At 40.3% G+C, this 72,089-nt stretch overlaps 2 pseudogenes; one reads left to right on the top strand and one right to left on the bottom strand.

Moving 5' to 3' along the window:
- The first annotated feature begins 19,349 nt into the window (after positions 1–19,349).
- Positions 19,350–23,716, top strand: LOC119533047 (annotated as a pseudogene).
- Positions 23,717–45,516: 21,800 nt separating this feature from the next.
- On the bottom strand, positions 45,517–70,457 carry LOC119533046 (annotated as a pseudogene).
- Between the last annotated feature and the right edge of the window lie 1,632 nt (positions 70,458–72,089).

Below are 72,089 nucleotides of genomic sequence, written 5' to 3'. Positions count from 1 at the left end.
TTGTATAGTGAAAATATATTGCTGGCCTTTCCCAATGAAAGCAAAATGTTGGAGGTGCTCTTTACTCACCGGTTTCAGGAAAAAACAATTTTCCATTCAAGGGCTGTGTCAAGATGCATTAACTTGCTCAAACAATTATATCATATCTGGAACTGAACAGCAATTGGAGTCACTACCTGGTTAAGTTTATGAAAATCCTCTGTCATCATCAAAGATTCCAATGTTTTTCTATAGGCAAAATGGTTGTGTTAAATGGGAATGTGGTGGGAATCATACAACCCCTGCATCCTTCAAGCCCCTGACTGTGGCACTAATCTCTACTACCCACCCAGGAATGTGATATTGCTTTTAATGTTCTATTTTCCTAGGTGGAGGTAGTTCTATGGGCTTCCATTTGGCCTTCCCTACTACAGTAGCCTTCCCTAAGTTAAGAAGCCAATGTTGGTATTCTGCCAGTTGCCAAGCATGTCTATCCTAATTATGTATTCCAGAACTGGGGAAATTACAGAATGAGTTTGGTGAACCACTAGAACAGCTGTGACATGGACCTGACCTCAAACTTCATTGATTTCTATATGCCTGTGCCAGTTTGAATGTATTATGTCCCCCAAAATGCCATTACATTTGATGTAATCTTGTGTGCGCAGATGTATCAGCATTGATTAGACTGTAATTCTTTGAGTGTTTCCATAGAGATGTGACACACCCAACTGTGGGTGATGACTCTAATTGGATAATTTCCATGGAGGTGTTGCCCCACCCATTCAGAGTGGGTCTGAATTAAATCACTGGAGCACTATATAAGCTCAGACAGAAGGAGCAAGCTTGCCACAGCCAAGAGGGACACTTTGAAGAATGCGCTGGAACTGAGAGAGGAGATTCAGCTTACAGAGACATTTTGGAGATGGCCTTTGAAAGCAGACTTTTGCTCCAGCAAAGCTAAGAGAAGACAAATGTCCCAAGAGCAACTGAGAGTGATGTTTTGGAGAGATGCTGAATCCTAGAGAGGAACTTCCTGGGAGAAAGACATCTTGAAACCAGTACTCTGGAACAGATGCCAGCCATGTGGCTTCACAGCTAGCAGAGGTTTTCCAGACACTATTGGCCATCCTCCAGTGAAGGTACCTGACTGTTGATGTGTTACCTTGGACACTTTATGGCCTTAAGACTGTAATTGTGTAACCAAATAAACCCTCTTTTATAAAAGCCAATCCATTTCTGGTGTTTTGCATTCCAGCAGCATTAGCAAACTAGAACAACTCCTTTAGCCCCTACTCTAACTGGTGGAAAACAGTGATGTTTTGTGTCTCCTGGAATTAATGCCATTTCTGAACCAGTGCCTAATAACCCCTGAGATGTTTGATCATGTCCTTTTTCCCAATGTATAGGTATCATGGTAAAAGGCTCTTGATCCCTTTTTGTAAAGCTTGGAGGAAGATTTACAATATACAATCAGGTAGTGTAGCAGTTTCGTTTCCCAAAGGGACTTGACCTTCCTTTCGTGCAAGGTGTTCTGGGTCTGTAAACTGACTCAAATCTGGGAATTAAGGGACTTTGACTCTCTGCTTTGTGATTCAAGTTAGACATTTTTTCACTTGATATTTAAGTCTTCTGCTTACACAGATCAAGTAATAAATTAGTAGGCTGCCCATGTACTTTACTTCTGGATACTTCATAGGAAAGAGCCAACATCATAGGTCTCTGCAAGTCAGATTATTCTGATTACTACTTTGACTCTGCTGTCCAATATGGTAGCCATGCCAACCTTGTATTTGTTAATTAAATTCAGCCACCTGGCTACTGCCAAGTGCATCCAAGTTCAATGGCAGCAGTTCCTACAGTACTCTCTTACCTACAGAGAAGAGTAACCACAGAGCTGTATATAGATGATGAGTTATTCTCCAAAATTTATTCCTCACAGTCGTGTTGAAAGGTATGATTTCTGGAAATTTATGGCATGGGTCTAACAGGTTTTGTGAGTTAAATCCACTCTAACATTCCAATCTTTCTAAGCCTTGAGAGCACCTCATCTACATTATATAAAAGCAGTATTGACATTTGACTTTAGGCAATGTAGGCCACACTTTGGTCCATGCTACAACCAACCAAACAAGCAAACTATCAGAACTCTTACTAGCACTTTGAGCTACATCACTGAATCAAGAATCCTGGCTTAGTGGGCCCATGTCAATAAATTTGGCCTCATTTGTCTTTATTTTCCTTCCACCATTTTCCCACACCCTTAAAATCCATTCCCATACATATTGCCCTGATTTCTCTCTACAGAAATTGGAAAACTCATTCAGGTTTTTAGATGGTTTGTAGTGCAAGTCTTCATGGAATATAATTAGAACCACAACTTTTCAGGTCTGTTGGGACCAACTATACGTCTAGAAGTAAAGAGGGGTGGTGGGACTTGTTCATGAGATGAATTAGCACTGCCTTACAAGCCAAATCCCTCAGGGCATTTGTTTACAAATTTCTTCCATGAAAAAGGTTTATTTTCTCCAGAGAGAGATGTGGGGCTTGTTTTCATTGGCTAAAGCTGATGAAATGGAGTGGCTTTTAACAAAGGAGATTTATTAGCTTAGAAGTTTACAAATCTAAAGCCATGAAAATGTCCAAATTAAGGCCTAATCAGGATTATACCTTTTCTGAAGACTGGTTACCAGCAAGTTTTAGCTCAAGGCACATATGATGCTTGTTGGTCCTTCTCTTCCAGGCTTCATTGCTTCAGATACTGGCTTCAGTGTCTTCCTCTCAGATTCTCTGGGGCTTTCTCTATGAACTTCTGTTAATTTCATCTCCTGCTTTTGTGTATAGTTTTATCCTCTTATAAAGGACTCCAGCAAGAGAATTAAGACCCAACTTGAATGAGGGGTTTCATGTCACAATTGAAATAACCTAATCAAAAAGTCCCACCCACAATAGGTCCACACCCTCATAAATGTATTAAAGAAGAATATTTTCTGGGGTTCATACAACTTCAAACTACCACAGGCTGTTTCATCAAAAGAGACAATTACATGTTTATCAGGCACACTGGGTTAATCTCTTTATTCCTAAGAGCAGAATATTTGTCAGAAAAAAAGGAATCATGAAAATCTATGGTTTCAATATCTCCACCTTTATCATAATCACCCCATGTGACCTCATTGCAATTCTCAAAATCCCATTCCTATCCAAATCAACACCCTCATTTTAACAGCAGACATACTGCTAGGTTGGGAAATCAATTTATGTTGCAATTCAGCCACTTACACAATGAAACTCTGGATTAGGTTCTCAGAAATTTCTAGTCTGCAGCTATGATAATAGAGTCTTTCAGAACACACATAGAAACTTTCATGTCCTTCATACCATGTTTAAACTGATCATTTGGGGACTTTAGCTAGTCCCTTTCTTTCATACCTAGATTTAGCATATTTAGGGACAACCAGCCAACATCATTATACATTTTAACTCCAGAAAATGAATAAGGTATCAAATACGTTGTTACCCAGAGTCTGGCCTCTTACAAGAATTTGGGTAGCAATACACAATAGTGATATTTTGTGTACCACTATTGACAATTCATAATGCAGACTATGAGTGACAGCTCAATCATAGGAATAGAGACACCAGGGCCTTTTAATCTAATCAGATTCAAGATCCACTTCCAAACAAACCCAGAGATAATTCAGAATATTATCAAAATTTTGTTTCTCAATACCATGTTTAGTACCTTTTCTAGTTTGCTAATGCTGCTGGAATGCAAAACACCAGAAATGGATTCACTTTTACAAAAGGGGGTTTATTTGGTTACACAGTTACAGTCTTAAGGCCATAAAGTGTCCAGGTAATGCATCAACAATCAGGTACTTCACTGAAGATGGCCAATGGCATCTAGAAAACCTCTGTTAGCTGGGAAGGCACATGGCTGGTGTCTGCTCAAATTTCTGGTTTCAAAATGGCTTTCTCCAAGGATTTTCCTCTGTAGGCTTCAGTTCCTCAAAAATGTCACTCTTAATTGCTCTTCAGGCATTTGTCCTCTCTTAGCTTCTCCACAGCAAAGTCTGCTTTCAATGGCCATCTTCAAAATGTCTTTCATCTGCAGCTACTCTCTCATCTTCTGTGCAATCTTCAAAGTGTCCCTCTTGGCTGTAGCTCCTCTTCAAAATGTCACTCTCAACTTCACTGAGTTCCTTCTGTCTGTCAGCTCATTTATATGGCTCCAGTGATTTAATTTAGACCCACCCTGAATAGGTGGGGTAACACCTCCATGGAAATTGTCCAATCAGAGTCATCACCCACAGTTGGGTGGGTCACATGTCCATGGAAACACTCAAAGAATTACAGTCTAATCAACATTGACATATCTACCCACCCAAGATTACATCAAAGATAATGGCATTTTGGGGGACATAATACATTCAAACTGGCACAGTATCAAATTTATATTAGTCAGGTTTTCCAGGGAAACAGAATCAACAGATTCATTACAAATCAATGCAAATGTGTTATAGATTTTTATAGTATTGTCTCATCAAAGTGGGGAGATTGGAATGTACAAATTCCATAGAGCAGGCATCAAACTGGAACACCAATATAGGTGTTGATGAATTCCCCAGGAGAAGTGGCTGGCTGAAGTAAAATAAAGATAGAAAGTCTTCATTCTGATTGCTAATGTCATCAGTTCTTGGGAGTGAGATGTCCCACCTGGTTTTTGACCACTGACTGCAGGTTGTCTGCTGTCCGGCGCTGCCCCGCTCGGTCCCCGGTTCCCGGCCGGTGAGGGGAAACAGGGAAGGAGAGAGAGAGATGCAGACTGCGCGAACTAACCTGGTCATGAATCACGACTCGAACCACACGGCAGTTGTGAAAGCAAGCCCTTTACTACAGCTAGATGAACATTCTGTGTTACTGGTTCCCACACGGGGCACGGCGCCTCGTGGGAGAGCAGCCTCGATGTGGCCGTCAGGCACGGCTCCTTGTGGGCTGTCTCACCCTACCCCGTCCGGGTAAGACCTTTTATACACAATTAACAACCAATAAGCTTCTAGGCTAGTATCGCGTATACAGGATTTCGATTGGTAGGAGCGGGTGGCGGATACATGCGTCACTATGCGGAAACAGGATGCAGGCGCCATCTTGGCTCACTCGATGGGCGGGGGTAACTCTAGAGCAGGCTGCAGCGCATACGCTAGGCCCGATTCGGGAGGCGGCTTTCCACATCTCCCCCTTTCTTATTTATTTTTGACCCAGTGTCTCCAGTGATGAGCGTGCTCCCGTGAACCCAAATGGTTCACAACCTCTTTGGTGCTTTGGGGAGTCTGGACTAGGCCTCAGCCATCCAGCGGCGGAGCCTCTAGCACCAACCAGAATGCTCACGTCATATGGAGACCGGAGAGTCCGTAAGCTGGAAGCAACGTGACTCTCCCTGCAGTGCTTTGCCTGGCAACTGGGGAACAACGACGGGGGCAGGAACAGCAGTAACCAGAGTCGGGGGTGTCACTAGGTGTCTCTGTGCAATGGCTAGGGTCCAGTCTGGCCACAACTAGGACTCTGCCCTAGAGACCCACCTGAGACAAAATTATGACTACTGGTGTCGCCTTTTACACCCGAGAAACAGCCATGCGATTCGCTACAAATTTTGCTCCAAAGCGCCCCACCTGAGGCGACCAGGAAGGGGTATGGTTAATAAATCGGTCACTATCGGGGGTAACAGAGGTGGGAGTCATAGCCATCATAGTGGTAACACGCAATTGCTGCTGCGCTTGAAACAGGCGTTCTAGCAAACATTTAACAACGACTAATCCCACCAATAATCCCACTGCAATGAGGATCCAATTAGTTAAATTGGGCCAAGAGAACCAGGAAGAAACACTGTGCAATAGTTTCTGTAGAACCTCGCCTAACCCGGAGAGATCGACTTTAACGGGTTTTAACTTGATCCCCCCAATTGTGTCTAAACTAGATTCCACCTGTTGGGAGAGATTAACAAATTCAGGAAAATATGACCTTTTCAGCCAATCAGAGACTCTGGAAATGCTTCCGGTCACGTTGGCCCTGACAGGAGTGACACAGAGTTTAACCGTAAGCCACCGGGTGTCACATGTTTGCTGAAGCACTCTCCAGAGTCCATCTGTTTCCAGTCCAAGTTCATCTATCTCCGCTTGGAGTTTCTGAATGGCCTGGAAATTTAAGTTCAGCATCTGATTGTGGCGGCGTAGCACGTCTCGGGTAAGGTTGACCAAGCCATTTACCGTTTCCATCGTTATGGCGAGCTGCCGATCTGTCCATGCTTGTAGCACAGCCTGCCCGATCGTTGGGACAAACAAAGAGGAAGCTACACTGGCAGCATTCGATAGCCATTCTTTTATGCCTCTTGGACGCCTAGACTTAGAGAAGGGGATATTGTTAAGTGAAACAACTTGAGAAACAGGGCCAACCCAGTCGGTTGCCTTGACGGGGAGCCAGACATAACTTGGGCGATACACTAGGATAGCGGGGGCGGCGAGGCATCCGGGTCTTTGGAACGGTTGCAGACTGTAGGAGCAAGCCCTGGAAGGAAAAGGCACCTTTGAGTCTCCTTTTTACTCAAGATCCCTTCACAAGACTGGCGGCTCTTCCCTGTAACGTTAAGAAATTCAAGCAAGACTCCCTTACTTAACTCGCCATTACCAGTTTCACAAGTAGCATTCGCCGCAACTGTGGTGTTGACAACCTTGACAGAGAGGTTAGCAAAAGAGAGGATCAGTGTGTCATTGGTGAGGGGGAAGGACTCGTAGTTCCACTAAAAAGAAAAAGGCAGATTAGAAGGATTGCTATAGGAGAGCAAAGAACAGAGTTACCGATCCTCTTTTTGGGCAACCGCGGGGTGGTCAGTCCTACTATTATCGTCTTGTCGGTCGTCGCCATCATCAGCAGGGTCGGAGGCTTGGTCTAATGGTTCAGGTTGTATATTCGTTGGCGTTTCTGACAGCTGTTCCTTGGCTTCTTCAGGTGATGTCACGGTTCTCACCAGTCTTTCCGGAACCCACACTGGCTGACGTCCTGGTTCCTTCTCGCGTTGATCAGGCGCGGGAAGTCCGCCATAAGCTCGACGCGCAGCGCTGCTCTCCTCACAGAGGGACCGTCGAGAGCGAGGCAGGAGGAGGAGCTTCCCCGTACGGGCCACCACTTGTCCGGCGCTGCCCCGCTCGGTCCCCGGTTCCCGGCCGGCGAGGGGAAACAGGGAAGGAGAGAGAGAGATGCAGACTGCGCGAACTAACCTGGTCATGAATCACGACTCGAACCACACGGCAGTTGTGAAAGCAAGCCCTTTACTACAGCTAGATGAACATTCTGTGTTACTGGTTCCCACACGGGGCACGGCGCCTCGTGGGAGAGCAGCCTCGATGTGGCCGTCAGGCACGGCTCCTTGTGGGCTGTCTCACCCTACCCCGTCCGGGTAAGACCTTTTATACACAATTAACAACCAATAAGCTTCTAGGCTAGTATCGCGTATACAGGATTTCGATTGGTAGGAGCGGGTGGCGGATACATGCGTCACTATGCGGAAACAGGATGCAGGCGCCATCTTGGCTCACTCGATGGGCGGGGGTAACTCTAGAGCAGGCTGCAGCGCATACGCTAGGCCCGATTCGGGAGGCGGCTTTCCACAGTCTGCTATGACCACCTACTGGGCCTAGGAATTCTGGAGATGGTCCATTCTCTCCTTGGCCAGAGTGACTGTAGAACAGGGTCCTTGGGCTGGAGACATGGAAGAAGACCAAGCCAAGGGGTGATGTGGCTCCCAGAGCACATGTTTGAACATTTGAGAAGTGTGTATCTAAGGAAACCCAGGTTCTTCATGGCTTTCCCATCCTGTCCACTCCATGAGCCCATCTGTGCTTCCTCCCTCATTTGTTCCTGTCCATCTAGGCCCATGCTTATCTCTCTCTACTGCCAGGCCCAGGAAAATGACTGCCATACATTGTTAATGAATGAATGAACAAATGAACAAATTTATGAATGAGCAAGTGAATAAGTGTGCTTATACTCACAGCACACACCCAGCTCTCTTATTGGACCCCTGTTTCCTTCTTACAAAAGTTGTAGGCAGTGGGTCATGAAAAAGCAGGCCTTGGGCCATGAGGCTTGGAGAGCCCAGGCTGGGGCCTAGGGACTACTGTAGGGTATTGTCACTTATCAGTTCTTATTCTTTTCCTTACACAACAGGAGCCAGGTAAGTGCATGCACTTGTTTCTCATATAAAGATAAGTGGCTCTTGGCATGCTGGGCATCTTTAGTTGAGAAAGATGCCCATAATGAAATGGACTCAATTTCTGTGGAGATTAGGGAGTGGGAGGTTTGGCCTCAGAGTCTCTGCCTGCCCTTCCTAGGGAGGGGAAGGCACTGATTCATCTCCAGTCTGTCACTCATTGACTCACTTGGGCAACAATTGCTGGTTAAAGGGGACAAGAATTGGCCCCTTTGCCACTAAAGAAGGTGGACACTCTCTCCTTGGCCATGAGGTAAGGAACAGCATGCCCCATCCCAGGCTTCCAGACCTTCAACATCCATTCACTCATGTATTCATTCATTCAAGCAATAGAAAGTGATGGCAATGTTGTAGGTGTTGGTGATTTCTTCCAGGCAATTGGCTATTTTTGACTTCTTCCTCCAAAGACCCAAGAAGCAGACAAGTGGGCAGTCACCATATATACCAGAAGCTAGGTGGGGTAATGTAGGCTCAGGTTGGTTAAATACACCACTGACATCACAATCTCTTGCAGCTAAGATTTCATGAGATTTACAAAAGTCAAAGAGATAGAGAATAAAAGATACTTTAAAGCTCCAGAATAAGAAAAGATAATGGAATCATGTATATGAGTAAATATTTCATGTCTATAGCCAAACTTCATTCACTGTTAAACTGAGTGTTCATTTAAAAATGATTTAGGCAAGATGGCGGACTGGTGAGCTGTATGTTTTAGTTACTCCTCCAGGAAAGTAGGCAGAAAGCCAGGAACTGCGTGTACTGGACACCACAGAACAATCTGACTTTGGGCATACTTCACACAACACTCATGAAAACGTCGAACTGCTGAGATCGGTGAAATCTGTGGGTTTTTGTGGCCGGGGGACCTGCGCCCCTCCCTGCCAGGCTCGGTCCCGTGGGAGGAGGGGCTGTCAGCTCCGGGAAGGAGAAGGGAGAACTGCAGTGGCAGCCCTTATCGGAAACTCATTCTACTGATCCAAACTCCAACCATAGATAGACTGAGACCAGACACCAGAGAATCTGAGAGCAGCCAGCCCAGCAGAGAGGAGACAGGCATAGAAAAAAAACAACATGAAAAACTCCAAAATAAAAGCGGAGGATTTTTGGAGTTCTGGTGAACATAGAAAGGGGAAGGGCAGAGCTCAGGCTCCGAGGCGCATATGCAAATCCCGAAGAAAAGCTGATCTCTCTGCCCTGTGGACCTTTCCTTAATGGCCCTGGTTGCTTTGTCTCTTAGCATTTCAATAACCCATTAGATCTCTGAGGAGGGCCCTTTATTTTTTTTTTTTCTTAATCCTTTTTTCTTTTTCTAAAACAATTACTCTAAGAAGCTGTCTTAGTTTGCTAATGCTGGAGAATGCAAAACACCAGAGATGGATAGGCTTTTATAAAACGGGGGTTTATTTCACTAAACAATTACAGTCTTAAGGCCACAAAGCATCCAAGGTAACACCTCAGCAATTGGGTACCTTCACCGGAGGACGGCCAGCGGTGTCCGGAAAACCTCTGTTAGCTAGGAAGGCAGCTGGCATCTGCTCCAAAGCTCCGGCCTCAAAACGGCTTTCTCCCAGGACATTCCTTTCTAGCAAGCTTGCTTCTCTTCAAAACATCACTCCCAGCTGCACTCTCTTTCTTCCCCCCAAGTCAGCTCATTTATATAGCTCCACTGATCAAGGCCCACCCCGAATGGGTGGGGCCACGCCTCCACGGGAACATCTCATCAAAATTATCTCCCACAGCTGGGTGGGGCACACTCCAAGCAAATCTAACCAACACCAAAACTTCTGCCCCACACAAGACTATAAAGATAATGGCATTTGGGGGACACAATACACTCAAACTGGCACATTCCACCCCCTGGAACCCAAAATGGCATTATCTTTCCAAATACAAAATACATTCATTTCACAAAAACTTAAATCATTTCAGTAACAAAAGTTAAGTACAAAATCCCATCAAAATAAGTTTAGGCTTGGTCAGTTCTAAGGCATAATTCCCCTCTAGCTGTGGATCTGTGAACCTAGAACAAGTTATGTGCTTCCAATATACAAAGGAGAGACATTCATAGGATAAACATTTCCATTGCCATAAGGAGAAACAGTAAGGAAAACAGGGTTAACAGAAGCAAAACAGTTCCTAAAACCCACAGGACAAACTCCATTAGATTTCAAAGTCTGAGAGTCATTTACAGAACAACGTTGCATCCTTGGGGCTTGAGAGAGCGGGAGCCTAACCCTTCCCAAGGGCCTTTTCTGCAGCCCGTTCCTCTCCAAATGCTTGGGTGAGTGCTCCAACATTTCCACACATTGGGGAGACCACCTTCTCGGCTCCACCCTCCTCAAACCTCGGGGCAGCTCCCGGATTCCCTTCCATCTCCGGGGCACATGCTCAACCCCTTCAGAACAGCGTGGTGGCAGCCAGGCTCTCCCCAATTCCCTGGGAATGTGCTCCACCCTCTTTGGGGCTTGGGGTGGCAGGACATTTCCTGAGCAATGAGGCAGAAGGCCCGCCCTCGACCTCCAGGGCAAACTCACCCTTTCCATGCATGTGGGCTGCTCCGCTCTCCCAGCCCGAGACCTCCTGACTCCAGACCTCAACCTCCATGGCTCTGTCTTTGAAGAGATTTTTCCTTTAATTTTTCCCTTGTCTGTCTCCTCCAGTCCAGACCGGCAATGGCTCTGTCTATGAAGATCTCGCAAAAATTCTGTTGGCTTTGCATGAAGCATGCAGGGGTCAAAGCCATCAGACAATAGGATTTTCCACAAATCCTTTCTGCTTAATTCCATCTCCAATCCTGGCTTGTACTGAAATGGTGGCTGGGTTCCATGTTTGGTTACATCCTCACGTTGGGCTGTAGCTTCTGGGATTCCACCCCCTGGAAGCTCGTAATTTTCCAAGCCATCAGCTTCTGGTTTCTTTGAACCCAAGAGTTCAGTTCTAAGTTTATCTCTCTCTGCTCGCATTTTACTATAAGCTGCAAGGAGAAGCCAGGATATGTCCTCCACAGGTAGTCTGGAGATCTCCTCAGCTAAGTATTCCAGTTTGTCACTTTTAAATTCTTCCTTCCATCTGATACCAGGACTCAATTTTGCCAAATTCTCTGCCAGTTTAAAACAAGGATCGCCTTTCTTCCAGTTTACAACAACACATTCACCATTTCTGTTCAAGGCCTCATCAGAAGTATCTTTAGAGTCCATATTTCCACAAACAGTCTCTTTAAAGCAGTTTAGGCCTTTTCTATCAAGCTCCTCACAATTCTTCCAGAGTCTTCCCCTTATCCATTTAAAAAGCCATTCCAGCATGTTTGGTATTTGCAAACTCAGCAGCAAAAGCACCCCACTTCTCTGGTACCAAAATCTGTCTTAGTTTGCTAATGCTGGAGAATGCAAAACACCAGAGATGGATAGGCTTTTATAAAACGGGGGTTTATTTCACTAAACAATTACAGTCTTAAGGCCACAAAGCATCCAAGGTAACACCTCAGCAATTGGGTACCTTCACCGGAGGATGGCCAGCGGTGTCCGGAAAACCTCTGTTAGCTAGGAAGGCAGCTGGCATCTGCTCCAAAGCTCCGGCCTCAAAACGGCTTTCTCCCAGGACATTCCTTTCTAGCAAGCTTGCTTCTCTTCAAAACATCACTCCCAGCTGCACTCTCTTTCTTCCCCCCAAGTCAGCTCATTTATATAGCTCCACTGATCAAGGCCCACCCCGAATGGGTGGGGCCACGCCTCCACGGGAACATCTCATCAAAATTATCTCCCACAGCTGGGTGGGGCACACTCCAAGCAAATCTAACCAACACCAAAACTTCTGCCCCACACAAGACTATAAAGATAATGGCATTTGGGGGACACAATACACTCAAACTGGCACAGAAGCCCAATACAGAAAGCTTCAAAGACTTGTAATTTGGTCAGGTCAACTCAAGTGCAGAACTAAGAGAGCTCTGAGACAAAAGGCAATAATCCAGTGGCTGAGAAAATTCACTAAACACCACAACTTCCCAAGAAAAGGGGGGTGTCCACTCACAGCCATCATCCAGGTGGACAGGAAACACTCCTGCCCATCGCCAGCCCCATACCCAGAGCTGCCCCAGACAACCCAGTGTGATGGAAGTGCTTCAAATAACAGGCACATACCACAAAACTGGGTGTGGACATTAGCCTTCCCTGAAACCTCAGCTGATTGTTCCAGAGCTGGGAAGGTGGAACAGTGTGAATTAACAAAGCCCCATTCAGCCATCATTTCAGCAGACTGGGAGCCTCCCTACACAGACCAGCAGCCCAGAACTGCCCTGGGGGGACGACACTCACCTGTGACATAGCACAGTCATCTCTCAACAGAGGACCCAGGGTGCACAGCCTGGAAGAGGGGCCTACTTGTAAGTCTCAGGAGCCATACGCCAATACCAAGGACTTGTGGGTCATAGGCAGAGACAAACTGTGGCAGGACTGAACTGAAGGATTAGACTATTGCAGCAGCTTTAAAACTCTAGGATCACCAGGGAGATTTGATTGTTAGGGCCACCCCCCTCCCTGACTGCCCAGAAACACGCCCCATATACAGGGCAGGCAACACCAACTACACATGCAAGCTTGGTACACCAATTGGACCCCACAAGACTCACTCCCCCACTCACCAAAAAGGCTAAGCAGGGGAGAACTGGCTTGTGGAGAACAGGTGGCTCGTGGACGCCACCTGCTGGTTAGTTAGAGAAAGTGTACTCCACGAAGCTGTAGATCTGATAAATTACAGATAAGGACTTCAATTGGTCTATGAATCCTAAAAGAACCCTATCAAGTTCAGCAAATGCCACGAGGCCAAAAACAACACAAAATTATAAAGCATATGAAAAAAACAGACGATATGGATAACCCAAGCCCAAGCACCCAAATCAAAAGATCCGAAGAGACACAGCACCTAGAGCAGCTACTCAAAGAACTAAAGATGAACAATGAGACCCTAGTACGGGAGACAAAGGAAATCAAGAAGACCCTAGAAGAGCATAAAGAAGACATTGCAAGACTAAATAAAAAAATGGATGATCTTATGGAAATAAAAGAAACTGTTGACCAAATTAAAAAGATTCTAGACACTCATAGTACAAGACTAGAGGAAGTTCAACAATGAATCAGTGACCTGGAAGATGACAGAATGGAAAATGAAAGCATAAAAGAAAGAATGGGGAAAAAAATTGAAAAAATCAAAATGTACCTCAGGGATATGATAGATAATATGAAATGTCCGAATATAAGACTCATTGGTGTCCCAGAAGGGGAAGAAAGGGGTAAAGGTCTAGGAAGAGTATTCAAAGAAATTGTTGGGGAAAACTTCCCAAATCTTCTAAACAACATAAATACACAAATCATAAATGCTCAGCGAACTCCAAATAGAATAAATCCAAATAAACCCACTCCAAGACATATACTGATCACACTGTCAAACACAGAAGAGAAGGAGCAAGTTCTGAAAGCAGCAAGAGAAAAGCAATTCACCACATACAAAGGAAACAGCATAAGACTAAGTAGTGACTACTCAGCAGCCACCATGGAGGCGAGAAGGCAGTGGCACAATATATTTAGAATTCTGAGTGAGAAAAATTTCCAACCAAGAATACTTTATCCAGCAAAGCTCTCCTTCAAATTTGAGGGAGAGCTTAAATTTTTCACAGACAAACAAATGCTGAGAGAATTTGCTAACAAGAGACCTGCCCTACTGGAGATACTCAAGGGAGCCCTACAGACAGAGAAACAAAGAAAGGACAGAGAGACTTGGAGAAAGGTTCAGTACTAAAGAGATTCGGTATCGGTACAATAAAGGATATTAATAGAGAGAGGGAAAAATATGACAAACATAAACCAAAGGATAAGATGGCTGATTCACGAAATGCCTTCACGGTTATAACGTTGAATGTAAATGGATTAAACTCCCCAATTAAAAGATATAGATTCTCAGAATGGATCAAAAAAAATGAACCATCAATATGTTGCATACAAGAGATTCATCTTAGACACAGGGAAACAAAGAAACTGAAAGTGAAAGGATGGAAAAAAATATTTCATGCAAGCTACAGCCAAAAGAAAGCAGGTGTAGCAATATTAATCTCAGATAAAATAGACTTCAAATGCAGGGATGTTTTGAGAGACAAAGAAGGCCACTACGTACTAATAAAAGGGGCAATTCAGCAAGAAGAAATAACAATCGTAAATGTCTATGCACCCAACCAAGGTGCCACAAAATACATGAGAGAAACACTGGCAAAACTAAAGGAAGCAATTGATGTTTCCACAATAATTGTGGGAGACTTCAACACATCACTCTCTCCTATAGATAGATCAACCAGACAGAAGACCAATAAGGAAATTGAAAACCTAAACAATCTGATAAATGAATTAGATTTAACAGACATATACAGGACATTACATCCCAAATCACCAGGATACACATACTTTTCTAGTGCTCACGGAACTTTCTCCAGAATAGATCATATGCTGGGACATAAAACAAGCCTCAATAATTTAAAAAGATTGAAATTATTCAAAGCACATTCTCTGACCACAATGGAATACAATTAGAAGTCAATAACCATCAGAGACTTAGAAAATTCACAAATACCTGGAGGTTAAACAACACACTCCTAAACAATCAGTGGATTAAAGAAGAAATAGCAAGAGAAAATGCTAAATATATAGAGACGAATGAAAATAAGAACACAACATACCAAAACCTATGGGATGCAGCAAAAGCAGTGCTAAGGGGGAAATTTATAGCACTAAATGCATATATTAAAAAGGAAGAAAGAGCCAAAATCAAAGAACTAATGGATCAACTGAAGAAGCTAGAAAATGAACAGCAAACCAATCCTAAACCAAGTAGAAGAAAAGAAATAACAAGGATTAAAGCAGAAATAAATGACATAGAGAACAAAAAAACAATAGAGAGGATAAATATCACCAAAAGTTGGTTCTTTGAGAAGATCAACAAGATTGACAAGCCCCTAGCTAGACTGACAGAATCAAAAAGAGAGAAGACCCATATAAACAAAATAATGAATGAAAAAGGTGACATAACTGCAGATCCTGAAGAAATTAAAAAAATTATAAGAGGATATTATGAACAACTGTATGGCAACAAACTGGATAATGTAGAAGAAATGGACAATTTCCTGGAAACATATGAACAACCTAGACTGACCAGAGAAAAAATAGAAGACCTCAACCAACCCATCAGAAGCAGAGATCCAATCAGTCATCAAAAATCTTCCCACAAATAAATGCCCAGGGCCAGATGGATTCACAGGGGAATTCTACCAAACTTTACAGAAAGAACTGACACCAATCTTACTCAAACTCTTTCAAAACATTGAAGAAAATGGAACACTACCTAACTCATTTTATGAAGCTAACATCAATCTAATACCAAAACCAGGCAAAGATGCTACAAAAAAGGAAAACTACCGGCCAATCTCCCTAATGAATATAGATGCAAAAATCCTCAACAAAATACTTGCTAATCGAATCCAAAGACACATTAAAAAATCATACACCATGACCAAGTGGGGTTCATTCCAGGCATGCAAGGATGGTTCAACATAAGAAAATCAATCAATGTATTACAACACATTAACAAGTCAAAAGGGAAAAATCAATTGATCATCTCAATAGATGCTGAAAAAGCATTTGACAAAATCCAGCATCCCTTTTTGATAAAAACACTTCAAAAGGTAGGAATTGAAGGAAACTTCCTCAACATGATAAAGAGCATATATGAAAAACCCACAGCCAGCATAGTACTCAATGGTGAGAGACTGAAAGCCTTCCCTCTAAGATCAGGAACAAGACAAGGATGCCCGCTGTCACCACTATTATTCAACATTGTGCTGGAAGTGCTAGCCAGGGCAATCTGGCAAGACAAAGAAATAAAAGGCATCCAAATTGGAAAAGAAGAAGTAAAACTGTCATTGTTTGCAGATGAGATGATCTTATATCTGGAAAACCCTGAGAAATCGATGATACAGCTACTGGAGCTAATAAACAAATGTAGCAAAGTAGCGGGATACAAGATTAATGCACATAAGTCAGTAATGTTTCTATATGCTAGAAATGAACAAACTGAAGAGACACTCAAGAAAAAGATACCATTTTCAATAGCAACTAAAAAAATCAAGTACCTAGGAATAAACTTAACCAAAGATGTAAAAGACCTATACAAAGAAAACTACATAACTCTACTAAAAGAAATAGAAGGGGACCTTAAAAGATGGAAAAATATTCCATGTTCATGGATAGGAAGGCTAAATGTCATTAAGATTTCAATTCTACCCAAACTCATCTACAGATTCAATGCAATCCCAATCAAAATTCCAACAACCTACTTTGCAGACTTGGAAAAGCTAGTTAGCAAATTTATTTGGAAAGGGAAGATGCCTCGAATTGCTAAAGACACTCTAAAAAAGAAAAACGAAGTGGGAGGACTTACACTCCCTGACTTTGAAGCTTATTATAAAGCCACAGTTGCCAAAACAGCATGGTACTGGCACAAAGATAGACATATAGATCAATGGAATTGAATTGAGAATTCAGAGATAGACCCTGAGATCTATGGCTGACTGATCTTTGATAAGGCCCCCAAAGTCACTGAACTGAGTCATAATGGTCTTTTCAACAAATGGGGCTGGGAGAGTTGGATATCCATATCCAAAAGAATGAAAGAGGACCCCTACCTCACCCCCTACACAAAAATTAACTCAAAATGGACCAAAGATCTCAATATAAAAGAAAGTACCATAAAACTCCTAGAAGATAATGTAGGAAAACATCTTCAAGACCTTGTATTAGGCGGCCACTTCCTAGACTTTTCACCCAAAGCACAAGCAACAAAAGAGAAAATAGATAAATGGTAACTCCTCAAGCTTAGAAGTTTCTGCACTTCAAAGGAATTTCTCAAAAAGGTAAAGAGGCAGCCAACTCAATGGGAAAAAATTTTTGGAAACCATGTATCAGACAAAAGACTGATATCTTGCATATATAAAGAAATCCTACAACTCAATGACAATAGTACAGGCAGCCCAATTATAAAATGGGCAAAAGATATGAAAAGACAGTTCTCTGAAGAGGACATACAAATGGCCAAGAAACACATGAAAAAATGTTCGGCTTCACTAGCTATTAGAGAGATGCAAATTAAGACCACAATGAGATACCATCTAACACCGGTTAGAATGGCTGCCATTAAACAAACAGGAAACTACAAATGCTGGAGGGGATGTGGAGAAATTGGAACTCTTATTCATTGTTGGTGGGACTGTATAATGGTTCAGCCACTCTGGAAGTCAGTCTGGCAGTTCCTTAGAAAACTAGATATAGAGTTGCCATTCGATCCAGCAATTGCACTTCTCGGTATATACCCGGAAGATCGGAAAGCAGTGACATGAACGGATATCTGCACGCCAATGTTCATAGCAGCATTATTCACAATTGCCAAGAGATGGAAACAACCCAAATGTCCTTCAACAGATGAGTGGATAAATAAAATGTGGTATATACACACGATGGAATACTATGCAGCAGTAAGAAGGAACGATCTCGTGAAACATATGACAACATGGATGAACCTTGAAGACATGATGCTTAGCAAAATAAGCCAGGCACAAAAAGAGAAATATTATATGCTACCACTAATGTGAGCTTTGAAAAATGTAAACCAAATGGTTTATAATGTAGAATGTAGGGGAACTAGCAGTAGAGAGCAATTAAGGAAGGGGGAACAATAATCCAAGAAGAACAGATAAGCTATTTAACGTTCTAGGGATGCCCAGGAAAGACTATGGTCTGTTAATTTCTGATGGATATAGTAGGAACAAGTTCACAGAAATGTTGCTATATTATGTAACTTTCTTGGGGTAAAGTAGGAACATGTTGGAAGTAAAGCAGTTATCTTAGGTTAGTTGTCTTTTTCTTACTCCCTTGTTATGGTCTCTTTGAAATGTTCTTTTATTGTATGTTTGTTTTCTTTTTAACTTTTTTTTCATACAGTTGATTTAAAAAAGAAGGGAAAGTTAAAAAAAAAAAAAAAAGAGAAAAACAAGGAACAAAAAAAGATGTAGTGCCCCCTTGAGGAGCCTGTGGAGAATGCAAGGGTATTCGCTTACCCCACCTCCATGGTTGCTAACATGGCCACAGACATAGGGGACTGGTGGTTTGATGGGTTGAGCCCTCTACCATAAGTTTTACCCTTGGGAAGACGGTTGCTGCTAAGGAGAGGCTAGGCCTCCCTATGGTTTTGCCTAAGAGCCTCCTCCCGAATCCCTCTTTGTTGCTCAGATGTGGCCCTCTCTCTCTGGCTAAGCCAACTTGAAAGGTGAAATCACTGCCCTCCCCCCTACGTGGGATCAGACACCCAGGGAAGTGAATCTCCCTAGCAACATGGAATATGACTCCTGGGGAGGAATGTAGACCCGACATCATGGGACGGAGAACATCTTCTTGACCAAAAGGGGGATGTGAAAGGAAATGAAATAAGCTTCAGTGGCAGAGAGATTCCAAAAGGAGCTGAGAGGTCACTCTGGTGGGCACTCTTATGCACACTTTAGACAACCCTTTTCAGGTTCTAAAGAATTGGGGTAGCTGGTGGTGGATACCTGAAACTATCAAACTACAACCCAGAACCCATGAATCTCGAAGACAGTTGTATCAAAATGTAGCTTATGAGGGGTGACAAAGGGATTGGGAAAGCCATAAGGACCACACTCCACTTTGTCTAGTTTATGGATGGATGAGTAGAAAAACAGGGAAGGAAACCTGAAATTGTCATGAAATAAAAGTAATCTTAAATTTAAAAAAAAAAAAAATGATTTATACATTAGATTTTCTTGTTTTGTTAGAATTCTCAGAGTTCCATGGTGACTACAAAGAAAGCATAGCCAGTCATAAGTGAAATGAGCCCCCAAGTAGCAAAATAATTACAGAAACAAATTAGACAAATGCCTTCAAAATACTTTACAACCAAAAAGTGGCATTTTATGGGATACTCCCACATTCAGGGGCCTCCCTGTGCAGGGTGGTATGCAGGTTCCGGGCTGAGGGAAAGAGGGCCCCAGTTGGCAATGGTGGGTGGTGAGCACTCCTAGCCCTGTACTCAGACCCATAACCCCAAAACACTGCCAGCTCCAATGAGAGCCATTCTTCCTTTAACTTGGGGTTTATAGAAAACCTACTGTATGCAGGATGGGGGGTGGAGTAGAGGCATGGCTGGAAACCCTGAGTGGGACCATACAATTATGCTGTGTGTGAGCTGATTTTGTGTAAATGGAGCCATGGGGGATTTTCACTTCCCATGGGTGTTGTGATGGTTAGGTTCATGTGTCAATTTGGCCATGTGATGGTGCCCAGGTGCCTGGTCAAGCATGCACTGGCCTGTTACTGCAAGGATATTTGTGGCTGGTTAATAAACCAGAAGGCTGGTTTATTGAATCATCAATCAATTGGCTGCAGCTGTGACTGATTACATTCAACAAAGATTGTGTCTTCCACAATGAGAATGTAATCAGCTGGATTTAATCCAATCAGTTGAGACTTTTGAAGAGGATTTTCACTTCTTCTTCAGCTAACCAGTGAAGCATTTCCTGAGGAGTTCACTGAAGTTGCCAGTTCATTCCTGAGGAGTTCATCAAACATCTTCATTGGAGTTGCTAGTTTGCTACCTGCCCTATGGAATTTGGACTCATGCATACTCACAGTTATGTGAGACACTTTTATAAAATCTTATATTTATAGACATCTCTTGTTGATTCTGTTTCCCTAGAGAACCCTAACTAATAAAGTATGGTGGCTGTGGCTGCTCATCATGGCATGTGCATGCTAGTGATAGGAAGGCCCAGAGTAGGTGCTTGGATGATGTCGGTGCCTGTAGTTTAGATAGTGGGCATTTATCAGTGGGAAGGATTAACAGGCCAGAGAGGAATGGCTTAGGGAGCTTGTCCAACAGTCCAGGCCAAAGGGAAAATGGTTTCTCACTGAAGAGTCTCCATACATATCCTGTAGCTCAGGGCATCTGCCACATGGTTGAGGATTCCAGACTATGCTGATGTTTGTGTGCTCCAGAAGGTGAGTTTGCTTTCCTGGGTTCCTGCTTCACCATCCAGCCTAGGCTTTGTCCTCTGCCAAGGCAGAGCAGAGACCTAGGCCCCAAGCCTGCCTTCACTTTGCAGTGCCTGCACAGCCAGCTGTGAAGAGATGTATGGTCAGCCTTTGAAGTTGTCTGTTCACATCTGAGCAGGAATTTGTGAGGTCCCCTTGGTCCAAGCTTCATGCTCAGTATAGCAGCAAAGCTTACCTTTCAGCAGAGGGGCAGAGGGACATGTGAATGACCACAGCTGTGAGCCTGCAAGAGAAAGCCTGAGGGGATGGAAGGAAGTGGACTTTGATGCCCCAGTGTCAAAATCCAGGGTCTTCTGTGTTCCACCTGCATGAACTTGGCCAATTTCCTTAGGCTGATGAGTTTCTTCTTCAGAAAAATGGAGACAAACCCTGTAGTGGGGTGGTGAGTTTGTGAGGTTGGGGCTGTAGAAACCTGGCACAAAATAACCTTCCCCAGTGTGTGGGCCCAGGAAGGGGGAAGGGGAACCCTGCACAGCACCAGGTGTGAGTTCCACCAACCCAACTTTCATGGGCTGATTGTTGTCTCCCAAAAAGACATACTCAAGTCCTGATCCCTGTCCCATGAATGGGACCTTATTTAACAATAGGAACTTTGCAGTGTGATTAGTTCAAATGAGGCCAATCTGGATTGGGGTAGGCCCTGATTCAGTAAGACTGATGTCCTTATGAGAAGAAGGAAATGTTGACATAGAGGCAGATAGATGCTCAGTGTGTGAAGACAGAGACAGAAATGGAAGCATTGCACTCAAAGGCCAAGGAACACCGAGGATGGCCACCAGATAGAAGCTGGAAGAGGCAAGGAAGGACTCTCCTCCACAGATTTCCAAGGAAGCTCAGCATTAATGATACCTCAATTTTTGACTTCTGACCTCCAGAAATCTGTTAAATGACAAATTTCTGTTGTTTAAACCTCCTGGTGTGTGGTACTCAGTTATGGAAGCCCCAGGCATATTCACAGGGGTTTTAGCCCTGCAAGAGGCAATCTGGGGGCCTGAGATAATGTAATGAGCCCCCACACTGTCTGCACCAACTCATGTCAATCTTGTACAATCTTTAAGATGAGTGTGTCATAACCTATCTCACAGACGAAGAAAAGGAACTTTGCAGCTGAGGGTAGTGTAGGTTGTTCTGCCCTCTCCTGGGAAGCACTGGCAGGTGAACCATGGCAATTCTTGGCCTCCCACAGGCAGAGGTGAGGGTCCCAGGGAGGTGGAGGGAGACACAGAGTGCCAAGGAACTGGATGCCATACAAAGAGAGCCCCTCCAGACACTGGTGGCTGCATCAGATGGCCAGCACTGAGGATATTGCACATCCTGCCACCCATTCAGTATGGGTCCTGGCAACTATCCCTCTCCAATGGAACCAAAGCACCAGGAATCCCACCCAGGAGTGAGCAGGAGAAAGAAAAAGACAGATGACCATGTGATGGAAGCAGAAGTTGAGTCACAACCAGAACATCACAGAATTTAGAGAAAGTCAAGACCTTGATTTTGGACTTAAACAATAAATCCCTGTTGTTTAAGTCAATATTGTGTGGTGTTTGTCATAGCAGCCCTAGCAAAGACACAAATGTCTGCATTGGCCACTGGTGGGGGGAGGGGAGTCGTATTTGGGGTAGGGGCTGTGCTGGTTTGAATCAATTATGCCCCCCACAACAATCATGTCCTTTAATGAAATATTGTGTGGGCAGTATTAGTCTTTTGATTAGGATGGGGCATTTTGATTAGGTTGTTTCCATGGACATGTGACCTACCCAACTGTAGGTGAGAACTTTTGATTAGATCGTTTTCATGGAGATGTGACCCCACCCATTCTGGGGGAGTCTTGATTAGTACACTGGAGTCCTTTAAGAGAGACATTTTGGAGAGAAGCTAAGGGCAAACACAGACATAGACAGTTGGAGACACTGGAAGGTGCAGATAGAAGGATGTTTGGAAGTTCCAGGCTAAGAGATGAAGCCCTGAGTTGGCTCTATATAAGCTAATAGAGGACCCCCAGACAGTTAGAAGCACACTGGAAGAACAAGCAAAGATGCACAGGAGCTGAGAGAGAGTAACTAAGAGATACAGAGGCTCAAAGACATTTTGGAGAAAGACATTTTGAAACAAGAACCCAGGAACAATAGACAAGCTGATGACAGCCATGTGTCTTCCAAGATAACAGAGACTTTCCTGATGCCATCAGCCTTTCATCAGTGAAGACATCCTCTTGTTGATGTCTTAAGTTTGGAGAATTTTGTAACCTTAGAACTAAAAATTTGTAACCTAAAAGTTCCCCTTTATAAAAGCCAATCCATTTCTGATATTTTGCATAATGGCAGCTACAGCAAACTAGAACAATGGCTTTACCTTTCTGCATTATCTGCAGATTTATGCAAAACTGTGAATTTGGGGACAACCTATCCTGGGTGGCAGATACCTGAAGAACACTTCTTAGTCTCAGCTCTGGACACAAACAGAACTTCCCTCATCATTCTACTGGAAGAAAGTTTGAGAGAAATTAATGAAGGGAAGGAAATTTTTTGACAAATTTTTCAATATCTTATTAACTGTCTGCCCATCAGTTTCCATGGGGATGGTTCTTAAGCCCAGATGCCAAATATGGAGAATCTGTATCCTCCTGTGCCACTCACTGCTAGTCTCCCTGTTGAGGTCTGTGCTCAAGTCTGCCCTTTTCTGAGTGACCAGATCAGCAGTTTCCAGGCTATCTGAGCTTTTCACTCCAACTTGGTCTTAAGACAAAGAAAGCCAGGCAGAACCTTGGCTGCTCTGATCTTTGTTGATAAGAAAAATAGAGAACCTGCCACCCATATTGTTCCTAAGGATGGGCCAAAGCTGCAATAAAAGGCTTTGATGGGAGATTTCAGGTTTTAACTCTCTGTGTTGGCAAAATGTTTGATTCTCCACCGGCCTTACATAGAGGTTTCAGAAAGCCATTGGGAACTGTCAACAGAGCTACAGAAGAGTCAGTAAAGACAAGTGGACCCCTTAAACAGAAACAGCCAATCTTCTTTGCCGAAAAGCTGACTGAGAATACTGTTAAAGCAAAAGCTCAGTTTGGGCCTCAGATCTATACAGAAAAAGAAAAATTATTTCCCTTCAATTCTCTAGATTTTGAGAGTTGACCTGCCTGAATAGCACTAAATTGCACACCTCAACTTGAGTGGAGTGCTCTCATGATCCTCAATAAGAAGAGGGAACTTGAAAAACTGTTATAGCAGAGGCAATGCTCCCCTGTGAAGATACCCTCTCTGATGTGGGAGTCTAAACTGTTATAGTCTCCTTCAAGCATTCTATCAACTCTGGATGTTGAATTGCACCTGTTTGCTTTGACTTAGATATTTAACTTTCTTGGGGCCTTATAGTTTTTGTATATTTTTTGTTTCAATAAAGCAATTCTTTATTAAACTTCTTCTGATATTAAAAAAAGACAAGCAAAACCAATTGGACTACTACACTTCCTAATGGGATATCCCCCTATAGGGGTCTCCCCCCAGGCCACCTGCCATCCTAAGACTACAGGAATCTTTACTAAGACACAAAGCACATTATGCCTCTGCTTTGGAAACTTCTCCCAGAGGCTCCAACTGAGTATGAGCACCACACCCCCTTCACTCAATCTCCACCTTATTTGTCTTCCCTGGTAACTCACCTTCCAGCTCTTTTGCTTCAGGGACACAGCCCTTCCTGGTTGTCCCTTGGGCACTGTTCAGGGTTGGTTGTCACTTCCTCAGAAAGACTGAGACCAGAGTTGAATCTGTCTTGTTCTCAAGCAAATATTTTGATTAGTAGCTGGGTGAACAGGTGTGTGGAGTGGTAGAGGTATGGAGGGATGGATGGTGAGATGGATGGATGAAGTCATCAAGGAATTGGTATTGAAGTTGATGGATGGATAGGTGGATAGATGGATGGTTGGAAAGAAGGCAGGAAAGAAGAAGGAGAATGGATGGATGGATTGCAGGAAGTGAAGGAGGAAAGGGAGATATATGAGTGGATGGAAGAAGGATCAATAGATGGACAGAAGGAGGGATGTGTGGATGGGAAAAGAAAGGAAGAGAGGGAAGACAGATGAATGAAGGGATAGATGGGTGGAAGAATGGATGGATGGATGGAGAGATGCATGCATGCATATATGAGGAAAAGCCTGTCCTTATTAGGAAGAAATAACAGTGACAGATTATGGCCATCTTTTAAAAACTGGAAAGTGGGAGTGTGGACTATTGTTGGGCAGTGAGATCTGGGATTTAGAGCCAGGAGGCCCTGGACAGCTTTGCTCTCCCTGTCTCTCGCTTTGCTGTCTCTGCTTTAGTCTGCCAGTGGTCTCTGAACTTCTGATACACACTTGGCAGTGCCCTTTGCATCAGTTCTAGGGATTGGCCCTAGACAACAAATGAATGTGCCACCCCTGGGCAAAATGCCCATCCCTGGATTGGTCAGGTTGCCAGAGTACAAAATAAGGTGCTGAGGAGTGTTGGTGGTGGCCTGGGTAGGTCCATCTTTGAGGGTCTGTTGAGAGAGTGTTCCCTGTTCCTCCAGTACAAATACAGTAAATCTCCACAGCAGCCACATCAAACTCTAGGCCCCCAGTGATGGATCTTGAGAGCTGGTCCTCCAATATTCTGTCTCTCACATAACTGCTGACCCTCTGGCTCTCTGGCCAGGCACTAGCATGCCCAGATCTTTGGAATGCCTGAACCTCAGAATTGCCCCCTGTTGGTGACACTCAGTGAAGCAAGACAAAAGGCAGCAAACAGTTGCTATCAGGACTTGCCTTGTCAGTGCCTTCCTGGGACATGCTCTGGTCCTGTATACACTGAGGTCAGAATGCAGACTCACCACCCTGCTGGAAAGAAGCACTTGCATTGGCCTCAACTCTGGCCACCTTAACCATCTCCTGTCTTTTACTTTGCTTATCCAGCAAATGTCAATGATATGCATTCTTGTGGCCAGGCACTGCTGTAAGTGCCATGAATTTATCAGTGGACTCACAAGGAGAAGGTGAAGTGATGCTTGAGCAAGGAGGGATGGATAGTGAACAATGGAAAAAGCCAATGAGAGAGTGTCCACTTTGTCAGCAGGCTCTGGGTGCTGGGAAGGGGCCATGCATAGAGGTGGCTGCAGCATTAAATAGGGATCATTAGACTGGTCAATGCAAAGGTGGCTTGGGAAGAGACTTGGAGCAGGAGAGGGGAGAAGCAATTCATGTTCCTGGAGAACAGTCCATGTCCCAGTTCTGGCTGAACCTGGAAGCTGGAGGAACAGAAGTCAGGATCATGAGGCTGGAATGGGTAAGCCAGGGAAGGCAGGTGACAAGATAAAAGGTTCGGACATGGCCAAGTACTGTGGGCCTGGAAGGACAGTGCACAGTGTTGGTTTTCACTCTGTGTGGAAGGGACAGGAATAGCAAGTTTTGTGCCATGGCATGGTAAGAGCTTTTGATGTCACAAGGGACCATTGTGACTGCTAGATTGAGAACAGACTGCAGACATTGAGGTGACTGATGTAGACCAGCCAGAAGGTTCCAGCAGGTAACCATGTGCAGGGTCCTGGAAGGGAGGTGGGGCTTGGATGGATCCCAATCTTCTTTGAAGTAGGAGCCAGATCATTTGTAGGTGGCTCAAGGGTGGAACAGAGAGGATCCTACAGGAGGACTCTCAGATTGTTGTCCTGACCAACTTGTGTTTTTAAAAATGGTCAAATTATAGGGAGATCCACCCTCATACATTTAGGGAATGGTCACCCAGACATCAATATTTAGCTGCAGTTTCCCAGCACTTTGAGGCCCAGAAGTCAGACAGCCCTTTGTAATCATATTAGCAAATGGTAGTAATATCTGGTGGTATTTACTGAACATTCACTATATCCTAAGCATTGGACATGAATTTCATGTCACCCTCATGGCAGCCTAGGAAGTCAGAGGGGCTATAGATGCCAACACCCATTTTTTTGTCCACCAGATCAGATTCACACCCACTTCATGATTCCTCTGTCAGGAAGTCTCCCTCCCAGCCCCTTGGCCTTTCCAGAGTCCATGTGGGGATCCCCTGCCCCCCAGCCATCCCTGACCCCAGGTAAACAAAGGCTTCCCCCTCTGCCCATTCCTTCCACAACCTCCTCTACAATAGCTCACTGCCCCTGGCCCCAGTGCTGGCAGGATATTTCCAAATTCTTCCCTGCTACCCTCCAAAGAGCCCTCATGGGTCCAGACCCCAGCTCCAGTGCTGACAGCCTCATCACCTTAGGCAAATCATTTCACCACATCAAGCTCCACCATTGTCCATGCAGGCAAGGACCTGGCTTACCATGATGTTTGTGAGAGATATGAAGGGTGAGATCAGGCATGGGTGTGCTTCACAAATGGCTCCCAAATCTTCCAAGGCCTGACTGCCTATGTCTTCCACTTATTAAACATACAGACTCTGCTGACTCAAAATGGGCAGGGATACAGCTCAGGGTTCCACATTTTCCAAAGCTCCCCAGGTGGTTCTGTATGTCCACCAGATTCCAGAACACCAGCACAGCACATACAGGTGGAGCCTGTGGTAAGTCTTTTCATTGGCTGGGATCTCAGAGCTTAGGGCCCTTCAGGGTTCCTGGCAGTATCAGAAGTGGTACACAACATCTCTACACCAGTCTGGGGACCCTCAGGAGTCAAGAGGGTCTGTCACCCTGGTGCCACCATGGGCTATCCAGAAAACTCAGGAGAGATTTGCCCAACCACCACATGAGGTGTCCTCCACTGCCCTCTCAGAACAAAATGTGGTCATCTCATTCATGTGTGTGTGTCTGCTGTTTGTGTACAGGCTATGGTGGGACACATTGATACTGGCATTCAAGGAGAGAAGAAGGAGAAGCTGAATGGTTCCATCTGCTGAGCTTTCTGAGCAGATACAGTTGCATCCCAGGCCTCTGAATCATGTTCAAACATATGTTCCTAAGCTAATTGAATTCAGGGCTAGGGCTTGGCGAGGCTCCATGTTGCCCTTTAATCAGCAGTAATGCAGTTAAGATAATGGGAGGGACAGGATGTTGAAGACCATGCTCCTCTGCATTATGGAGAGAAGGATATTTATCTGTTTAGAATGTTTCCTTCAGATTTCTGCTTGGGACTCAGAAAACCTTGCAGAGTGAGGCATGGGTGACAACCATGCTGGACCCCCCCCAACCCACTCCATCACCTTCTCTCTCCTTGGGGCAAGCCCTTCCCTATTCTCAATCCTTTTTTTCTTAAATTCAGTTTTATTGAGATATATTCATATACAATACAGTCATCCATGGTGTACAATCAACTGTTCACAGTACCATCTTATAGTTGTGCATTCATCACCCCAATCTACTTTTGAACATTTTCCTTTCACCAGAAAGAATTAGAATAAAAAATAAAAATGAAAAATAACACCCAAATGACCTCACCATGTCACTCAATTTTTCATTTAGGTTTTGTCCCCAATTTTCTACTCATCCTTCCATCCATATACTGGATAAGGGGAGTGTGAGCCACAGGGTTTTCCACAATCACACTGTCACTCCTTGTAAGATACATTGTTATACAAACATCTTCAAGAGTAAAGGCTACAAGGCTACCTGGTTGGAGTTTACTAATTTCAGGTATTTACTTCTAGTTATTCCAATATATTAAAACCTAAAAATTATTATCTATATAATGCATAAGAATGTTGACCAGAGTGACCTCTCCACTCCTTTGAAATCTCTCAGCCACTGAAGCTTCATTTTGTTTCATTTCACATCCCCACTTTGGTCAAGAAGATGTTCTCAATCCCATTATGGCAGGTTCAGATTCATCCCCAGGAGTCATATCCTGCATTGCCTGGGAGATTTACACCCCTGGGAGTCAGATCCCATGTAGTGGGGAGGGCAGCAAGACCAACCAACAAGGTGGCTTAGTTAGAGAGAGAGAGCCACATCTGAGCAACAAAGAGGCACTCAGGGGCAGACTCTTATGCACAATTATAAGTAGATTTAGCCTCCCCTTGCAGCAACAAGCTTCATGGGTGCCAGCCACAAGACAGAGGGCTCAGCACATCAAGCCATCAGTACCCAATGTTTGTGAGAATATCAGCAGCAATCCAAGTGAGAAAGTCCAGCACCTCTGCATTCTCCCTCAGCTCTTCAGGGGGGCTCCATATATATATTTTTATTCTCCACTTAAATTACTTTAAGATGTGTTGCTATTTCATTCTTATCTATCTATACAGACCTAACATAGCTCATGTGTTATTCAAAGTTCCATGTAATTGTAGTGTTTGAACAAACTGATTGTAGAAGTTATATTGCTTGGAAGATATAGATCCTACACCAAATAAACATCTCTTCCCTTGATCTCACATGAAAGTTGAAGTGTGAACACAGTCAGTATCAACCTTTATCCTTTGGCCCAATTTGCTCTAGTCTTAACCAGATCTGCTTTATTAGTATCTCTAATTGAAGTCTGGAATTAATTCCATCTTTTTTTAACAGTTGCTGTATGCATTAATACTGATATTCATATCTGCCAAGCTCTAGCTCTGAGTTTCAGGTGTAACAGATATCCAATATTCCAGAGACCAATCAGGATATATATTAAGGGATCAACAGTTCAGAGTTTGGAGATAGTCATTACAATTCAGGAATAGATTTGACTGCCATAAGATCTTACAATCTGGGGACCATTACAATAATCATTTCCTTGTTAAGCTGAGTTTACACATTGTAGTTAGTTCATATTGTTGAGGCATTATAGTGTTTGCTGTGATTTCTGGCATACTTCACTCAACATGCTGTCTACAGGATCCATTCACCTCCTTGCATGTCTCACAGCTTCACTCCTTCTCATAGTTGCTCAATATTCCATTGTATGCATACACCACAGTTCACCATTCTGTTCCTCAATCAGTGTACCCTTAGGCCACCTCTACCCATTGCAAATCATGAGTACTGCCTCCATAAACACCAGTGTGCAAGTGTCCATTCATGTCTCTGCTCTCAGATCTTCCAAATATATACCCCATAATGAGGTTGTAGGACCTTATGGCCCCACATACTTAGATTCTTGTGGAGGCACCGCAGTGACCTCCAGGAAGGTTACACCATTCTGCCTCCTCAAGAGTAAATAAGTACATCCCTCTCTCCCTGTTTTCTCTGGCACTTTTACCCCTATTTATATTTTTTCTTGCAATCTTATAGAGATATATTCACATAAAATACAGCCATCCGAAATGTACAATCAGTTCTTCACAGCATTATCACATAGTTGTACATATATCACATCAGCACTTGAAAATACTGTTTATAATGAAAGTGATTTTTGTGTGAATAATAAAAAGGATAATTAAAAGACAAATAAAAATGTCATAAATACAATATAATAGTAAGGACAAAAAAACAATACCACTACCAAGAATCCCATATCCCTCACTTATACTCCTCTCTCATATACGTCTAACTTTGGTTTATTGCCTTTGTTACATGTAATGGAAGCATATGGGAATGTTACTGTTGACCATAGACTCCAGTTTGTGTTGATTATATTTTTTCCCAAATACCATCCCCTTCTCAACCTTCTGCATGGTTGACACTCATTTGTTTTCCCACATGTGAGAATATTTTTATATTTACACATTTAGCAGCAGTCATTGGCCACTCCAGTTTTTGCCCAGTTATACAGTCCCAGGCTTCATCATCCATGTCTCTTTATCTCTGATGTCAAACATTCCCCCATCCCACCTCTTTCAACCTTACTCACAGACATCTTTGCTCCATGTACTTGCAATATTTTGTTACCCTTATGCAGTATTATGCTATTTATTTCTGGATCTATACAATCAATCCTGCTGAACATTTTTGTAGTCCTTCAGCATCAAATGCCTGATCTCTACCCACTTTCTATCTCCTGGTAGCCTGTGTTATCAGCTGTTAACTCTCAAAGTTTGCTCACTAATGTTAGTTCATATTAGGGAGACCATACAGTATTTGTTCTTTTGTTTCTGGCTAACTTCATTCAACATAATATCCTCAAGGTTCATACATGTTTTTACATGTTCCATGTCTTTCTTCTTAAAGCTGCATAGTATTCCATCATGTGTATATACCACAATTTGCTTATCCACTTATCTGTTGGACATTTGGGCTACTTCCTTCTCTTGGCAATTGTGAATAATGCTGCAACAAACATCAGTTTACATATGTTCATTTGTATCCTAGCTTTCAGTTCCTTTGAGTATATACCTAGCAATTGAATACCTGGGTCATATGGCAAATCTATACTTAGCATCCTGAGGAAACTCCACACTGTTTTTCAGAGGCATTGCACCATTCAACATTCCTGCCAGCAATGAGTAAGTTTGCCTCTTTCTCCACATCCTCTTCAGCACTTGTCATTTCCTGATTTTTGGATAATGGCTATTCTGGTAGGTGTGAGATGGTATCTCATTGTGTTTTTGATTTGCATTTCCCTAATAGCCAGTGAAATTGAGCATTTTTTCATCTTTTTGAGCCATTTGCATTTCCTCTTTGGAAAAGCGTCTGTCCCTGTCGTTTTTTTTTTTTTTAATTAAATTCAGTTTTATTGAAATACATTCACACACCATACAATCATCCATGGTATACAATCCACTGTCCATGGTATGATAACATAGTTATGCGTTCATCACCACAATCTATCTCTGAACATTTTCCTTACATCAGAAAGAACCAGAACAAGAATACAAAATAAAAGTGAAAACAGAACACGCAAATCATCCCCCCATCCCACCCCATTTGTCCTTTAGCTTTTATCCCCATTTTTCTACTCATCCATACACTAGATAAAGGGGATGTGATCCACAAGGTCTTCACAATCACACTGTCACCACTTGTAATCTACATTATTATATAATTGTCTTCAGGAGTCCAGACTGCTGGGTTGGAGTTTGGTAGTTTCAGGTATTTACTTCTAGCTATTCCAATACATTAAAACCTAAGACATGTTATCTATGTAGTGCATAAGAATGTCCACCAGAGTGACCTCTTGACTCCATTTGAAATCTTTCAGCCTCTGAAACTATTTCATCTCATTTTGCATCCCCTTTTTGGTCAAGAAGATACTCTCAGTCCCACGATGCTGGGTCCACATTCATCCCCAGGAGTCATATTCTGCATTGCCAGGGAGATTTACAACCCTGGGAGTCTGGTCCCACGTAGGGAGGAGTGTCCCTGTCTTTTGCACATTTTTTAATTGGGTTGTTTGTCTTTCTGTTGTTGAGTTGTAGGATTGCTTTATATATTCAGGATGTTAAACCCTTGTTTGATATGTGATTTCCAAATATTGTCTCCCATTGTGTAGGCTGCCTTTTTACTTTTCTAACAAGGTCCTTTGAAGTATAAAAGTGTTTTATTTTGAGGCAATCCCATTTATCTATTTGTTCTTTGGTTGCTCATACTTTGGGTGTAAGGTCTAGGAAACCCCCTCCTATCACAAGATCTTTAAGATAGTGCCCTACATTTTCTTCTGAGTCTTATGTTCTTAATGCTTAGGTTTAGGTCTCTGATCCAATCAGAATTAATTTTTGTATAAGGTGTGAGGTAGGAGTCCTCTTTCATTCTTTTGGAAATGGATATCCAATTCTTCAAACACCATTTATTGAAGAGGCTGCTCTTTCCCAGTTGCTTTGGCTTGAATGCTTTATCAAAGATCAATTATAGATGTTGGAGTCTATTTATGAACACTCAATTCAATTCCATTTGTCAGCATCTCTGTCTTTATGCCAGTAACATGCTGTTTTGAGGACTGTAGCTTTGTAATATGCTTCAAAGTCAGGTAGTGTGAGACCTCCCACTTCATTTCCTTTTCTCAAGATACTTTTGGCTATTCAGGGCACCTTGCCTTTCCAAATAAATGCAGTTATTTGTTTTTCTATTCCTGCAAAGTAAGTTGTTGAGACTAATTGGCATTGCATTGAATCTATAAATCAGTTTAGGTAGAGTTGACATTTTAATTATATCTAGTCTTCCAACCCATGAACACAGTATGTTCTTCCATTTTTTTAGGTCATGTTCAATTTCTTTTAGCAGTTTCTTGTAATTTTCTTTTTATAGATGTTTTGTGTCCTTGGTTATGTTTATTCCTAAATACTTGATTCTTTGGATTGCTAATGTAAATGGATTTTTTTAAAAAAAAATTCATCCTCTTGTTGCACATTACTTGTGTAAAAGAACACTACAGATTTTGTTATGTTGATCTTGTAGCCTGCCACTTTGCTGTATTCATTGATTAGCTCTAATAGCTTTGCAATAGATTTTTCAGGATTTTCTATGTATGGAATCACATCATCTGCAAACAGTGAAAGTTTTACTTCTTCCTCTCCAATTTAGATGTCTTTCATTTCTTTTTCTTACCTAACTGCTGTAGCTAGAACTTCCAGCACAATGTTGAATAACAATGGTGACAGTGGGCATCCCTGTCCCTTGCTCCAAATCTTAGAAGGAAAGCTTTCTGTCTCTCCCCATTGAGTACAATATTAGCTGTGGGTTTTTCATATATTGCCTTTATCATTTTGAGAAAATTCCCTTCTATTCCTATCCTTTGAAGTGTTTTCATCAAGAAAGGATTTTGAATTTTGTCAAATGTCTTTTCCACATTGATTGAAATGATCGTATGTTTCTTTTGTTTTGATTCATTGATATGGTGTATTATATTCATTGATTTTCTTATGTTGAACCAGCCTTGCGTACTTGGAATTAACCCCACTTGGTTGTGGTGGATAATTCTTTTAATGTCCTGCTGGATTGAATTTGTGAATATTTTGTTGAGGATTTTTGCATCTGTATTCATTAAAGAGATTGGTCTACAATTTTCTTTGTTTGTAGTATCTTTGATTTTGGTATTAGGGTGATGTTGGCTTAATAGAATGTATTGGGTAGTTTTTTCCCCTCTTCAATTTTTTTGAAGAGTTTGAGCAGGATTGGAATTCTTTCTGGAATGCTTGGTAGAATTCACATGTGAAGCCATCTGGTCCCGGGCTTTTCTTTTTTGGGAGATTTTGATGTCTGACTCAATCTCTTTGCTTGTGATTGGTTTGTTGAGGTCCTCTATTTCTTCTCTGGTCAATGTTGGTTGTTTATGTTTTTCTAGGAAGTTGTCCACTTCATGTAAGTTGTCCAGTTTATTAGCATATAGTTGCCCATAGTGTCTTCTCATTATCTTCTTTATTTTGGCAGGGTCAGTAGTTATGTTTCCTTTTCCATTTCTGATTGCATTTATTTGCATCTGATCTCTTTTTTGTTTGTTTGCCTAGTGGGGGGTCCTTCAATTTTGTCAATTTTCTCAAAGAACCAGCTTCTGGTTTTGTTGATTCTATTTTCCTGTTCTCAGTTTCTTTTATTTCTGCTCTGATCTTTGTTATTTCTTTCCTTCTGTTTGCCTTGGGTTAGCTTGCTGTTCTTTCTCTAGTTCTTCCAGGTGGACAGTTAATTCCTCAATTTTTCCTCTCTTTTCTTTTAATACAGACATTTAAGACAATAAATTTCCCCTTCAGTACTGCCTTTGCTGCATCCCATAAGTTTTGATATGTTGTGTTTTCATTGTCAGTTGCCTCAAAGTATTTACTAATTTCTCTTTTAATTTTTCCTTTACCCACTTGTTTTTTAAGAATGTGTCACATGGCTTGCTAAGGTCACAGAGCTTGGAGATGGCGTAGCAAGGATAGGGACAGGATTCCTTCATTGAAAAAGTGACTCATTTTCTATACTGTTCAATGCCACTTGTTGGAACCCCTGGCCCCCAAGTGTCTTGAAAACTGCACACAGCAGTTTCCTTGACCTAGGACAACTGAGGTTTGACCTATTCTCCTTGTAATATCAGTTGCTAACTCTAATCTATGCCCAAAACTACCACCTCCCTCAGACTTGCTGAGATACATTATCTCTATTATCCTCCCCACCTCCCTGTTGATTACAATCAACCCCTACCTATGCTGCATGACCCAGCTCCCTGCCTTATGCTCTCATACTGTTTGGAATGTTGAGCCCTTATAACTGGTTTATTCAGCCCCTCAAAATGCAGACTATTTCCACATTGTGCTCTGAACTGGCCACCATTCAGAGCAGTTCCTGAATCCATTCAGAGAAGCTCCTGATTTTAGGGCAATGTGGTTTGACTTCCCCACCCTGTAGGTAAGCCCTATAGTATAAGCTCATGTCTCAGAACATGTCCAGTGCCTTTTTTAGTCTTTGGCTACAAAAGCCCTCTTGGCCCATGACAATTGGCATGCCAGCCTGGAGACTAAAGAAATCCCAGCCACTGATGACATGAGCTTGGAGAAGGGAAAGGGTAAGTCCCTGGGTGGGATAATGGGGTGGCCTGTGACACTTAGGTGGGGAGGGGTGGCTACCCTCCTAGATGAATGGGGTCTGCTGAGGGAGTATGGAGATGCATATGATAACCTGGCTGGACTAGTAGCCTTCCTGCTACAGACTGCAGGGCTAATAGTATTTCATAAGAAAAAGGAAAGCCACCAGGCTGCTGCAGCAGTAGCCTGGCCATTCTTGGAGGCTATGTGTGCAGTTACAGAAAAGGCCTTCATGGCTGATGCAGCAGTCCGCTGCTTAGAAGAGGAATTGAAGTTAGAAAGGGATATGCAATTAACCCAAGCTTAATTGAAAGACACTCTGGATAAAAGTTTAGAAATACTGACATTCCAGTACACTAGAGTAAGAAGACATAAGCTGCCCAAAGGGCAAGTTAGGCATTACCCTAGCTTCCCCTGCCTGGAACCCTAAAGTGTGGGACCCTGTTGATTCCTCATCAAAAGATGAGCCCCTGTCTAACTTTGAAATTAAAACTGTGCATCCTCTGGTCCAACAAAAGCTGCCCTCCCCCAGATGTACTGTGGCAATATATCAATATAAATTACCAGGTTAATTTAATAGCCCTCTCTGGCCAGTGGAAAAAACTAATGGTACCTGGCAAATGACTATTAATTATATTGAACTTAATTTAATAACTTCTTTGTTTGCAGCTGTGTCAAATATAGCTATCTTGTTGCAGGATATGAGTACTCAATTAAGCCAATTTCACTTAGTGTTTACCTTGTCAAAGCTTATTTTAGTATTTTAGGTCCCACCAGCCAGACTGCATCCAACTTCATGTGGGAAAACCAACAATGGACACTTGCTGTGCTTCCACAAGTTCATCTCCACAGTTCCACCATTTGCCATGGACTGATAGAACAAGATTTAAAGAAACGGATGCCCCCTATGTTTCAATCTAATGATGATATCATGCTAATTAGCAATTCTTTTCAAGAACTAGAAATTGCCACTAGCACAGTGGTGACTCATCTTGAAAGTCAAGGATGGGAAATAAATCAAAACAAATTACAAGAGCCTGGACATTCTATCAAGTTCTTGGGTATTGTCTAGTTGGGTAAAACTAAAGATATTCCTTTAGCTGTTGTTGAAATACAAAGTTATCCTATACTGCTAACTCCTATACAATGAATAGGTTTTCTTGGTTTATTAGGTTATTGGAAACTAGTTATACTCTATTTAAAAATTTTAAAACTTTTGTACACCCTAATTAGAAAAGGAAAACCATGAGAATAGAATTTTCCACAGCGGCCTGTGTTCATAAAAGCACAAACACAGGCTTTTAGGGGGGTGAACCCTGATATATCCTGTGAATTAGATGTGGCCACTGCCAATATTGGCTATGGGTGGGGCTTGTGGCAAAGGCAACAGACAAAATGTGTAACTATTAGATTCCGTTCCCAACTTTGGAAGGACACAGAACCTCAGATGCAGCCTGTTGGAAAAATAATTGTGTGCAGCTTATAATGCTCTGTTACAAGTGGAAGGTTTAACTCAAAGGTACTCAGTGGCCACTCTCATACAGGGGTGGACACAGGAGACTATAATTAAGCCCCATTCAGGGAATGCTCAGCTAAGCACACTGACAAAATGGGAAGCCTATGTCCTACAATGCTGAATTTTTAGCAATAGCCCTGAGAGTGAAGAGATGCATGAAATTTTAGAACCAGTCTCCCAAGTGGAAGAGCAGCATGCCCTGCCTCCTGTTGATCATTATGTGGTGGCTTCTCCCATGCCCACTATTGATGGACAAGGCAGTTTACCTGACTCTGCATGGTATACTGATGAATTGGTACTTGGGCAACATGCTACCTGGACAACCATGACAGTCAAGCCAAGTACTGACATCATCTGGTGGGAGACTGACACTTTGAAAAGCAGCCAGTGGGCTGAGCTGCAGGCTGTACATATGGTAATTGTCCATGAAACAAGAGACATCTTGATTGCCCAGAGAACTGGGCCATATATCAAGGCCTAACAGTATGGATGGTCACATGGAAGTAGGGGCAATGGGTGGTGGTTGACAGCCCCTTTTGGGGGAAGGAACTGTGGGAAGACATCTGGATAGCCTGCCAGAAATGTAAGGTAACTGCTTTCCATGTTTCTGCCCATAATGTTAACTCATTACTAGGTTATGCAGAAGCAGATGCCCTAGCAAAATTCCAAAACCTAACAGCAAGGATGCATGGGTGACTGAATGGCTGCATCAGAAAACTGAGCACTGAGGGTACCAGACACTGTGGAAGCTGGTGCAGAAGTTTCAGCTACCTATCACCCAAATAGAGTTAAAAGAAATAAAGGATACTAGACCTTCCTGCTCATGGCCATGGCCCAGAATGCTTCCTCATGGATTTGGACCCATCAGTGGAGACCAGATTCCTTTCTCCTGTTGGCAAGTAGACTATATTGCCCCTTCCTCTGACCAAAGGGGCAAAATATAACATCACCACTGTAGACACAGCTATAGTACTGTTACTAGTCTTCCCAGGGGTCAAGGCCAACTAGTGAGCTATCATTTGTAGCTTAAAAAATTAAGTGCCTTTTCTGGGATCCCCACACACATGGACAGTGTTAGGGGGACACCCTTTATTGGGCAATTAACCCAGGCCTGGGCTTCAGAAAATAATGTCCTTTGGACTTTTCACTTGCCCAATAATCCCACAGCAACTGGGTTAATTGAAAGAATGAATGGCTTTTTTTAATAAGAAATTTTATTTTGAGATAAACTCAAACTTACAGGAAAAGTTGCAAAAACAGTACAAACCCCATACATAGAACCCCAGCTTACCCCGATCCCCCTCCCCTGATACCCCAATCCACCACTTTAACATCCTGTCACACCATCATTTCTTTCTTTCTTTCCCTCCCTCCCTATCATCCATCATCTATTGCTCTGTCTTCTGAACATGTGAGAGCAAGCTGCACACATCATTGAAAAAACAATGTAATTCACATATGCATTTCCCATGAACAAGAACATTCTTTTATGCAAGCCCAATAAATGCAGCTAAGAACTTCAAGAAATTCAACACTGATACAAAGCTTACATTCTATATTTCCTTTTTTTTCCTTATGTCCCATCTGTGTCCCTTTGAGCCTCCTTTCCTCCATCCTCAGATCCCATCCAGGATCATCCTTGGCATTTAATTGTCATCTAGACTGTACTTTTTTTTTCAATTGTGGAAACATATATACAGCCTAAATCTTCCCATTCCACTCCCTCCCTAGCATTCCATTAGTGGGATTAATCACATTTAGAATGTTGCAATGTTATCACCTTCCTACCATCCCTTTCTAGAAGTTTCCCTTCACCCCAAACAGAAACCCTACACTCATTTCTTAACTCCCCATTACTCCTTCCCCCACTTCTTGGAACCCTTACTCTACTTTTCATCTCCATGGTCATATTCTCTGATACTATCTTTGTGTTTACCATGGGGCTTAAATTTAAAATTTTAAATCTATAACAATCTTGTTTTTCTTTGATACCAACTTAACTTCAATATGACACATAAACTATGTTCCTATACTCCCTCATTCCTGCACTTTTATGTAGTTTTGTCAAAAATTACATATTTTACATGGAGTCCAAAACCACTGATTTATCATTACAGTTTATCTATTTTAGATCCTGTAGGAAGTAAATAGTGGAGTTACAAATCAAAAATACAGTAGTATTGGTATTTATATTTACCATGTGATCTTTAGTGCTACCCATTATTTCTTCATGTAGTTTCAGTCAATTGTTTAGTGTCCGTTCCTTTCAGCCTGCTCAACTCCCTTTAGCATTTCTTATATGACAGATCTACAGGTGGTGAAGTCCCTCAGCTTTTTTCTCTGTTGGTAGGGCTCCCTTTAGTATCTGAAGTAGGGCAGGACTTTTATTAATAAAATCTCTCAGCATTTGTTTGTCTGTGAAAAATTTAAGATCTCCCTCAAATTTGAAGGGGAGTTTTGCTGATAAAGTATTCTTGGTTGGAAATTTTTCTCTTTCAGAATTTTAAATATGTTATGCCACTGCCTTCTCACCTCCATGGTGGCCACTGAGTAGTCACTACCTAGTCTTATGTTGTTTCCTTTGTATGTAGTGAATTGCTTTTCTCTTGCTGCTTTGAGAACTTGCTTCTTCTCTTCAGTATTTGACAGTCTGAACAGAATATCTCTTGGAGTGGGTTTATTTGGATTTATTTTATTTGGTGCTCACTGGGCAGTTATGCTTTGTGTATTTATATTGTGTAGAAAGTTTGGGAAGTTTTCTCCAACAATTTCTTTGAATACTCTTTCTAAACTTTACACTTCTCTTCCCCTTTTGGGACACCAATGAGTCTTAAATTTGGACATTTTATTTTGTCTATTGTATCCCTGAGATCCATTTTTATTTTTTTTATTTTTCCCCATTCTTTCTTTTGTTCTTTCATTTTCTGTTCTGTGGTCCTCAAGAAGGCTGAGTTGTTCAGCTTCCTCTAATCTTGTATTATGAGTATCCAGAGTCTTTTTAATTTGACCAACAGTTACTTTTATTTCCATAAGATCTTCTATTTTTCTTAATTTACTCTTGCAATTTCTTTTTTGTGCTCTTCTAGGGTCTTCTTTATGTCCTTTATATCCTGTGCCATGCTCTTCTTCATGTTCTTTATACCCTGAGACATGCCCTTGTTGCCTGTCTGTAATTCTTTGATTAATTGTGCCAAGTACCGTGTGTCTTCTGATCTTTTGATTTGGGTGTTTTGGTTTGGGTTCTCCATATCATCTGGTTTTATCATATGCTTTAAGATTTTCTGTTGTTTTTGGCCTCTTGGCATTTGCTTTACTGGATCCCTAATTTGACAGAACTGCAGCTTGGTGGTGTACACTTTCTCTAACTAACCAGCAGATGGTGATCCATGAGTCACCTATTCCCCTCAAGTCAGTTCTCCCCAACTTTGTCTTTGTGATGTGTGGGGATGTGATTCTTGTGGGGTCCAATTGGTGCACCAAGTTTGGGTGTGTTGCTGGGGCTGTCTGCCCTGAATGCAGGGCATGTGTCTGTGTGGTTAGGCAGGCAGGGTAGCTTTAATAAACCTCTCAGGTGTTTGCTGAGATTTATGGCTGTTGCAGGAGCCTAAGCCTTCATTTCAGTCTTTCCACTGATTGTTTCTGCTGCTGACCTATAAGTCCTTGGTATTTGCACAGGGTCCCTGGGATTTCTGAGTGGTTCCCCCTTCCCAGCTGTGCTCTTCCAGGGCCTCTACTGAGGGAGGGCTGTGCCACATCACAAGTGCACACCAGCCCACCAGGGAAGCCTTGGGTCACTGGGCTGGGCAGGGGCACTCCCAGCCCACTTCAAAGATGGTTGCATGGGATGAGTTAACTTCTCCCTGTTTGCACAGCTCCACCCTCTCAGTTCCCGGACAATCAGCTGTGGGTGTATTAAAGACCACTGTCCACAGCTGATATTGTGGCTTGTGTGTGTGCTGTGGGAAAGATTCCCCATCACACTGCATTTCTTGGTGTGGCTCTGGGTTTTGGGTCTGGCTCCAGGCAGGAGCATCCCCCACCTGCTGGGGAGATGGCTGCAAGAAATGCAGTTTTTTCCTCCTTTTAGCTCCCCTCTGCTCCTCCAGTCTTGAGACAATCAGCAGCAGGTGTGGAAAGGGATATCCTCTATGCCAGACTCTGAGGCATTAGCCCAGCCCACTCCCACCATGCTTCACTGTGTGGCTCTCCTCATCATATCTGCTGCCACTCCTGGGATTTTTCTTTAAAAAACTGGTCCATCTCCAAATGCCAGCCCACCATTTCCCCACACCACAGCATGGCCATTGGCCTTTCAGCTGACTCACTCACTTGTTTCAGAATGCAGGCTCCTGGTTTCACCAAATGCATGTTTCCTGTGGATTTAGCATACCTTGTCTGACTGGTGCATTGCTGGCAGTGGTGTTCTGCATCACTTTCTGGTTTTTATCCAGTATTTTTCACGGAGGTGTTTTTTGGTCCTGTCTCACCTAGCTGTCATCTTAGGTTCTCCCTGAATGGCCTTTTAAAAGAACACTCAAAGGATGATAGAAACTCTTTACAACAATGGACTCTATGACAGTACCAGCATTAACTCGACTGAAAACAGCAGCTCCCAGTCCTGTGGAAATGGCAACTGCAGTGTCCATGTAATACTTACAAACTCAAATAAGAGAGGTCATCTGCCCTGAAGCTGCAGTGAGGCAGCAATAATAATCTGCTTTTCCTGTGTCACAAACACTAGAAATTGGGGAAAATAAGATCAGTTGGCTCTTGTTCTGGTCCATGCAGCCAACCTGGTTGAGAAACCTAAGCCCATGGGGTATTATGCCAAAGGTTATTTGTATTCCCCATCTGGGGCCCCATCCCCCAGGGAACTATATGCATAACTGCAACCCCAAAATATCTGTAGATCTGACCGTGATGGGCTCCCCACATGGGGAGAAAGTAGGGAATTAAAAAATACCTTCACCTTGAAATCTCCTATCCACTAATGAAAACTCAGCTTATATATTTTTCCCACATGTTCTATTAATTCTTGTTAAAAAATTGTATATTATTGCTTCAATAATGAATTAACTAAAGTTTTGTACTTAACATTATTCTAACAGGTATTCTTTGTGGTAATTGTATGCTGTACAATGTCTGCTTGAAAACAGCTTCCAAAATTATTTTGGTAACTTAAGTATAAGAGGTATAAAGAATGTTTTGTATGAAAAGGAAAAGGAAAGTAGTTTTGTCCTAAAAAAATTGGATGGTTATAGAGAGTTGCAGAAACTTTGCAGAAGGGAAATTTATTTCTGTGGACAAAGTTAGGAAATGGTAAAACAAAACAAAAAGCTAGATATAGAATAAAGCAGATTGCCTGGTAGTTTTATCCATTAGCTATTTTAGCCCCAGGTGTACCTGTGCTTTAATTAATATTCAACATTGTGTATGTACCTGATAACTCACAAAATGTAACACAGGCTCTTGATCACATGCCAGATCATATACAAAATATTGAATATTTATCTGATAATACTTTGCCCAAATGGTTTAATTCTTTAACTTGGCCATAGTGTACTTGTTAATAGGATTACTTTCCATACATACTGGTTTACTTGTACTCTGCTGCTCATTATATTTTTGTGAATTATGGGTGCAATATCTGCCCTATAGTCAATGCAAATCACTGCGTGGGGTGGACTTTTGGAACCCCTGGCCCCCAAGTAACTTGAAAACTGCACACAACAGGTTGCTTGACCTAGGACAGCTAGGGTTTGACCTGTTCTCCTTGTAATATCAGTTGCTAACTGTAATCTATACCCAAAACTACCTCCTCCCGAGACTCCCTGAGATACTGTTATCTCTACAATCTTCCCCTCCTCCTTGTTGACTACAATCAACCCCTCCCTACATTGCATGACCCCACGCTCTGCCATATGAATGTCAAGCCTTTATAACCAGCTTCTTCAGCCCCTCAATGTGCAGACTATTTCCACATTGTGCTCAAAACACACCACCATTCAGAGCAGCTCCTGAGTCCATTTAGAGAAGCTCCTGATTTCAGGGTAATTTGACTTGAGTTCCCCACCCTGTCGGTAAGCCCTATAAAAAAGCTCATGTCTCAGAATGTGTCTGGTGCTTTCTTTAGTCCTTTGGCTACAAAAGCCCTCTTGAGCCATGACAGAAATGTACTAAGAAAATTGTGATTAATCTCTTGTGTATTCTAGGTTATTGAAGGTACTTTATTGAATTGCTAGTTCAATTCTTCCTAATTTGGTAAAAGTTTCCCAAAGGGGAGTTAAACTTTATTTTGAAAGCATGGGAGGGTTATCAGATCATAATAAATCTTACTTGAAATCTTAATGTACATTGGACAAAATTCTGTGTGCTTTGAATGTCCTAGCTCATTACTTCTCGCAAAATATTACATAGGAGGTAGTCATAATTATTGTTAAAGATAGATAAGAAATCTTAGGCAAACAGAGGATAAACAAAATGACAAATTCTGACAATAAAATGCCACTCAGTGTCAGCCTTAGGGAGTCTCACAGGATCAGTGATTATAAGCTTAAGTAATAGGTAGGTCCCCTTACTGTTCCCAATTCACATAGTGGAAAATGAGAGTGTGGAAAGGCCAAGCCACCCCAAAACTCAAATGTGTGTATTAAATTCTCAACTTTCCAACAGATTATCCTGCTTTAACTCCTGCAATGAAATCATTTTGCAAGAGTTAGTACACACATTGTTCTCTTTTAACATTTGGAACTTGCATTTCATTTACCTCAGCTAATTTCCATTTTGAAAGATACTAACTTCCTGGTTCTATGAGACATGGCACCCATCATTTGTTTGTTTGAGATCAGGTATGATGTTGCCTGGGAATGGGGCCATGCAGAGCACCTGCACCATTCTGCATTCCCAAGAACACTGAATAAATGCACATATTTCTCCACATGCTTTCCAGTACTTGTAGTTTTCTGTTTTTTGATAAAGGCCATTTTAGTAGGTGTGAAATGTTTTATGTTATTTTATTGTGGCTTTAATTTGCATTTCCCTGTCAGCTAGTGCACTTGAGCATCTTTTCACCCATTTGTATTTCCTCCTTGGAAAACTGTTTATTCATGTCTATTGCCAATTTTTAAAAATTGGGTTCATTATACTTTTGTTGTTGAGTTGTAGGATTTATTTATATATTCTGGGTTTAAACTCTTATCTGATATGTGGTTTCCAAATGTTTTCTTCCTTTGAATAGATTGCCATTTTACTTTTCCTTTTTTTTGTATTTTTGTCTATTTAGTTTTGTTTTCCTATAAATGCAATTTTTGACACATTTCTATTTTATTAAGGGTTATTTAAAGTCATAAATGGATATTTAATATTGTCAAATTCCTTTTATTTTTATGGAGAAGAATTTTTCTCCTCTGAACTATTAAATGGTTAATTATATTAAAATAGTTTCCATGTCAATCACCCTGACATTTCTTGGATGAATTCTAATTGGTCCTGTCATATTATTTATTTAACATACTTATAAATTTTATCTTCTAATATTTTATTTGATTTTTTGCATCATTTTTATAAATGATATTAGAATACATTTCCTTTTCCATATGTGTTATCATGGTCAGGTTTTAAAATTGATATTATGCTGATATCAAATGCCCTAGAAAACATACATACAATCAGAATTATCTATTCCTGGAAGAACTGAAAACATTCACCTGTGAAACCACCTAGATTTGTCCATCATTTGGGTGTAGTTGTAGTGAACCAGAGGGAATTCTTCCTTGGGTAACACTCTCAAATTAGTCCATGGTTAATGTTTTAACATTTTTATTTCTTCTGCAGTAAGTTTAGGTAATCAATATTTTCCTGGAAGATCATTAGTTTCATTTCAGCTTACAAACATATCTATACAGACTTTAGTCAAATTCTTTCTTGTGATTCTTTTAATTTTCTTTTTATTTTGGAATATCCTACCTTAGAATTTCTTCTTTTTTAAGTATTTTTATTGTAAAATATAACATACATACAGAAAAATGATAACTTTCAAAGTATGATTTAACAAGTAGTTATACAGCAAATTTCAAAAAATATTATTGGTTAGAGTTCCACAATTTTCTTTACTTCCTTCTAGCTGTTCTAATACACTAGAAACTAAAAAAGAAAATTATATAATGATCCAGTATTCATAACCCTTTGTTAAAACCTGTCTTCTCTGGTTGCTGCAAAGAAGAGGCTAGGCCTCCCTATGGTTGTGCCTAAGAGCCTCCTCCCAAATGCCTCTTTGTTGCTCAGATGTGGCCCTCTCTCTCTGGCTAAGCCAACTTGAAAGGTGAAATCACTGCCCTCCCCCCTACGTGGGATCAGACACCCAGGGGAGTGAATCTCCCTGGCAACTGTGGAATATGACTCCCGGGAGGAATGTAGACCTGGCACCGTGGGACGGAGAACATCTTCTTGACCAAAAGGGGGATGTGAAAGGAAATGAAATAAGCTTCAGTGGCAGAGAGATTCCAAAAGGAGCCGAGAGGTCACTCTGGTGGGCACTCTTACGCACACTTTAGACAACCCTTTTTAGGTTCTAAAGAATTGGGGTAGCTGGTGGTGGATACCTGAAACTATCAAACTACAACCCAGAACCCATGAATCTTGAAGACAGTTGTATAAAAATGTAGCTTATGAGGGGTGACAATGGGATTGGGAAAGCCATAAGGACCACACTCCACTTTGTCTAGTTTATGGATGGATGAGTAGAAAAATAGGGGAAGGAAACAAACAGACAAAGGTACCCAGTGTTCTTTTTTACTTCAATTGCTCTTTTTCACTCTAATTATTATTCTTGTTATTTTTGTGTGTGTGCTAATGAAGGTGTCAGGGATTGATTTAGGTGATGAATGTACAACTATGTAATGGTACTGTAAACAATCAAAAGTACGATTTGTTTTGTATGACTGCGTGGTATGTGAATATATCTCAATAAAATGAAGATAAAAAAAGAAAAAAAAAGCACTGTATAGTATGATTGTTTCTGTAAATAAAAAGGAATTTATCTAAAAAAAAATAGATTTTTGCTCTCTATTGCTCCCCTTAAGAGAGCTGCTCCAGTGTACAGTAATTTCTTTCATATCCATGTTAAAATCCAAAAAGAAATCAACATTTTTCTGTGAAAAGACAGAAATCCCCAAGTAATGTAAAAGCCTTCTGTAATCAAAGGACTGTCCACATATTCCAAGTATGTAATCAATCTCTATGGATTCTGATTAATTAAAAATGTTTCCTAGTTACTTATAGCTCATTAGATGTGCTATTTACCTTTGGTAATTCACACTCTTCACTGGTATGATAACTGTGAAGGATGTCCTTGTAATGGTCTTTCAGATCCTCATACAAGGAACAGTCTCTTGGGAGTGAGCAAAGGGTAACACCTTTTCATTCAACAACATCTGCACTTGGAAATCTTTAGGATTCTTAGCATTTTCAAAATGGTAAATCACAAATATCAAGTTTGAGGCATAGGGCACAATATGACCACTAAGGAACATATGATGCATTTGTTCCTTGTAAATGTAAGCTGTTAGGGTCTCCTTATCTTTGATGTAGCCCATGAGAGAAAGCAGTGGAAGAAGGATTTCTGCCTGACCAAACTGGAGGATGACTGTAGAAGAAATTGGCTGAGACATTCGTTTCTGTTCAATTGCTTTGTCCAAGTGTTGAAGGATATCCTGAAACAGAGTGCAGCTGGATTGACTACTAATAGTATAGCTATATCCTCTTTTCCAGTATTGTTTCAGATCATTTAAATACTTTAATACCTTTGCATCATTTATGTCAAAAGCATTGCACCAAGGAAATTTAACACCTTTAAGTGCCAGGTCAAATGAACAGGTGAAAAAAGCTACCTGAATTAAGTCTACACTTAAATCTCTTACTGGCACTTGCAAAGTAGCCTCAACTTTTTAAAAAATGTTCTGCATTTCTGGTCCAGTTTTGAAGGCATCTACATGGTAAACAGCCATAGCATTCTTTTCTTTCTTTCTTTCTTTTTAATTTTAAGACACTTTATTGCTAAAAATTCTAAACATCATCTGAGCCTTCAGCTTGTCATAATCTTTTTGCTGGCAGAGGGTCTTGCCTCAATGTTGATGCTGGTGATTGATCAGGGTGGTGGCTGTTGAAGGTTGGGATGGCTGTGGCAATTTCTTAAAATAAGACAGCAATAAAGTTTGCCGCATCAATTGACTCTTCCTTTCATGAAAGATTTCTCTGTAGCATGGGATGCATAGCATTCCTTTCTACTTCAGTTAAAAACTTCTCACATTAGTTTATCATTAATCCTTGGAAATCCACACTCCTTTTCAGAGATGTCTGGCGGTGGCAGTCCCAGGTGGTAGTGCTGCTGAAGCCCCTTCAGGAAAGCAGCGCCACAATCCACGCAGCTTGGAGCTTGTGACGAGCCACAGGCGACCGTAGTTCTCACGGCTGAAGAGAGAAAGGAAGAGCGAGGCCAGACGCACCACCAGCTGTCGCATGTCCTGCCGCCCGTTCTCCACCAGCTGCCCGTCCATCCAGTCCACCTACCACAGTGGCCAATCTGCCAGCGCGGCACTCAGGTCGCGTCCTCCGGGAGCACTGGCTCTGCTACCACCTGGCCCGCGGGCCTGCAGCAGCCCGTGTAGCTGTTCAGCTTGCGAATTTGTTTGGCCGTGGGGTAGCGGGTGCCGTGACGGATGAAAGCGACAAGCTGTACGGGGGTGCAAGTCTCCTCCAGCAGCTCCAGGTCCCACCGTTGCACCCCAGGGTTGGGCATCAGCCCTGGATTGGCATCCTCTAGCGAGTCTTGGTGCCGAAGTAGGGGCTGAGCGCCCTAACCACTGGATCTCCAGGCTCCAGCAGCAAGCAGCACGCCGGCACCTACAGCAGCGCCGCGCTGTGCTATAGAAGCCCCGAGGAAGTGGCAGGGATCGCCGAGCATGATGTGGCATGTACCCCGGAGGACGACAGGCCAGCCACTCCACACTGTTTTTCATATTGAAAAGGTGTGTCAACATTATTGGGAAGGGGGTACAGCTGATTGATGTTTTTGAAGAAGCTGTTCCCTATGGTTTTGGGGACTTATCTGCCATAGGAACACACTGGAGGAAATAAGTTTCTGAAAAATAAACTTATGAAACATTTATAGAGTCTCAGATGGGGATCTGAGTATTCTTTAGGATGTTTAGGACTACTGTTGATTTGGGCTTGGTATATTGTGGTCATTTGGAATATCTAGATATATCCTCCAGGATAGACTCTACTCATTTGAACTCTCTTAGCCACTGAAACTTTCCTTTGTTATATTTTCTTTCCCCCTTTTAGTCAAGAAGATATTCCCAATCTCACAATGCCAGGGTCAGGCTCATTTCTTGGAGTCATGTCCCATATCGCCCAAGGAAACTCACTCTCCTAGGAGTCATGTGTCACATAGAGGGGAGGGTAATGAATTTATCTGCAGAGTTGGGCTTAGAGAGAGAAAAGGCACAAAAGAGGTGCTGAGCAACAAAAGACATTCTCTGGAAGTTACTCTTAGATGTAATTACCAGTAGGCTTAACCTACCCTTTTCAGAATTAATTTTCACAAGAGCAAGCCTCAAGATTGAGGGCTTGATTTATTAAGTAGAGGTTCCCAAATTTCACATAGCATATATTCTGTCCAATAAAAAGTGTCTCACACTATCTTCACTTAGTTGTACATGATCACCACTCTCAATTTTAACCAGTTGTCATAACCCAAAATACCTCAAAGATTTTACCACCCCTCAATTACTTATCCCTAGTATTATGGGGGAACTAGTAAGGTATTCCTATTAAATACAGTCCACAGTATGCAATACATAGTTTTTTTGTATTTCCCACTTTGTTGTGTACTCTTTGCACCAGACTCATACCTTAGAAGTAGATTGTGCAAGAATCTATTTATACTTGTAGTGATAATATGTGAGATTCATGCCCTTAAGCAAGCCCTTTCCATCGTGTTTGGCTTCAATACAGCACTAAAACTTATAATCCCGTTAACAAACTATCATCACCTTTGTCCATTCCCATACCTTTATGCTCAACATCATTAACAAGTCTGTATATATTTGGTAATCTTTCACCCTTCTCTGGCTTCTATCTGTAGGTCCTCTCTATTCTACATTTTAAGACTGTGATTTTATATAATCTAGGGATTCATATTAGTGATATCATACAATATCTCTCCTTTAGTGTCTGACTTAATTCACTCAGCACTATATCTTCAAGGTTCATTCATGTTGCCACATATTTCAGGATCTCTTTCCTTCTTACTGCTACATAATTTTCCATTGTATATATATACAACATTTTGTTTATCTGCTCACTGTTGAAGGACACTTGGACTGTGAATAATGCCACTATGAACATCAGTGTGCAAATGTCTGTTCATGCCACAGCTTTCAAATCTTATTGTTATATACCATGTAGTGGAATTCCTGGGTCATAGGGCAACATGATATTTAGTTTTCTGAGGAACTGCCAAACTGTCTTCCACAGTGGCTATAACATTATACATTCCCACCACCAGTGGATAAATGTTCCAACTTCTCCACATCCTCTCTAGCATTTATGGTTTCCTGTTTGTTTAATGGCAGCCATTTTTACTGGTATGACATATCTCATTGTGGTTTTGATTTGCATTTCCCTGAAAGCTACTGAAGATGGCCATTTTTTTCATGTGTGATTTAGCCACTTGTATTTCATCTTTGGAAAAGTGTGTTTTCATATCATTTGCCCATTTTATAATTGGACTATTTGTACTATTGTCATTAAGTTGTAGGATATCTATATATGCTGCATAGTCAGGCTTCCAAATATTCTCTCCCTCTGAGTTGGCTGTATTTTCACTTTTTTTGACAAAGTCCTTTGAGGCACAGAAGCTTTTGATCTCCAGGCATTCTCATTTATTTTTTTCTTTTGTTGCTTGCACTTTGGGTGTAAGGTGTAAGGAGCTACCTCCTATTACTAGGACTTGAAGATGTTTTCCTATATTCTCTTCTAGGAGTTTTATGATACTGGCTCTCACATTGAGGTCTTTGATCCATTTTGAGTTAATTTTTGTATAGAGTGTGAGGGATGGGTGTTATTTCATTCTTTCAAATGTGGATATCCAGCTCTCCTAGCCCCATTTGTTGAAGAGGCTATTCTGTCCCAGTTCAGTGGATTTGGGGGCCTTGCCAAAAATCAGTTCATAAATTTGGGGGTCTGTTTATGAACCCTTGATTATATTCCCTTGATCAATGTGTCTATCTTTGTGCTGTTTTGAACTAAAGTCAGGAAATATAAGTCCTCCCATTCTTATTTTTAGAATATTTTTGACAATTCCAGGCCCCTTTTCATTCCAAATAAATTTTATAACTAGCATTTCAAAGTCTGCAAAGTAGGATGTTGGAATTTTGACTCATATTGCATTGAGTCTGTTGAACAGTTTGGATAGAATTGGCATCTTAATGAAGTTTAGCCTTCCTATCCATGAACAGGGAGTAAGTTTTCACTTATGTAGGTCCTCTTTAAATTCTTTCAGAAAATTTTGCAGTTTTCTTTGTATTCCCTGGTTGAGTTTATTCCTGAATACTTGATTCTTTTATTTGCTATTGTGAATTGGATTTTTTTCCTGATTGCCTCTTCAGTTTGGTCATTACTAGTGTATAAGAACATTATTAATTTTTTTGCACATTAATCTTGTATCCCAGGACCAGATGGCTTCACAGGGAAAGATGAGAAGCCACTTTGTGCATATGCTTATTAGCTCAAGTAACTTTGTCATCCATTGCTTAGGATTTTCCAAATATAGGCTCATATCATCTGCAAATAATGAATGTTTTACCTTTTCCTTTCCGATTTGGATGCATTTTATTTCTTTTTCTTGCCTAACTGCTCTGGCTAGAACTTCTAGCACAATGTTGAATAACAGTAGTGAGAGTGGGCATTCTTGTCTCAATCCTGATCTTAGGGAAGGCTTTAAGTCTCTCACCATTGAGTACTATACTAGTTGTAAGTTTTCATATAGTCCCTATATCATATTGAGGAAGTTTCCCTCAATTCCTGCCTTTTGAAGTGCTTTTATCAAAAACAGGATGATGAATTTAGTTGAATGATTTTTAGCATCTATGGAGAAGATCGTTTTATTTTTGTCTTTGATTTGTTAATGTGCTGTAATGCATTGATTTCTAGCATACGGAAACATTACTACTTATGTGCATTAATCTTGTATCCTGCTACTTTGCTAAATTTGTTTATTAGCTCTAGTAGATGTGTCATTTATTTCTTAAGGTTTTCCAGTATAAGATCATATCATATCATCTGCAAATGACAGTTTTACTTCTTCCTTTGCAATTTGGATGCATTTTCTTTGTCTTGCTGGATTGCCCTGGCTAGCACTTCTAACACAATATTGAATAACACTGGTGACAGTGGGCATCCTTGTCTCTTTCCTGATCTTAGATGAAAGGCTTTCACTCTCTCACTATTGAGTACTATGCTGGCTGTGGGTTTTTCATATACGCTCTTGATCGTATTGTGGAAGTTTCCCTCAATTCCTGACTTTTGAAGTGTTTTTATCAAAAAAGGATGCTGAATTTAGTTGAATGTTTTTTAGCATCTATTGAGATGATCCTCTGATTTTTCCCTTTTGATTTGTTAATGCATTGTATCACTGAGATTGATTTTCTTAATTGAACCACACTTGCATGCTTACAATGAACCCCACTTGTTTATGTTGTATAATTCTTTTAATGTGTTTTTGGATTTGATTTTCAAGTATTCTGTTGAAAATTTTTGCATCTGTATTCATTATGGAAATTGGCCTGTAGTTTTCCTTTCTTGTAGTATCTTTATGTCTTTTTGGTATTAGTGATGTTAGCTTTATAATATGACTTAGACAGTGTTCCTTTATTCCTAAATTTTTTTGCATTAGTTCTTTTTGGAATGTTTGAAAAAATTCTCCTGTGAAGCCATCTAGCCCTGGGTATTTTTTTCATAGGAAGTTTTTTGATGACTAGATCTCTTTACTTGAGATTGGTTTGTTGAGGCCTTCTCTTTCTTCTCAGGTCACTCTAGGTTGTTCAAGTGTTTCCAGGAAAAATTCTGTTTTGTCTAAGTGGTCTGGTCATTGTTGTATAGATGTTCATATTATCCTCTTATGATTTTTAAATTTCTTCAAGATCTATACTAATGAGCCTCTCTCATTTTTTATTTTGTTTATTTGGATCTTCTCTGTTTTGACTTTGTCAGTCTAGCTGGTCTAATCTTGTTAATCTTAAAGAACCAACTTTTGGTTTTATTTATTCTATTGTGTTTTTTTCCACTTTTTTTTAATTTTCCAGATCATTTATTTCCTCTTTAATCTTTGCTATTTTGTTTCTTCTACTCAATTTAGGGTTAGTTGAATGTTCTTCTTCTACATTCTTCAGATGTTCAGTTAAGTCTTTTGTTTTAGCTCTCTTTCTTTTTAATGCATGCATTTAGAGCTATAAGTTTCCTTCTCAGTACTACTTCACTGCATCCCATAGGTTTTGATATGTTGTGTTTTCATTTTCATTTTTCTCTAAATATTTACTGATTACCCTTGCAGTTTCTTCTTTTACCCACTGATTGGTTAAGAGTGTGTTATTACATCCATATATTTGTGAAAGTTCTGGTTCTTTGGTAGTTTTTGATTTCCAGCTGCATTCCATTTTTATCAGAGAATGTGCTTGGAATAATTTCAATCATTTTTAATTTATTGAGGCTTCTTTTGTGCCCCAGCATATGGTGTATCCTGGAGAATGTTCCATGAGTGCTGGAAAAGAATGTACATCCTGGTATTTGGGGAAGCAATGATCTATACATATATCTGTTAGGTCTAATTCATTCATCACATTTCTTAGGTTCTCAAATTCCTTATTAATCCCTTGGTCTAATACTATCTACTGAAGAAAGTGGTGTATTGAAGGATCCCACTATTATTGTAGAACTGTCTATTCCTCCCTTCAGTTTTGCCAATGTTTTTCTCATGTACTTTGGAACTCCTTGATTGGGTGCATAAGTGTTTATGATTCACTATTATTATGATTCTTGTTGAACTGTCCTTTCTATTAATATATAGTGTTCTTCTTTGTCTCCTATGACATCTTTGCAGTTAACGTCTATTTTATCTGATATTAGTATTGCTATCCCTGATATATTTTGGCTGCAGCTTGAGTGGAATTGTTTTTTCCATCCTTTGACTTTCAAAACATTTGTGTCACTGGCTCTAAGATAAGTCTCTTGTAAACAGCATATCAATAGATCAAACATTTAAATCCATCCTGCTGGTCTGTATCTTCTAATTGAGTAGTTCAATCCATTCACATTGAAAGTCATTACTGTGAAGGCAGTTCTTGAACTAATCATCTCATCCTTTGGTTTTTATTTGTCAGATCTATTTCCCCCATTCTCTTTTTTTACCTATAAATTGCCCTACTAATACTTTTCACATTTTGCCTGTTTCCAGACCTCTCTCTTTCTTTTTTCCTCAGGTGGTAGAACTCCCTTTAGTATTTCTTGAAGTGTAGCTCTCTTGTTAACAAATTCTCTCATCATTTGTTTATCTGTGAAAATTTTAGTTCTCCCTCATGTTTGATAGAGATTTGCTGGATAAAGAATTCTTGGTTGCCAATTTTTCTTTTTCAAAATCTTAAATATGTCATACCACTACCTTCTCACCTCCATGGTACCCATTGAGTATTCAGTACTTAGTCTTAGGTGGGGAATCACTTCTCTTGTGCTTTTAGAACTTTCTCCTTCTCTTCAACATTTGGCAATGTGATTAATGCATGTCTTGGAGTGTGTCTGTTTGGATTTATTCATTTGGAGTTCATTGGTCTTTGATTTGCATATTTATGTCTTTTATAATGGTTGGGAAGTTTACCTCAACTATCTCCTCAAATACTCTTTGTAGTGCTTTACTCTTCTATTCTTCTTCCAGACACAAAACTCTTCCTAGCCCTTTACTCTTCACTTCTCCTTTTGGGACACAAAAGATTCTTATTTTATGTGCTTTATGGTATCCATCATTTTCCTGTCATCCATTTCAAATTTTTGTTTTTTTTCACCATTTGTTCTATTCTGCATTCACATCCAATTGTGCTTTACTCTGGTTCGCTTATTTTTCTGCCTCTTCAAGTGTGCCATTGTGGGTCTCTAGTATATTTTTTATTCATATTTACTGAGATATATTCAAATACCAGGCAGTTATACAAAACAAAGCATACATTAAATTATTTACAGTACCATTATATACTTGTGCATTCATTAAAAAAAATAATTTTTGACAGTTTAATTACCACACACACAAATAATAAGAATAAAAATTAAAGTGAAAAAGAACAATTAAGGTAGAAAAGAACACTGGGTGCCTTTTTCTCCTTTTTTTTCTTCCCCCATTTTTCTACTCATCCATCCATAAATAAGACAAAAGGGTGTGTGGTCCATAGGGGTTCCCCAATCACATTGTCACCCCTCATAAACTACATTTGTATACAATCATCTACTAGATTCTGGGTTCTGGGTTGTAGTTTGATAATTTCAGGTATTCAGCTATTCCAATTCATTACAACCTAAAAAGGGTTGTGTATATTGTGTGTAAGAGTGCCCACCAGAGTGACCTCTCAGCTCCTTTGGGAATCTCTCTGCCACTGAAGCTTATTTCAATTCCTTTCACATCCCCCTTTTGATGAAGAAGGTGTTGTCCATCCCATGATGCTGGGTCTAAATTCCTCCCTGGGAGTCATATTCTACATTGTCAGGGTCATTTACTCCCCTGGGTGTCAGATCCCATGTAGGGGGGGCAGTGATTTCACCTGCCAAGTTGGCTTAGCTAGAGAGAGAGGGACACATCTGAGCAACAAAGAGGTATATGGGAAAGGCTTTTAGGAAAAATTGTAGGGAGGTCTAGCCTCTCCTTTGCAGCAGTCTTCCCAAGGGCAAGTCCTGTGGTAGAGGGCTCAGCCCATCAAACCACCAGTACCCTATGTGTGTGAGCACATCAGCAACCACTGAGGTGGGGAGCCCAATACCCCTGCATTCTCCACCAGCTCTTCAAGGGGGCTCTGCATATTTTAATGGTATTTTTTTCAATTAACTTTTTTTAAATCAACTATATCAAAAAAATTTTTTAAACATACAATAAAAAAATCATTTCCAACAAACCATAACAAGGGAGTCCAACATGTTTCTGCCCTACCCCAAGAAAATAACCCAATATAGCAACATTTCTGTGAACTTGTTCCCACCACACCCACCAGAAATTAACAAACCTTAGTCATTCCTGGGCATTCCCAGAATGTTAAATTCACCCACAATAGCTTATCAGTTCTTATTAGGTTATTGTTTCCTCTTCACCAATTGCTCTCTATCACTAATTCCCCTACATTCTACATTATAAACCATTTATTTTAGGAGTGTGTTGTTTAACCTCCAGGTGTTGGTGAATTTTCTAAGTCTCTGTTATTTATTTCTAATTGTACTCCATTGTGGTCAGAGAATGTGCTTTGAAAAATTTCAATTTTTTACAATTTATTGAGGTTTTTTTATGTCCCAGCACATGGTCTATTCTGGAGAAAGTTCCATGATCACTAGAGAAGAATGTGTATCCTGGTGATTTGGGATGTAATGTTCTATATATGTCTGTTAAAATAAATTCATTTATCAGGTTGCTTAGGTTTTCAATTTCCTTATTGGTCTTCTGTCTGGTTGGTCTATCTATAGGAGAAAGTGATGTGTGGAAGTCTCCCACAATTATTGTGGAAACATGAATTGCTTTAAGTTTTACCATTGTCTCATGTATTTTGTGGCACCTTGATTGGGTGCATAAACATTTGTGATTGTTATTTCTTCTTGTTGAATTGCCCCTTTTATTAGTATGTAGTGGCCTTCTTGGTCTCTCATAACACCCTTGCATTAAAAGTCTATTTTATCTGAGACTAATATTTCTACTCCTGTTTTCTTTTGGCTGTAGCTTGCATGAAATATTTTTTCTATCCTTTCACTTTCAATTTCTTTGTGTCCCTGTGTCTAAGATGAGTCTCTCACATGCAACATATTGATAGTTCATACTTTTTGATCCATTGTGACAATCCATATCTTTTAATTGGGGAGTTTAATCCATTTACATTCAATGTTATAACTGTGAAGGCATTTCTTGAATCAGCCATCCTATCCTTTGGTTTATGTTTGTCAGATATAATTTTTCCCTCTCTCTTATGAACTTTAATGAACCAATATTGAATCTCTTTAGTACTGAACCTTTCTCCATCTCTCTCTCTCCTTTGTTTGTTTCTCTGTCAGTAGGGCTCCCTTTAGTATCTGAAGAAGGTCAGGTCTTTTATTAGCAAAATCTCTCAGCATTTGTTTGTCTGTGAAAAATTTAAGCTCTCCCTCAAATTTGAAGGACAGCTTTGCTGGATAAAGTATTCTTGGTTGGAAATTTCCCTCTCTCAGAATTTTAAATATGTTATGCCACTCTCTTCTCACCTGCATAGTGGCCACTGAGTAGTCACACCTTAGACTTATGTTGTTTCCTTTGTATGTGGTGAATTGCTTTTCTCTTGCTGCTTTCAGAACTTGCTCCTTCTCTTCAGTATTTGACAGTCTGATCAGAATATGTCTTGGAGTGGGTTTATTTGGACTTATTCTATATGGATTTCACTGGACATTTATGCTTTGTGTATTTATATTGTTTAGAAGGTTTGGGAAGTTTCCCCAATGATTTATGTGAATACTCTTTCTAGATCTTTACCCTTTTCTTCTCCTTCTGGGACACCAATGAATCGGATATTTGGACATTTTATTTTATCTATCATATCCCTGAGGTTCATTTCAATTTTTTAGTTTTTTTCCCCATTTTTTCTTTTGTTTTTTCATTTTCCATTTTGTGGCCCTTGAGGTCACTGATTCATTGTTTGGCTTCCTCTAGTCCTGTACTATGAGTATCCAGAATCTTTTTAATTTGATCAACAGTTTCTTTTATTTCTATAAGATCATCTATTTTTTATTTACTCTGGCAATTTATTCTTTGTGCTCTTCTAGGTTCTTCTACATGTCCTTTATATCTTCTGCCATGCTCTTCTTCATGTCCTTTATATGCTGTGCCATGCTCTCATTGTTTGTCTTTAGTTGTTTAATTAATTGCTCCAAGCACTGTGTCTTCTCTTATCTTTTGATTTGGGTCTTTGGGTTTGAGTTATCCATATCATCTGGTTTTTTCATATGCTTTAAAATTTTCTGTTGTTTTTGGCCTCTTGGCATTTGCTTTACTTTATAGGGTTCTTTTAGGATATGTAGGATTATTCAAAGCCTAATCTCTAATTTGTGAGATCTAAAGCTTGGTGGAGTACACTTTCTCTAACTAACCAGCAGATAGCATCCATGAGTCACCTATTCCCCTCAAGTCAGTTCTCCCCAACTTTGTCTTTGTGGTGTGTGGGGGTCTGATTCTTGTGGGGTCCAATTAGTGCACCAAGTTTGGGTATGTTGTTGGTACTGTCCACACTGAATGTGAGGCATGTGTCTGAGTGGTTAGGAAGGTAGGGCTGCTTTAAATATCAAAACTCCCAGGTGTTCCTGGAGATTTAAGACAGTTGAAAGAGTCTAAACCTTCATTTCATTCTTGCGAGATTGTCTCTGCTGCTGACCACCAAGTCATTAGTATTGGCATATGGTCCCTGGGATTTCTGAGTGTGTCCTTCTTCTAAACTGTGCCCTTCTAGGGCCTCTGCTGAGGGAAGGTTTTGCTATGTCACAAGTGTGTGCCATCTCTCAAGGGAAGTTCTGAGCCATGAGGCTGTGTTGGTGCATTCCCAGGCTTCTGTAAGGATGGCTGTATGCAGCATGTTAATTTCCATGTTTTTGCACAGCTTCACCTTCCTCACTCTCAGACAATTAGCTATGGGTGCATGAGTCTATTGTCCATGCCCAATATTGTGGCATGTGCATGTGTTGCTGGAAATACTTATCACACTGGGTTTTTTGGTGCAGCTCTTGGCTGTGACTCTGGCACTGGGCAGAAGAATTCCCATCTTACTGGAAGAGGGCTTCAAGGGGCATGGTTATTTTCCCCTTTTGGCTCACCTCTGCCTGCCTCACTCTGAGACAATTAGCAGCATGTGCACAAAAGTCTATCTTCCATGTCAGACATTGAGGTGTTCACACAGCCCATTCCTGCCATGCTTCACTGTGTAGTTCTCACTGCTGTATCTGCAGCCACTTTTGTTTTTTTTAAAAAAAGAACTAGTCTGCCTCCAAATGCCAACCCATGGTTTCCCCACACCACAGCATGGCTGCCAGACATTCAGCAGGCTTACTCACTCATTTCAGAATGGAGACTCCTGGTTTCACCAAGTACACCATCCCTGTGGTTTTAGCAGAACTTGTCCAGCTGGTGAATTGCTGGATCTGGTGTTCTGGGTCACTTTCTGGCTTTTATCTAGCATTTTTCACAGAGGTATTTTTTTACCCTGTCTCTCCTAGCCATCATCTTAGGTTCTCCCCTTCTAGTACATTTTTAATTTAACCTACAGTCTCTTTCATTTCTATAAGATCTACTATTTTGCTATTTACTCTTTCAGATTTTTCTTTATGCTTCTCTTCTGTCTTCTTGATATTCTTTATGTTTTTAACCAACTCTTTGAAGTTGTTTTGGAGATTTGTATGTATTCTTTGATTAATGTTCCAAGTTCTGTTTCTCCTGTGGCTTTTTAATTTAGTCATTTGGCTTGTCATATCTTCTTGGATCTTCATATGCTTTGTGATTTTCTGTTGAATTTTTGGCATTTGCTTAATTTGATAATGTTATTTTGGAGAATGCAGGTCTATTTGTACATCTCTGTAAAATTTGGAAGACACAGCTTGCTAGAGTGTACTTTCTCTTTCTTTTCAGCAATTGGCACTCTTGGACCAAATCCTTCCCTGAAGACTGCTTTTTCCTGACTGTGGCTGCTTGCTGGGCAAGGTCCAAAGCCAGTGGAAATTCAGTCAGCACTGCATTTCTCCATGTGCACTGGAGGCTACCAGCCACAGGGTGAATGGTGGGCACTGCAGTTTGGTGGAGAATTCACTTATGGGTACAGTGTGTCTGATGATTCTCAGGCCTCTGAGTAGATCACTTCAGGCTCTGGGGATGTTTCACCTTCCTCAGATCAGAGGTGTCTTGCTTTGGTTGGCCCTCAAGTTCTCATGAGCTTCTGGGGTGGGGTTCCACTCTTAGTGCCTCTGTATGGTACTGTTCCTTATCCCCACCTCTCCATCCTTGCTCCCCATGCGCCTCTGTGGAGGAATAGTAAATGCACAAAGTTTTCTGTGTGCAGTCTGCAAATCCACTGGTTTCTGAGTTTACTCGTGGGAACCCCTAGCTGCAGGGCTGAGAAATGTTATCTCCTCAGCTCACTGCTGAGTTGGGAGTGCAGAGTGCAGAGCTCCTCCCTCTTCTGCTGGGCCAGCCAGCTCATAACTGCCAGCCCTGGCAGGGGTCCCAATTGAATAAAGTTACCTCCTCCTTTCAGATGTAATGTCTATGTCTTTCCATCCAAATCCCCACTATATATTGTACAGGTCTTTCTCTGGTTATTTCTACCCTGGAACCACTCTCCCAGTTGTTTTCTCCCTTTTCTGTAGTTATTCCATTGAGAACAAGTTGGTCTATCTCTCCTCTTCTGCCACTTTCCTGGAAGTCCTAAATGCCCAAAAGGAGGGCTACATTGGATCTAGGCCCCACCCCACTTTTATTGTAAGTTGTGTTTTACAAATTTTCTCTATCATTAGACTTATTGCTTTCTCTCTCAGAGCCACCTTAGCTCTGCACTTGCCTGGGCTCAGAATACAAGTCTTTGATGTGTTCTGGAATCAGCTTCTTAGAACAGTTATATTTTTAATTAAATTCAGTTTTATTAAAATATATCCAAATGCCATACAATCATCCATAGTGTACAATCAACTGTGCACAGTATGATCATATAGTTATGCATTCATTACCACAATCTATTTCTGAACATTTCCTTACATCAGAAAGAACCAGAATAAGAATAAAAAAATAAAAGTATAAAAGAACTCCCAAACCATCACTCCCATCCAATCCTATTTTTCATTTAGTTTTTGTCACCATTTTTCTACCCATCCATCCATACACTAGATAAAGGGTGTGCGATCCATGAGGTTTTCACAATCACACTGTCACTCCATAATCTACATTGTTATACAATCATCTTCAGGAGTCCAGACTGCAGGGTTGGAGTTTGATAGCTTCAGGTATTTACTTCTAGCTATTCCAATACATTAAAACCTAAGAGGTGTTATCTATAGAATGCATAAGAATGTCCAACAGAGTGACCTCTCTACACCATTTTAAATCTCTCAGCCACTGAAACTATTTTGTCTCATTTTGCATCCCCCTTTTGGTCAAGATGATAGTCTCAATCCCACAATGTGGGGTCCAGATTCATCCCTGGGAGTCATATCCTGCATTGCCAGGGAGGGTTTACACCCCTGGGAGTCAGGTCCCACATAGGGGGGAGGGCAGTGAGTTCACCTGCTGAGGTGGCTCAGTTAGAGAGAGAGAGAGAGAGGGCCACATCTGAGCAACAGAGGTACTCAGAGGGAGACTCTTAGGCACAATTACATGCAAGTTTATCCTCTCTTTTGCAGTAAAAAGCTTCATAAAAGCAAGTCCCATGATAGAGGGCTTGGCACATCAAACTGCCAGTCCTGTTTGTGACAATATCAACATCAGACCAGGTGAAGAAGTGCAAAACTTTCACACTTTCTCCCAGCTCCTTGGGGGTGGTGGTGGGGTCTGTAAATATATTTTTATTCTTTGCCCAATTTACTTTGGGATGTGTCACTATTTCACTCTAACCTATAATAACCTACCATATCTCACTTCCTATTCAAAGTTCCATGTAATTGTGGTGTTTGAACAAACCGACTGCTGAGTTATACTGTTTAGAAAATATAGATCCTGCACCAGATAGACATCTCTTCCCTTGGCCTTATATGGAAGTTGATGTTTTAAAACACAGTCAGTTTTGACCTATACCCTTTGGCCCAGTTGGCCCTAGTGTTAAACAGATCTGCTTTATTCATATCTCTATTTGAAGTCTGGGCTCTTTTTCAGCATTTTTTTTTAACAGTTGTATGCACTAATATTGACATTCATATCTGCTGAGCTCTAGCTCAGAGTTTCAGGTGTCTCAGATACCCATTGTAGAACAGCTATTTTTTAATAAAAGATAAAGACTTAAAAAAAAAGAAGTAAAAAGAAAAATAAGGACACAGTATGGACTATTTACAGCCCTTGCAGTTCTTATGGGCTATTGAAATGCTAAAAGAAAATGAGTTAAGGATGATTAAAGAACAATCAAGAAACACAGAAACTTGCTTTTCAGACAAGGACCCTGGGCCCCTGGATTTGCATATGTTTCTGATTCTGTTTGAGCCCAGCCTTTCTCCATATTATGTTCACCCCAACTCTGAAAAACCTCTATTTTTATTTTTTTTTTTTTCCTGTTTTTGCTTGCCCTATCTCCTTCCCACTGGGCTGACTGCTCTCAGATCCTCTGGTGTCTGGTCTCAGTTTATCTACTGCTGGAGTTTTTGTTCTGCAGTCTGAGACTGTTAATCAGTGGTGCAACTGCAGTTCTCCCTCCTGGTTCCCAGCACCTATGGCCTCTCCTCCCTTGGGATTGTGCCTGGAAGGGAAGTGCAGGAGCACCCTGGCCATGAGCACTTAGAGATTTCACTGATCTCAGCTGCTCCACATGTTTGGGGGTGTTGTATGAAGTATGTCCAAACTCAAATTCCTCTGTGTTTTCAGGTCCACACAGTTCCTGGCTCTCTACCAGCTGCCCCAGAGGAGTAACTAAAACCCACACCTCACCAGTACACCCTCTTGTCCTGCCCTCCTGTCAATAAACTTTTATTGTTGCCCACAATTTGGCTTCATTTCCCATCTTTCAAACCTAACTACCTTACACCAATATCATCCCATTTTTAACACCATGTAAAGTTGGCATTCATTTGTTTTCCCATGTACACTTGTACATTTAATCACCATCATTGACCACTGTAGGCTTCCATAGGTTATACAGTCCTAGTCTTTATCTTCTGTCTTTCCTTCTGGTGTCCTACATGCCCCTAGCTTTCCTGTTCCCACTGTATTCACAGTCGTTTTCAGTGTACTTATAGTATTGTGCTACTATCACACAGTTTTGTGTTACCCATTTCTGGATCTATACCATCAATCCTGTTGACCATTCTATACTTTTTTCAAAATCAAATGTCCTATCTCTATCCTGTCTCTGTCTTCTGATAACCTGTTTTTGGCTTTAACTCTTGAACATTGCTAATTCATGTTATTTCATATTAGTGAGACCATACAGTATTTTTTCTTTTCATTCTGACTTATTTTGCTCAACATTACATCTTCAAGGTTCATCCACATTGGTATATGCCCCATGACTTTAGTCTGTCTTACAGCTGTGTAAAAGTCCATTCATATATACCAGTTTATTTATTTACTTATCTATTGATGGACAGTTGGGTTGTTCCCATCTGTTGGCAATCATGAATGATGCCACTACAAACATCAGTTTACAAATCTTCATTCATGTTTTAGCTTTCTGTTCCTCTGAGTTTCTACTCAGTAAAGGAATTACTGGACATTATGGCAGTTGTATCTTTACCTTCCTGAGAAACCACCATACTGCCTTCCAAAGTTGATGCCCCATTCTACATTCCCACCAAAAGTGAATAAATGTGCCTACTTCCCCACATCCTCTCCAGCAGTTGTAATTTTTTTTTTATAATGGCCATAATAGTTTCAGTGAGATGATATCTCATTGTGGCTTTTATTTGCATTTCCCTAATAGCCAGTGATGTTGAGCCTCATTTCATATGTTTTTGAGCCTCTTGTATTTATTCTTCAGTAAAAGTGTTTGTCCATGTCTTTTGTGCATTTTTAATTGGGTTTGTCTTTTTGTTGTTCAGTTGTAGGATCTCTTTATGTACTCTGGATATTAAATCCTTATCTCCTATGTGGTTTCCAAATATTGTCTCCCATTGCATAGGCAGCCTTTTTACTTTTCTGACAAAGTCCTTAGATGCAAAATAATGTTCAAATTTGAGGAGATCCTATTTATCTATTCTATCATTGCTCATGCTTTGGGTGTAAGGTCTAGGAAACTACTTCATATCACCACAGTTTTAATAAATTTCCATACATTTTCTTCTAAAAGTTTTATGGTCTTAGCTCTAATGTTTAGGTCTTTGATCCATTTTGAGTCATTTCTTATATAAGGTGTGAGATAAGAGTCCTTTTTCATTCTTTTAAAGATAGATATCAGTTCTCCAAACAATATTTATTGAAGAGACTGCACTGTCCCAGTTGCATTGGTGTGACCACTTGACTGCCTTACAAAGATCAATTGTTTGTAGATGACAGACCAGTTTGATTCCATTGGTCAGTATATCTGTCTTTGTAAAAGTACCATGCTGTTTTGACTGCTGTAAGTTTGTAATATAATTCAAAGACAGGTAATTTGAGTTCTCCCACTTCATTCCTCTTTCTCAAGATCTTTTGGCTGTTTGTGGCAAACTACCCTTCAAAATAAAAGTGGGTATTAGTTTTTCTATTTCTTCAAAATAAGTTCTTGGGAGTTTATTGGTATTGCATTGAATCTATAAATAAGTTTAGATAGAATTGGCATCTTACCTATATCTATTTTTCCAATCCATTTACATGGTATATCCTTCCACTTATTTAGGACCTGTTTGATTTCTTTTAGCAATTTCTTATAGTTTTCTGTGTTTAGGTCTTTTGCTTTTTGTATTAGTGTCATGTTGGCTTCATAGAATGAGTTGCATAGCTTTCAATCCTCTTTAATACTTTTGAAGAGTTTTAGCAGGACTTGTACTAAATCTTTCTTGAATGCGTTGTAGAATTCACATATGATTCCATCTGGCCCTGGACTTTTCTCTTTTCTCTTTTGGGAGTTTTTGATGGCTGACTCTATTTGTAATTGGTTTGTTGAGGTCATCTATTTCTTCTCAAGTCAGTGTTTGTTGTTCATGCTTTTCTGGGAAGTTGTCCATTTTGTCTAAGTTATCTAGTCTTAGCATATAGTTGCTCATAGGACCTTTTCATTATCTCCTTTATTTCTCCTGGGTCAATAGTTATGCCTATCCATTTATGATATTTATTTGCATCCTTTCTCTTTTTTCTTTGTCAGCCTAGGACCATTGGTTTAGTTGATTTTCTTAAAGAAAAAGCTTCTGGTTCTCTCCATTATTTTCATGTTCTTAATTTCATTTATTTCTTCTTTTATTGTTATTTATTTCCTTCTGTTTCCTTTGGGGTTAGTGCGCTCTTATTTCTTTAGTTCCTCCAGGTGACCAGTTAATTCCTTGATTTTTGCTCTTTCTTCTTTTTTTGATATAGGCATTTAGGGCAATAAATTTCCCCTCACCACTTCCTTTGTTGCCTGCCATAAGTTTTGCTGTGTTGTGTTTTCATTGCCATTTGCCTCAAGATATTTACTAATTTCTCTTGCAAATTCTTCATTTACCCAGTGGTTATTTAAGAGTGTTGCTTTGCCTCCATATATTTGTGAATTTTCCAGCCTTCTTCTTGTTGTTTCCAACTTCATACCATTATTATCCTAGAAAGTGTTTTGTATAGTACCAATATTTAAAAAATTATTTTTGAGTCCTGCTTTGTGACCCAACATGTGGTCTATCCTAGAGAATGGTCCATGAGAACTTGAGAATAATCTGAATTCTGCCCTTGTCAGATGGTGTTGTATAAATATCTGCCAAGTCTTGTTCATTTATCATACAGTTCAACATTTCTGTTTCCTTATTGATCCTCTTTCTTGATATGTTATGCATTGGTATCCATTTCTCCCTTCAGTATTGTCAGTGTTTCCATCATGTATTTTAGGAAACTTGGGCTCAGTGCATAAATATTTATGACTGTTATGTCTTCTTGATGAATTGTCCTTTTATTAAGATATGTTGTCCTTTGTCTCTTTCCAATGTTTGATATTTGAACTCTCATTTGTCTATTATTAGTATAGCTACCCCTACTCTTTTTGGTTTGTTGTTTGCATGAAATATCTTTTCCCAACCTGTCACTTTCAATCTATTTTTGTCATTGTGTGTAAAGTGGATCTTTTTAGACACCATAATGTTTTTTCCTGATTTTATATCCATTCTGCTAATATTTAACTTTCCTTGGGGATTTTCATCCATTAACATATAATGTTATTAATAAGAACAATAATTTCTTCTACTGTATTACCTTTTCAATTTTATATGTCATATCTTATTGTTTTCCTCACTCTCCCCATACCCTTCCTGATGGTCTTCATTTCTACACTCTTCCCCACATGTCTTCTTCTTGTCTTTTCCTATCTGCCTGTAGCACATCCTTAGTATTTCTTGTAGAGTGCATCTCTTATTGACAAACTCTCTCAGTGTCTGTTTGTCTGAAAATATTTTAAACTCTCCCTCATTTATGAAGGACAGTTTTTCTGGATGTAGAATTCTCTACTGGCAGTATTTCTCTTTCATTATCTTAAACATATTATATCTCTGCCTTCTCACCTCCATGGTTTCTGCAGAGAAATCCATACATAATCTTTTTGACCTTTACTTGTACATGATGGATCACTTTTCTCTTCCTGCTTTCAGAATCTTCTCTTTGTCTTTGACATTGTACAATCTGATCCATAAGTGTCCTGAAGTAGGTCTATTCAGATCTATTCTTCTTGGGGTACACTGTTCTTCTTCAATCTCTAATTTCATGTCTTTCATAAGGGTTGGGAAATTTTCAGTGATTATTTCCTCCATTATCCTTTCTGCCCTCTTTCTTCTGTGACAACCATAACACATATTTGAACACTTCATGTTGTCATTCAATTCCCTCAGACCCTGCTTGTATTGTTCCACTCTTTTCCCTATCTGTTCTTCTGTGCATATGATTTCAGATGTCCTGTCTTCTAGTTCACTGATTCTTTATTCTGCCTCTTCAGTTCTGCTGTTGTATGTCTCCATTGTATTTTTAATCTGTTTTATTGTGCTTTTCATTCCCATATGTTATGCCATTTCTTTTTTCAAACTTTAGAATTCTTCTTTATCATCACCCAGTGTCTTCTTTATATTCTTCATCTCTTTTGCCATATCTTCCCTCAACTCATTTATTTGGTTTTTGTATTGATTTAGCAAATTTCTTTGAACATCTTTAATTAGTTGTTTCAATGCTTTTATTTCACTTGTAGTGTTAGTTTCTTTTGGCTGGTCCATAGTTTCATGTTTTCTAGTTTGGCTCATGATCTTTAGTATTCAAGTTTTCTGATTTTCCCAATTAGTTTAATCTGGAGCTTGTTTTCACTCTTTTACCTCAGGTTTTCTTGTTGGTTTTCTTTGTTCTCTGTTCTTTGGTATTCAGTTCAACTTATTTAAGACCAACTGATTAGTTGATCAGAATTTTTCAGCTCTTGTTTTTCTGATTCTTGTCCTGCTTCTATGTAACCCTTCTTATGAGAGGGTTTACCCTGATATGATCAACCCCACTCAGGTTTTCCCTCTCCACACAGGCCAAGATCTCAGGAGGAGGGTGTTATCCATATAATGTTTCCAGTTCTTTGCTGTGATCTCAGCTGTTCATCCCCTTCCAGACTGATGTCTGATGTGGTTCTAGTCACAGAAGTCCCCCAAATAGTTGTTCCAGATATTTACCAGCCACCCTAGAGGGTAACTAAATTCCACCCCTCACCTTGCCCCACCCCTTCACTGATGAATTTTACTAAATATTCTAAAAGTCTAACATCTATCATCCCAAAACCTTCTAAATTTGAGCAATGATGAAATTTTTATAACTTCATGAGGTACATCATTTCAATAATAAATTCAATAGTAGACATCTCAAGAGAATCAAACTATAGTTCAATATCTAGTGAATAGAAAAGCAAAAATCCTCAGCAACATAATTTCCAATAGCACATTAAAATTATACACCATCTCCAACTCACCTTGATCCCAGCAATGTGATGGTGGCTCAATATAAAATTGATAAATAAAGCACTTCAAAGGAATAAAAGAATAAATGACATGGTCATGCCATTTGACCTGGAAAATCTATTACCCTTTCTATATTTAAATACACAGAAAATAAACCTAAAAAAGCATGGAACTTCCTCAACATGATTAAAAATATATTTGAAAAACCCACAGGTAACATATTGACTAGTGAGACTGCAAGAATTCCCTGTAGATCAGGAGCAAAAGATCCCTTCTTTCAGCACTGCTTTTCAACATTTTACTAAAGAATCTAGACAGAGCAATTAGGAAAGAAAATGAAATGAAATGCATAAAGATTGGAAAACAGGCAAAACTCTCCATATTTATAGATGACATGATCCTAAGTTTAGAAATACAAAAGAATGTAGAAGGAAGCTACTTGAACTGATCAATGGGTTAAAGTTCAATACAGAAAAATTAGGATGTTTTTATTTTCCATCAATGAGAAATCCAAGAAGAAAGTGAAGAAAACAAATCATTCTACAAGTGTAAGTAAAAGAATAAAATATTGAGGAATAAATTTAATCAAGGATCTGAAGGGCTGAACAAGACAACTACAAAACAGTGAAAGAATTTTAAAAGAACTAAATAATTAGAAAGACATCCAATCTTCATGGATTACACAACCTAATATTGTTAAGATGCCAGTACTACCCAAATAAATTTACAAGTTCATTGCAATCAAAATAACAAGAAAATTCCAGCAGACTTCTTTGCATAAATGAAAAGCCAAATTTATATGAAAATGCAAATGGTCCTGAATAGTGAGAACTGTCTTTTAAAACAAGAACCAAGTTGGAAGACTCACATTTCCTACTTACCAATTTTGTTGCAAAGCTACAGCAATCAATACAATGTGGTACTGGCACAAGCAGAGAAATATAAACTAATGGAATAGTCTATATTTGAGTCTGAATTGGGAGTTCAGAAATGAACCCTAACATCTATAGACAAGTGATACCTTTTTATAAAACCTTTTTCATTTGAAATACTTTGAAACTAACACCACAGCTTCAAAAATAATACATATCCAATAGAACTCCAATATAATCATTTCCCCCAGATCTCCATATCTACTAATATAATCACTTGCTAACTTTGCCATATGCTATATCTATCCATCTATCAATCTGGCTGCCTATCCCTTTGCCTAATATATCTATTTATCAATGCATTTTCTGAACAGATTGTTTATATGATGCTCCTTGAAGAATTATTTCTGCCACTTATATTGCCTAAGTAATAGAATATTCACTTACATAATTTTAAGTGTAGTTGTAAAATTCAAGAAATTTAGCATTGATAATATGGCCTAATAATTTTCTTTTTACCTATTTCTCCTCCCTTATTAGATCACAGCCAATTGCATTTAATTGTCATCTATTTGGTTGCTCTTTTTTATTTTTTAATTTTACAAACATATATAAAACATAAACTTTCCTATGTCATCCATTCCCAAACAAAATGTTGGGTGGGATGAATCACATTCACAGTGTTGTGTTGCCCTTACTACCTTCCATTACTAAAACTTTGTGATCTTCAAGTTCTTCCCACCCATGACTACATACACTCTTCTTTCTCTTCTTATTGACTTGCATATTCTCATAATTTCTTTGTAGTTACTAAAGGAATGAAATTTAGCATCCTAAATCTGTAACAATCTCATTTTCATTATGCTAAATTAACTTCAATATTATATAAAAACTGTGTTACCTATGCCCCTAAAGCCCTCTAATTTAAGGTAGTTATTGTCACAAATTACATGAATATACATTATGTGCCCAACACCACTGATTTATCATGTTTTTTGCATTTGTCTTTTAGATAATGTAGGAAGTATAAAGTGGATCCAAAACCCAAAAAGAAAATATACTATCAGTTATCCATGTTGTTACCAGGACTGGAGATCTCTTTTTTTTTCATGTGGCTGCTATTGTCTACTATTTAGCATCTCTTACAGAGCAAGTCTGGTGTTTCAAAGTCCCTCAGCTTTTGTTTATCAGTGAATGTGAGGCAGTTTTGCCAGATATGGTATATTAGACATATTAAAATATAGAAGTTGTAGTTTTAGAGACAAATCATGCAGAAAGTACAATTTCCATATACCTCTCCACACACAAAGCATATCCTATTAATACATGTATTTTTTCTATTAAAGTTGATGAAATGATATTATTATATTATTCACATTTTTATCTCCTATCTTTTATTTTACTAATGTACCTAACCCAAAATTTCTCCTTTCCATAACATTCACCTATGTAATTCTGTGATGTGGATGACACTCACAATAATATTCTGGAATCACTACTTCTCCCATACTACAAAATTATCCTAAATAGAAGTTTTGTACATGGTAAGCATCATCACACCATTCTCTAGCCCAAACAATCCCTTCATACCCTATACACTAGATTGTAATTCTATGGGTTTGTTTATTATAATAGATTCATACCACTGAGATCATGCTATACTCTTCTTTTGTGCCTAGCTTATTTTTCTTGCATAGTGCCCTGAAATTCATCCATGTTGACACATTCATCTGGACTTCATTCCTTTTTACAGCTCAATAATATTCCTTCCTATGTATATGCCTCTTTCTGTTTTTCCATTCTTCAGTTGGACTCTTGGGCTGGTTCCATCTCTTGGCAGTTGTGTATGTTGCTGCCATGAACATCAGTGCAAAACTATCTGTTCATGTCTCTGCTTTCAATTTTTCTTAGTCTATACCTAGATGCAGGATTGCCAGTCACATGGTACTTCTACATTTAGTTTCCTGAGGAACTGCCAAACTGTTTTCCACAGGAACTGCATTAGTCTATGTTCCCACCAACAATTAATGACTGGCACTATTTAACCACATCCTCTCCAACACTTGTAATACACTGATTTTTAAATACTATCCTCTCTGGGGGTATGAAATGACAACTCATTTTGGATTTGAGTCTCATTTTCTTTATTTAAAGTGACATTGAGTAACATTTCATATGCTATTTTTAGCCACTTAGTTATCCTCTTTGGAAAATGTCTATACAGGTCTTTGGCATCTTTGTGAATTTGGGTTGTTTGTCTTCTTACTGTTCAGTTGTAGAAATTCCTCATATATTTGGATATCAAACCCATATGGGGTATATCATTGACAAATAATTTCTCCCATGCGGTAGGTTGCTTCCTATTTTTGTGAGAAAGTCCTTTATGCATTTTTTTTTTTTTATTTTGAGGCTATCTCATTTATGGATTTTTCTTTCATTGCCTGTAATTTGGGCATAAGGTCCAAGAAAATGTGGTCAAATCCAAGATCCTTGAGATGATTTCCCACATTTGTTTCTTTGGATTTTGTTTCCCTGGCTCTTATATTTATGTCTTAAATCCATTTTGTGAGGCTTTTTGAGTATGGTGTGATACAGGGTCCTCTTTCATTCTTTGGATCAGTATATCCAGTTCTCATAATACCATTTTTTGAAGAGACTACCTTTCACCTTTGAGTGGACTTGGCAACATTCTCAAAAATCAATTCTCCATAATGTGAAGGTCTATTTGGAACACTTGATTCAATTTTGTTAGTTGACATACCTATCCTTATGCAAGTACCATGCAGTTTTGACCAGTTTTGCTTAAATATGCTTAAAAGTAATGAAGTGTGAGTCATCCAACTTTTCTATTTTTTATTATGTTTTTGGCTATCCTGGGCCACTTACACTTCCAAATAAATTTGATGGTTGGATTTTACAATTCTGCAATGTAGGCTGTTTGGGTTTGACTTGGAATTGCATAGAATCTGCATATCATTTTGGCTGGAATTGACAATTTGATATTTCCTCTTCCAGTCCATGAACATAGAATGTCTTTACATAACTAAATTCTTTGATTCCTTATGGCAATATTTCATAGGTTTCTGTGTACAAGCCATTTATGTCTGTCTCTGACATCTAGGGGAGAAGTGACACCTCCCAATGCAGGTCTGGCAGCAGTGCCTTCCTCACCTGGAAGCTCAGCCAATGCAGTTCTGATGGCAGTACTGTTCCCACACCCTTCACTGCCTGTGAGCCTGGCTGAGCTCCCTTGAACTCCTCCAGCACCCCCATATGATCCTGTTGGAGGAATGACCTTCCCATCTCATTACCATAGTGGTGTGCAATATGGACAGGGTGTGACCACTTCTAGGTCAGGGCAATTTCTAATACATCGGGTCCCTTTAGGAGTTGATGAGAAGGGAAACTATTGGGGAGCTATGTTGGTCCACATGCCATTTTCAGCATCTGACTTATTAAACTGGAGGAACAACACACCTGGTTATAGGGCTGAGACAGACCAAATGAAAAGACTGTGTCCATTTTTGCCATACACACACCAAATTTGGCCAATATTGGCATTGATGAATATGTTGCTAACTTTGGAGGAAAGACAAATGGCGTTAGATAAACTGAGGCAAGAGGTACAATGCTTAAGAAAGGTGTCTCCCCAGGACTCTATTTATGCTGTTCCAAGTGCCCCCCTTCTCTGAGGTGAATCCCAGCTGGGATCCTAATAACCCTGGGAGCATGCTCCTTTAGAGCACTATAAAACATACATTTTGGCTGGCCTTAAGAACGGGGCCCCTAAACAAAAATCTATGAACAAAATATGGGAGGTGCAGCAGGGGTCTAGTGAGAATTCTTCTGCTTTCTCAGAATCTTTGAAGCATGCCACAGTTATGGAAAGTCCAGAAAGTACCAGAAAAATTAACATGACATTTATTAGAGTGCATCAGACATTTGGCATAAATTACAGAGGCTAGAGGGTGAGCTTAGAATGCCCATGGCAATGCTTATAGATGTTGCTTTTGAGGTTTTCAACAATCAGGAACAAGCTCACCAAAAACAGCAGATGAAGCAACAGATTGCTCTTCTGGCAGCTGTTCTAACTGGGAGCCAGACATATGGAGGTCATGTCAGAGACAAAACAAGAGAAACCTAGTAAAGATAGTGTGCTTACTGCAGGGAGGAAGGACATTGGAAGAAAACTGTCCCAAACTGACAAGAAAAAAGAAAAGAATGAAATGGCATTAATGGCCCATGGATCTGGGCTAGAAGATTCTGATTAGGGGGACCTGAGGACATTGGCAGCATTTTCTTCTGGCATACCCATATCTCACCAAGAAACTCAGGTAAAGATGATGGTAGGAAGCAAATTAGTGGACTAAAGCAGTGATTAGCCACTGAGATAAATGAGAAAATTATGATCATTGGAATTAAATGGCCAAAATACACTTAAGGTGCTCCTACAACCTTTAGGTTGTAAAATTGGAAAGGAGTATTTGCAGTATCAATTTCTATATGTCCCTGAATGCCCTATACTGTTGCTGGGAAGGGATTTGCTCACTAAATGAAATGCTCAAGTTGTGTTTTCAAAAGGATAAATAGCTATCTGAGTGCCTCCAGATGCCAGTCTCCATATAACATGCCTATTCTCTCAGTCTTAAAACCTGGCACTAATGGAGAATACAGATTTGTCCAAGATTTAAGAGCTATAAACAAAATTGTAAAAGACATTTATCCAGTTGTGCCTAATCCTTACACTTTATTGACAACTCTGGGAACTTAAAATGGTTCTCTGTATTAGACTTAATGGATGCTTTCTTTTGCATACCTGTGGCTTTTGAATGGCAAGATCCAGACACTAAAGTTAAGGAGCAACTTACATGGACTATTTTACCCCAAGGATTTGAGAATTCTTCA

Source organism: Choloepus didactylus, chromosome 4 (genome assembly GCF_015220235.1).
Source record: "Choloepus didactylus isolate mChoDid1 chromosome 4, mChoDid1.pri, whole genome shotgun sequence".
Classification (NCBI taxonomy): domain Eukaryota; kingdom Metazoa; phylum Chordata; class Mammalia; order Pilosa; family Megalonychidae; genus Choloepus; species Choloepus didactylus.
Note: the sequence above shows the minus strand (reverse complement) of the source record. Positions and strands in the feature narration are given on the sequence as shown.